The sequence below is a fragment of the Enhydra lutris genome, unplaced genomic scaffold (genome assembly GCF_002288905.1).
Source record: "Enhydra lutris kenyoni isolate GAN:26980312 unplaced genomic scaffold, ASM228890v2 scaffoldscaffold22, whole genome shotgun sequence".
Lineage (NCBI taxonomy): Eukaryota > Metazoa > Chordata > Mammalia > Carnivora > Mustelidae > Enhydra > Enhydra lutris.
In genome coordinates, this window is record NW_019154106.1 from 8,540,062 (window position 1) to 8,593,992 (window position 53,931).

The following is a 53,931-nucleotide window of genomic DNA, read 5'->3' on the forward strand; positions in this document are numbered from 1 at the left end:
ATTGCTTAATATATTTCAATGCTTGGAAGCATATATATTTGTGATAACTATATCTTCTTGATGTATTGATCTCTTTGATATCATATAATAACCTTTCTTTGGTCTTCTTTTACCCTTTTTGGCTTGAAGTCTATCTTGTCTGATGTAAGCGAGGCTACGCCTGCCTTTTTGTTTCCACTTGCTCGGAATATATTCTTCCACGCTTTCACTGACTTGCAGGCAGTATATATTCAGGTAATTTTTAAGTCCATTCAGCCACTCTGTGCCTTTTGATTTGTGAGTTCAAGCCATTTCATCTAGGGTAATTATCAATATGTAAGAATTTACTACTGCCATTCCATCTTTTGTTTTCTGGTAACTTTGTTTCTCCCATGTTTCTCTTTCTTGTTTTTTGTCTACTTATTAAATTGGTGGTTTTCCATGGTGATTTGCTCTGTCTCCCCCTTTATTATGTTTTGTGTCTCTGCTCTAGATTTTTGCCTGGTGGTTAAAATGAGGTCTACAGGAAACATCTCATGAAATAATCCTTTTTCTGCTGATAGCAATTTATCTTCATTCACTTATCAAGTATCCTTCCTTTTACCCTTCCTCCTTTATATCTTTGATGTCATGATCTTTTTTTTTTTTTTTTGAGAAGGGGAGGGGAAGAGGGAGAGAATCTTAAGCAGGCTTAAGATTCTTAAGATCTTGGGGCGCCTGGGTGGCTCAGTGGGTTGGGCCGCTGCCTTCGGCTCAGGTCATGATCTTGGGGTCCTGGGATCGAGCCCCGCATCGGGCTCTCTGCTCAGCGGGGAGCCTGCTTCCTCCTCTCTCTCTGCCTGCCTCTCTGCCTGCTTGTGATCTCTCTCTGTCAAATAAATAAATAAAATCTTAAAAAAAAAAAAAAAGATTCTTAAGATCTTAAGTAGGTTCCATGTCCATCATCATCCAATCTGACGCTGGGTTCCATCTCATGACCCAAAGATCACCACTCAAGCTGAAACCAAGAGTCTGACACTTAACCGACTGAGCCACCCAGGCACCCCTCATTTCCTCTTTGTATCCAAGGTTCCCAGCATACTGCTTGATAACTATTATATGCCAAATAAATGATTGCTGGATTAATTAAAGATTTTTAGAGTTCTATATAATGACACCATCCAGTGTTTTAAGCAGTTCTATAGTAAGTGTTATTTTATAATCCTGCCATCAATTAACAAATTTCTATTTACAAATCTTTGGTCTTTTGGAAAATAAAAGTTGTTTTTTTAAATTTAATTATATTTTTTCAGTGTTCCAAGATTCCCTGTTTATGCACCACACCCAGTGCTTCATGCAGTACGTGTCCTCCTTAATACCCACCACCAGGCTCATCCATCCCCCCACTCCCCTCCCCTCCAAAACCCTCAGTTTGTTTCTCAGAGTCCACAGTCTCTCATGGTTCATCAGTGTTTTATTTTTGCTTGAATGTCTTTAAATTCCAGTGGTTTTGTACAGGTTTGCATTATTATGAGACCTTTTTCTTTTTTTTTTAAATTATGTTCAGTTAGCCACTGTATAGCACATTATCAGTTTTTGATGTAGTGTTCAATGATTCATTAGTTGCAAGACTTTTTTCTTTGAAAATTATATGCTTTGGGGTTTTTTAAAAAGATTTTATTTATTTATTTGACAGAGAGACAGAGAGAGATCACAAGTAAGCAGAGAGGCAGGCAGAGAAAGAGAGGGAAGCAGGCTCCCCGCTGAGCAGAGAGTCCAATGTGGGGCTCTATCCCAGGACCCTGAGATCATGATCTGAGCTGAAGGTAGAGGCTTAACCCACTGAGCCACCCAGGCACCCCTGCTTTTGCTTTTTGACTATTTAATCTTGAATTATGTACTTTTTCATGAATATTTATTAGATATACATATTAATATAGAGCCATTTTGAAAATTTTTAATTTGTCTTTTGCAATTTTTTAGTGGGGGGAGCAGAAGGAGAGGGAGAATCTTAAGCAGCCTCCACACCTAGCTCGGAGCCTGACCCAGGGCTGAATCTCACCACCTTGAGATCATGACCTGAGCTGAAATAAAAAGTCGGACACTTAAGTGACTGAGCCACACAGGCGCCCCTGAAATTTATTTTTGATGATTCCTTATAATATTTTTAAATGGTACATTATCCTTTTTAAACTTAGAATACAGAGACTTATAAAAAAAATAAAAATCTCATAAAGGTACACCACTAGAGCTTTTATAATTTTTATGAGTATTATTCTAGATTTCTCTTTTATCTCTAGGGCTGGACCAACAGAGGTTTTAAACGAGTATTTAGGCATTTAGATTTCTGGCATTTGCTTTACTATACAGAACACTTTTGTAACCCCAAGATTTTGTAGCCAGGTTTTGTATTGAATAACATGGTTTAATTGTTCTATATATCTTTTTAATCACATGGAGTATTTTTTTGGTTTGGGGAATGAAGTTTAAAAATTAGGCATTTATTTATTTATTTAATTTTTTAAAAAAGATTTTATTTATATATTTGACAGAGAGAGACACAGCGAGAGAGGGAACACCAGCAGAGGGAGAGGGAGAGGGAGAGGGAGAAGCAGGTTCCTCGCTGAGCAAGGAGCACGATGCAGGGCTCGATCCCAGGACCCTGGGATTAAGACGTGAGCCGAAGGCAGACACTTAACTGAGCCACCCAGGCGCCCCAGGCATTTATTTATAAAATCATATAATGGTAATTATTATGTAATTACTTATTTCTATCAGTGATTCATGATACCCTTAATCATCATAAATCATTGATAATGATTGGTTGATAATGATAATGATCAATGAATCATTGATAATGAAATCATTGATAATGATCAAACTTCAAGTGTCAAATATGCTACCATATCATTCTGGACTTCTTTGGATTTGTAAAGGCATCTGCTATTGTGTTTTTGACCTACTGCGTCTCATTCCAGCATATGTTGCCCCCAAAACCTACCTCATCCTCCCTCCATGAGCCTCATTTTTCTGAATCATTTTGCCTATTATTAATTTGTACATACATATGGAACTCTTTTTGGAGTTGTCCCCAAAGATGGAGTTTTCCATTGTAATTACTCCAGCAATTACTCTACCAATTAACTGGGGCAAAATCAAAGTTTTTAAATTCTATTCTACCTTTCTGTCCAGAAAGATGCTAGACATCTATAATTTTGCACATATTTTACTATGATTCCTTTAAAAATATTATGACTTTGTATGTATAGAATTGTCAAATCACTATGTGGTGCACCTGAAACTAATAGAACATTGTATATCTATGAGACTTCAAGAATAAAAAAACTTTTTCAAGTATTAGGGCTTTCCTCAAACTTCTCATTATGATTAACTGTAGCTATTGTGTAGTTACTTAGTCCTGCAATTATAAAAGGGATCCATGTTTCCTTTATAGATTTTTGTTTTGTTTATTTTACAGATCTTTCCAGTATCTGGGGATGATCCTGACTTTCCTTCCTCTGTCTTGCTCCTTGATTAGCAGTTCGTTACTGGAACTCCTTAAAACTGTGTCACTTTCATGAAGGTATCTTCCTTCTTTGTTTTTCTTAGGCCTTCTCTCCTGGTAAAAATACAATGAAACCAACAAAGAAGCACAAAAATGAGAAGACATCAAGTCAACATATAGGTCCTGCATTCTTAAAGCAAACTGATTCTTGACCCATCAATTTTGATTAAAACCAGGACCCCCGCCCGAAGGATCTGAGTAAATTCTGGGAAGGCAGCTTCCATAGTTTCAACTCCCACCCTCACCTTTGGAGGCCAAGGGATCTGGAGGCCAAAGGGATTTAGAAGTGGTAAAGGCAATATACAAAAGTTTAAAAATCCTTTCCGATTCTTTTTTTTTTTAAGATTTGATTTATTTATTTGACAGACAGAGATCACAAGCAGGCAGAGAGGCAGGCAGATAGAGAGGAGGAAGCAGGCTCCCTGCTAAGCAGAGAGCCCGATGTGGGGCACGATCCCAGGACCCTGGGACCATGACCTGAGCTGAAGACAGAGGCTTTAATCCACTGAACCACCCAGGCACCCCTTTTCTGATTCTTGATCATTTAAAAATTTTTAAAAATTTTTAAACTTTTAAAAATTTTTAAAAATTTAAAAATTTAAAAAATTCTTCAAAATTTAAAAAATTTAAAAATTTTAAAAAATTTAAAAATTCAATTAAAATGCCTATATTTTATTTATTTTATTTTATTTTTGAGTAGGCACCATGCCCAGCATGGAGCCCATTTAAGCCCATGGGCTAAACTCATGACCCTGAGATCAAGACCTGACCTGAGATTGAAAGTCAGATACGTAACTAACTAAGCCACTCAGGCACCCCTTTCTTCCTTCTTTCCTTCCTTCCTTCCTTCCTTCCTTCTTTCCTTCCTTCCTTCCTTCCGTCCTTCCTTCCTTCCTTCCTTCCTTTTTGAGTAGGCCCCATGACCAAAAAAATGCCTATATTTTAAATTGGGTATTCTTCAGTATCCCAAAAGGATAAGGACCCAAAAAGAAATATATATCACGTGTGCTATATCTCCAAATATGTTTTTGAGAGCATCTGAAATTTTGTTTGTACATGTATCTTAGTCATCATTTGTGAAGTTACTATGATCCATAAAGCAAGAAAATTCATGGTCTTACCATTTTTAAAAACTCAAAAATTAAGATGCCCATAAGAAAATTTCAAAGTTAGACATTATCATGTATATGAAAGAACAAAGAAAACAAAGTCCAACGCTAACAATTTTTTTCACTCTGTTTTCCATTTAACCTTACAGGTGAAAGACTTTGGTTGAACTTCGTAACAACTGTTAAAGTAAAAATGTGAAGTAAAAGGGAAGCCCTCCATCTGAAAGAAGACTGAACAATTATGCCTTCAACCTTTAAAGGGTTGAAACCTGCCCAGAAATCTGCCATGGTATATGAGATTTCCCTCTGATTAATTAAGCTTGTTATTTGTTTGAATGCACCAGCATTCAAGATAATAAAATTTCTTGTTCTTTTAAAGTAAAACCAACCAACCAACCAACCAACCTATATTTACTCCTCCTTTCCCACTTTTCTCAACAGTTGCATTCCCAGCAGAAACCAGCAGCTGGTCTGGATCTCACAGGTAGCCCAACGAGACTCTTCCCCTGAGGTACATGGTCATCTGTTGGGGGGGGCTCCTGTCATCTCCCTGATACCATTCAGATTCTTCAGTGACCAGGGCAGTCCTCAGACGCTCCAGGGAACTCACTGCACTCCCCCAGCTGGGGGCTTCTGGGGTCTGAAGGATGAGATCCTGGTGTCTGGATTTGTGTGTCTATGAAATACCTTCAGGGTGTGTTTGTCACCCTAAGGCACCTAATTTTGGCCGCTGGGCAGAGCCAGTCTGTGTGACCTGGGGAGCCACGGGGTATCTGAAGTCAGTGTGAAGAGGCACGGAGCTGTAGCTAAACCAAAGGCACTGACCACATGACATATGTCTAGGTCTAAATCTTTCCCTGGGAGGGGCAGCTGGCTGGCTCAGTCACTGGGCAGGTGACTTGGTCTTGGAGTCATGAGTTCAAGCCCCATATTGGGCATTTAGCTCACTAAAAAAAAAAAAAGAAAATTCGTAGGGGTGCTTGGGTAGCTCAGATGGTTGGGTGTCTGCCTTCAGCTCAGGTCATGATCTTGGAGTCTTGGGATCAAGCCCTACGGCTCCCAGCTGGGCAGGGAGTCTGCTTCTCCTTCTCCCTCTGCCTCTCCCACTGCTTGTGCTCTCTCTCTCTCTTAAATGAATAAATCAAAAAATTTTTTAAAATTCATAAATCTTTCCCAGGGGACAGTGATCCTGAATGGTGTCTTGCCTTCCTTGTCACAGACCTAGAGCACACAGTTCCCCTAAGTGGCAGCCAGGGGGTCTACTCACTCCTTTTCCACATCCTGGATGAAGTCAGGCAGAGGCCGATTCCTGGTTTCAGGAAGGAGGAGAACAGCAAGACCAGAGAGGATGGGGAAGACTCCATACATGATCCAGGGCAGGTGGGGAGAATACACAGTTAGGATCATCAAGAGGGGAGCCAGGGCTGCTCCAAAGTTAGCAGCAATTCCCAGGATTCCTGTCGCTGTTGCCCTTGGAGTGTAAACAATACAAACACAGGTATAAATCCATGCAGGTAATTTGTGATTTATTATTTTGTTTCAATTATGGGAGATATCACAATAGTGTTTAGATACATGAAGGTTGACGATATACTCTTACATTTCAAATATGCTGTCTTGTTTGCTAGCAATTTTTTTCAACTGCACAAGTGCATTAGCACATACTTTCATCATTTAAAAAATACTCTTCTCCATACCATCTACCACTGAGTGGTTCTGTAGATTATGTGAGATGGTATGTTAAAAAAAAACACAGTGCCTTGCCAAAGTCAAATTTTAATAAATTTTAGTTTAAATTTAGTTTAAATTTTGGTTGTAATTTTTGTTACTATTAATACTATTATGGGCGTTTGGGTAGTTCAGTCGTTAAGTGTCTGCCTTGAGCTCAGGTCATGATCCCAGGGTCCTGGAATCGAATTCTGCATCAGGCTCCCAGCTCAGCAGGAAACCTGCTTCTCTCTCTCCCTCTCCCCCTGCTTGTATTTCCTCTCTCTCTCTCTCTCTCTTTCTCTCTGTCAAATAAATACATAAATAAATAAAATCTTTTTTAAAAAGCTATTATAATTGATGCTTCTGGTAACTCACCAGTGTTCTTTCCACTATAAATGTTAATTAGCTGGGGAAGATCTGTTTTGACCCTGCTAGAGCTTCCACGAGCTTTGTACCTGATTATGGTAGGGATTAGTTCATTTCCATGGGCAGAAGAACTCATGAGAGCTGCAGAAGAAACTCCTACTCCCAAAGTTGACAAAGTAACACGCAGAGTCTGCATTTCTGGAGAGGAAGACCAGTGAGACTCAGGAAATCAGAGCTAAAGGAATCACCATCCACCAAATAACAAATGAAAAAGACAATTGGACATGTTTGCATGTGTTAAGTACATTGTAGAAAAAGTGCATGGAGGCAGAGAACGTGGAGTGACTAGTAGCTGAGAAATGTGACTTATCTGTATGTTACAACTTAAACAGAGAATAAAAAACCCGAGTCATTTTATTATCTCTCCCTTACACATCAGAGATTTGCCAAAGACGGAGAGGGGAGCGTGAGTTCGCTTTCATTTATTCTGTCCAGTGTCTCCTCTGCCTTTCATGTATAAAGTGGGACTCCATATGAACAATTACGGAGGAATGTAAAACTCATCGATGTCCTTGAGGAGTTTAAAACCTGGGTGCACACATGATATTAACGTGGGGCTAGTACTGAAGCAGAGAGTAATAAGACCTTTGTCTCATGTTCTGGATAAGCTGGAGACTAGCTTGATCTAGAGCAATATTTGAAGATTTAAGAATAAAGATCTGTGTTAGGGGAACGATTGTTGGACTTTGGAAACCTCTGAAAGGAAATCTCAGAGTCCGTTTTCTACTCAATAATTAAAAAAAAATCTCATGAGAGTGTTACAACATTGGAGTACACTTGTGGTAAAGCAGCAAACATGCATCAGTACACACATCCAAGATGAGGGCAGAGCTACCAATCTGGGATCCTGTAACATACACAGCTATGCTGGGAGTTAGGCAAAGCACGGGACCACCACGGTTCCCCTATTCATGACATAAGATCATTTAATTTAGTAAAATAGATTCTAAGAGAGGCTTTAACTGCTTCACTCCTTGTTCCTATTGCCTGCTTCTCTGCTTGAAGACAAGATACTTTTATTTTCTTGAAATCAAAAAGCCTTCCCTAAACCGTGATTGCAGTGATGGTGACCTAATACAAGACACACAAGTGAATATAGGTAGACATTAGGGAGCAAATTGTCACTGAAGCTATAGTAATAAGAAAATAACCAGACAGCAGAAATGAGGGTATTGTGTTTTCATATGAGATAAAATTAATATATATTGGACACGATACTGTCATTGACAATTACAAGTGTGATTGGTCAAAGCCAAAAGGGCAAGTGATTAATCGGTCTCCTAGAGAAACTTTAAGGAAGACACAGCACCAGATACTTCTCAAATGTGATAAGGATAGCCATACGTCTGCACCAGCTCTTACTGAGCTATGACTCTTTCCCAGCTGCTTAATGGTAGAATCTGTCCTAAATCCTCAGATCAGTTTTGGGGAATCATTAGAACCATATTCTCCCTTTCCTTGTGTGAGTCTAGTCCCTAAGTCCCCGAGATATTTTTCTTCAACCTGTGCTCTTTTCTCACCTTCAGGCAGAAACGTGGTGGTCAGAATGAAGATTCCAAGTAAGGACCCGAAAATCATCTGGCTTACTCGACGGCCCATATGATTCAGTGCCAAAAGGGCAACGTAATTGGCAGGGAGGTTGACCATGCCAAAGAGAACCTGGAACAGGAAAACATTGTTCCCAATGTGCTGGAGGTGGAGAATCAGGCCATAAAAGGGCATGTAGGTTGCAAATCTGCAGGGAACAAAAGAAGAAAGATAGATGTCATTATGTTTAGACCCTAGGTTCTACAAACCACAATCATAAATATCATCAGACAGGCAGCCAGTGGTTGGTGTTCAAGCACAAAGGTACAGTCTGTTTTGTAGAATATTCTACTTGGTGATGATTTAAAAACTGTCACAAAATATTGCATAAATTGGAGGTCATAATGGTTACTTTTTGGTAACCATTGGTGGGTGAGGGTATTCTTAAGAATATACAATGAGGGAAGCCCCTGGGTAGCTCAGTCAGTTAAGCATCTGCCTTTGGCTCAGGTCATGATCTTGTAGTCCTGCTCAGCAGGGAGTCTGCTTCTCCTTCTACCCCTCACCCTGTTTGTATTCTCTCTCTCTCTCTCTCTCAAATAAATAAATAAATAAAATCTTTTTTTTTTTTAAAAGAAAGAATACTGGGGCGCCTGGGTGGCTCAGTGGGTTAAAGCCTCTGCCTTCGGCTCAGGTCATGATCCCAAAGTTCTGGGATCAAGCTCCACATAGGGCTCTCTGCTCAGTGGGAAGCCTGCTTCCTCCTCTCTCTCTCTGCCTGCCTCTCTGCCTACTTGTGATCTCTGTCTGTCAAATAAATAAATAAAATCTTAAAAAAAAAAAGAAAGAATAATGAGGCCCTCAAGGGTTTTAGAGTTTTTTTCTATATCCTAATTTGAGTGATGGTTGCACATTTACATATGCAAATATCCATCAAGCTATATATATTGGTGCACTTAAGAATTTTTTTTTAAGTTTATTTAACTGATCTCTACACCCAGTGTGGGGCTCAAACTCACAACCCTGAAATCAAGAGTCACATGCTCTTCTGACTGAGCCAGCCAGGCATCCCAACTCTTTGTGATTTTATCTCCGTTGACATGGAAACTAATAAGTGAAGAAACTTAAAGCTAAAATCTCTACTGTGATTGAAGTTCACAGCTTTCATTTCCACTGGTAAGTTGACCTAATAACAAAACTCATTGCACAATTAGTTCTGGGTCAGTCTTTCTGTAACTAAAAAACACAATTATCTTTGGCTTCCTCATGTTTTATCTCCAAATCTGTCCCTACAGCCTGTTGTATCCTTTGATAGGAATAGATTCATGTCTCCACTATTTTGATATTCTTCATGCACAATGTGAAACCTACCTCACGAAGGACAATAAACAGATCCTTTTGCGCAGGATGGGCGTGCGGAACAAGTCAGGCACGGAAGGTTTTTCCTGTGCTATCTCCAGCTCCTCCTGCATGCTGGATCTCAAAACCTTCAACAACAACCGCCACAAGAAACTGTTCAGTTGTCACACAATGTGAGCATTAGGAGGCCCCCTACAGAGGATAAGCTAGATCACTTGCTGTTATATTTAGGAGGAAATCAAGACCTCAAAAAGACACTGACATGTGAAAGGTGAATTAGGGAGTTAAATGAGCCTCGGGAAAATAAAGGACTTTTTAAACACAAGATCTGAGTGGGCTGTCAGGCATCAGAAAGGGTGTGTATGTTAGATATTCAGATCAGGAAGGGAATCAAATGTGAGTTACTTGGATTAAGGTCCAAAGCTCCATTTATGCTAGATGGGCGTGAAAGACCTGGACGTTAAGCTTGGTTCTCAGCCAGCCATCCTTTGCAAAGATGCTTTGCATCCTGTTTACCTCAGGAAAAATGACATTTCCTGAGAGCCTTTATTTTGGTTCTTCATTCAGTATCTTTGAGGGAATTCCTGGCATATTGTGCTTCCATGAAGGTGATGCCTAGAATTAAATCTGAGAATGAAACCAGGGTGGCATCTTGATGTAGAATAACTCATACCCAAGTTGGTTATAATCTGGAGTTGCTTAATGGCCCTGCAGTATGCTAGGTGTATACCTTGCAGAAGGTTATTAAGTATTTCTAAACCCCAATCTCTCTGTCATGAAGAAGAAGGAGGAGGAGGAGGAGGAGGAGGAGGAGAGGAGGGAGAAGGAGGGGAGGAGAGGAGGAGGAGGAGATGGAGGGGGAGAAGAAACAAGTAGAGAAAAATAATAGCACCTTTTCATGAAGACTTTCTAGCCATACATTAGGTTATAAATATGTAGATGAAATTATATCCAGCAAACCTCAAATAGTTACTTACTAATTATTCCAATAATATTGACTTAATTCTCATCCTGCCTTTACAAGTGAAACAATACCGAAGTCCATTGGAAAAATTCCATGAGGAAGGGAATTTAGAGAAATGTAAGGTCATCTAAGTGAGGACCTACCAGATTAAGAATGTCTTTTTCAATTGCAGAGCTAGTTCAAGCAGCAAAATCCTGGCCTTATGCTTTTGGAAGAGAAGAGTCAAGATAGCATCTCCTTCCTGCAACTAACACCAGAAACTCATGAACACAGGTCATTGTCATAGGCAGTATTCTAAGGATGGGCTCCAAGCATACCTTAAACTTGGGCCAGATGAGGGCTGCCATGCCTGTGAGACTGACCTCAAATCATATCCAGTATCAGAGTAAACGTCTGGGAGATGCTGATGGGTTATTTCACACTGGCAATTCACTTTTGGTGAGCAGAGATGTGAGTTGTATTTCTGGAAGAATTTAGGGAGGTGATGTCATGTCATTTATGGGAAGTCAAGGAGCTCCTCGTACCTGGTAAAATTCTTAATTAAGAAAGGAGGCCTATATTCAAATGGGAGCCTGCTGGATCTTCGTTTTTTTTTAAATGCATCTTTTCTTTTTCTCTGATTGTCCTTTGCTAGTTAAAAAAAAAAAAAGACAAAACTATTTGTGCCCATCATAACACCATGTTGGGGTGAAAAGCATGAAACTTCCCATTGTTGTCCTGGAATTAGCAGGTACAAATACACAAAAGCCCTTCGTTAAATTTTTAGATAGTTTGTAAAACAATCACCGTGATGCTGGTGGCTTTTATTGACAATGGTGGTAGTATTCATACTACAGAAATTGATAATCACCACAAATTTGAGATCTATGGCTTTTTTCCACCCTCCTATAATGTTAGGTGTTAAACATTTACTAGCACACCACTGGCTCGGCCCCTCTGCCGCCATTTGGACTGCTCTCAATTGGAAATTTAGTCATATCCCTGGTTGATTTAAACCTGGCTAGTTCTACCTCAACCTGTAAGGCCCATTTCAAACGTAACTACATTCAAGTAGTTTTCAGCTCCTGCACATCTGCAATCCAGGCTATGTCCTTCTCTCGCTATTCACATTCCACCCTTGCTTTACTTCAAAGAGGCTTTATCAAGCCCACAACCTGGCCCACCTGTTCATGAAGCTGGCAGTGGATCCACCTGCAGACCCTGGCAAAAGGTCCACACATCCATGGGCCCAAGGAGCAGACCCACTGATAAACCCTGCTAACTGGCTTACCCAGAATCTCCAGCCATGGTGACTGGTGAAGGGCTTTTCCTGCTAAGCAGACTGTAAAGACTGGAAGATGCTACTGCTTCTTCAAATGCACAAATACCCTGGGATGATGGGTATTAAGGAGGCCACATGTTGTGAGGAGCATGGGTGTTACATGCAACTGATGAATCATTGAACACTACATCAAAAAATAATGAAAATTTTCAATTTTCCAAACCCCAATGAGATATCAACTCACACCTGTCAGAATGACTAAAATTAATAAAACAAGAACCAGGTGTTGGCAAGGATGTGAAGAAAGGGGAATTCTCTTACATTGTTAGTGGGAATGCAAACTATTGCAGCCACTCTGGAGAATAGTATGGTGGTTCCTCAAAAAGCTAAGAATAGAATTACCCTATGATCCAGCAATTGCACTACTAGGTATTTACCCAAAGGGTAAAAAAATACACATTCAAAAGAGTACATGCCCCCTGATGTTTATAGCAGCATTATCAACAATAGCCGAACTAGGGAAAGAGCCCAAATGCTCATCAACTGATGAATGGATAAGGAAGATGTGGTATATATGTATGTATGTGTGTGTGTATATATATATGTAGAAATACTACTTGGCCATCAACAGAATGAATTCTTGCCATTTGCAATGATATGGATGGAGTTAAAGTGTACTATGCTAAGGAAAATAAGTCAATCAGAGAAAGACAAATGCTATATTATTTCACTCTTTTGTGGAATTTAAGAAACAAAATGGATGAACATTTGAGAGGAGGAAAGGAGAGAGAGAGGGAAAAAATCATGAGACTCTTAACTATAGAGAACAGGGTTGATGGAGGGAGGTGGTTGGGAGATGGGAGGGATGGGTAATGGGTATTAAGGAAGACATGTGTTATTATGAGCACTGGGTATTATATATAAATGATGAGCCAATGAACTCTTCTCCTGAAACCAATATTGAAACTGTATGTCAACTAACTAGAATTTTTTTTTAAATGTAGCCCAGAAATAAAAGCCTGACACCAGATGGCTTCATGGTGAATCCTACCAAACATGTAAGTTATGAACACTGATCCTCCTCAATCTTTTCCAAAAAATAGAGGAAACACTAACAGATTTGTTTTATGAGTGTAGTATGACTCTGAAACCAAAGTCAGACAAAGACACCATAAGGAAAGAAAACTACAGGGCAATATCCCCAATGAACAAAAGTGAAAAAATCATCAGCAATGTATTAGCAAACCAACTTCAACAGCACACACACGCTGCACACATGACTCAGTGGGATTTATTCCTGGGATGCAAGGATAATTCAACATATGCAAATTTTAAAAAATGTGATACACCACATTAACAGAATGAAGGTTAGAAAACATTGAAGGTTAGAAAACATATGATCATCCCAATAGATGTAAAAAAAATCTGACACAATTCAACCCACATCCATGATTTTTTTTTAATTTTTTTTAAAGATTTTATTTATTTATTTGACAGAGAGATCACAAGTAGGCAGAGAAGCAGACAGGGAGAGAGAGTAGGAAGCAGGCCCCTCACTAAGCAGAGAGCCCGATGCGGGGCTCGATCCCAGGACTCTGGGATTGTGACCTGAGCCGAAGGCAGAGGCTTTAACCCACTGAGCCACCCAGGTGCCCCCACATCTATGATTTTAAAAACTTTCAAGAAATAAGGAACTTACCTTAAAGGTCATATATGAAAAGCTCACAGCTAACATTATACTCAATGGTGGAAAACTGAGAGCTTTTCCTCTAAGATCTGGAACCAGACAAGAATGACACTTTAATTCAACATAGGATTGGGAAGTCCTAGCCAGAGCAATTAGATAAGAAAAAGAAACAGAAGGCATTCAAATCAGAAAGGAAGAAAAAAGATTATCTCTGTTGGCAGATGACATGATTTTTTATGCAGAAAACCCTAAAGACACCTCCAAATTTTGTTAGAAACAATACATGAATTCAGTTTCAGGACACAAGAGCAAAATACAAAAATCAGTTGCATTTCTATACACCAGCAACAGACTATCTGAAAATGAAATTAAGAAAACAATCCTGTTCAGGGCACCTGGATGGTTCAGTCAACTGAACCTGATCAGATCAACTCCTGATCTCAGCTTAAGTTTTGATCTCAGGATCGTGAGTTCAGGCCCTACACTGGGCTCCACCCTGGGTGTGGTATTTTTTAAAAATCCTGTTTACAATAAATTCAGAAGTAATAGAGTCTTTAGAAATAAACTTAACCAGGGATGAAAAACTTGTATATTAAAAATTATAAACACTGAAGAAACAAATTAAAGCAGACAAATAAAAAATGGAAAGATATCTCATATTCATGGATTGAAAGAATTAATACTGTTAAAATACCCATAGTACCCAAAGTGATCTATAGATTTAATAAAATCCCTATCAAAATCCAAATGGCATTCTTTACAGAAATAGAGAAAACAATCCTGAATTGATGGAAAGGATTTCAAATAGGCGGGATTCAGGAATCTCCAAAGTGCTAGGAGCAGGAAGTCCAGGAAGAAGAGTCTTGTAGTAGGTATGTCCAGGTCTGGGTACTTGCCTCTTGGATCAATCAATTTTAACCAACTTTTACCTCTGTCCATCAACTCATTCTTAGAGCATCTATTGGCCTTGTGCTTAAGATATGTTTGCAAAAAAAAAAAAAAAAAGAAAGAAAAGAAAAGAAAAAGAAAAAGAAAAGAAAAGAAAAGCTTGTCCCATGCCTAGGAAAAGACAGGGCACCAGACTGAGGGTTCCACCAGACTGTTTTATCCAAAGGTAAAGAGGTGATTCCCTAAAAGAAAACTAGGTTGCAATTAGGAAGTACAAATAGTTAATTGACAGCTCAAAATCAACAATGGCTGCTAGAAGTTGTCAGCACCAAACCACAAAAGGCTTAGTGGGTCATATGTAGGGACATTGACTTTTATCCTAAATTCAAGAGAGAATCTATAGATGTTGTTAGGCAGGAGAAGGTGGTTTAGAGGATCAGGCTTATGTTTCTAAAGTATCCTCTGGCTGTTTTCCCTTTTTTTTCCCCCTAAAAATTTAATTTATTTGAGAGAGAGCATGCACAAGTTGGGGAGGGGCAGAGGGAGAGAATCTCCAGCAGACTCCCCACTGAGCACAGAGCCTGATGGGGATTGAGTAGGACTCGATCTCAGGACCTTGAGATCATGACCTAAGCCAAAACCAAGAGTTGAATGCTTAACGGAATGAGCCATTCAGGTGCCCCACTCTAGCCACTTTCTGAGCAAAGGATGAGAACGGAGCAACAGTGGAGGTGGGAGAGAAACTAGGCCAGAGGGAAGAAAGATGCAGACTATAGAGGTAGCAGTGGAGTTGAAAAATGGCTGGATGGATTCAAAATACATGTGGAGAATATATATATATATAATCTTTTTGTCTATGCGTTAGTGTTATTCTTTTTTTTAAGATTTTATTTATTTATTTGACAGAGAGATCACAAGTAGGCAGAAAGGCAGGCAGAGAGAGGGGGGAAGCAGGCTCCCTGCTGAGCAGAGAGCCCGATGTGGGGCTCAATCCCAGGACCCTAAGATCATGACCTGAGCCGAAGGCAGAGGCTTAACCCACTGAGCCACCCAGGCGCCCCTAGTGTTATTCTTTATACAGTCTTAATGTTTTTTAAATTTTGATTTCTGTTTTCCTCACAAGTGATTCACATATGTGAATGTTGTAAAATGCATCAAATCCTTTAGAATGAACTATCAAATAATTTTTTAAAAGAACAAAAAAAAAAAAAAAAGAAAGAACCAATCCTGAGTAGTCCAGGATGGCAACATAGGAAGACCCCGAACTCACCTCCCTCATAGAACACACCGATCTATATCTCTTTATAGAGCAATTAATCCTGGAGAAGTTCTGAGGGATGACTGAACAGCTTCTGCACAAGAAAAGATAGACCACACAGAGAATGGCAAGAGAAATGGAGACATGATAACAAAGGGAGTTCCCATCTCAGACACTGCAAACTGCAGTGGGACTATGAGCAGACTTGTCTGCCCTGGGGCACAGAAAAAAAAAGCCAGTGTAAAAGAGCATATGAAATATAAAAGGTTAAGCCTTACAACTCTGCCAAATGGCAGGGGAGCTGCTGGAACTCTTTCCAGGTCAGAGGAGTTGGCAAGCACCAGGGTTTACATTTCCTTACAACCTTGATAGTGCAGATGGGAGCAGGGTCCAGGCAGCTTCACCAGTCTACTGTCTCAGTAAGCCCTGGACCCCTAGCCCACACCAGCCTGTTATCCCACCAAGGTGGCCCAGTGTGGTGCACACCAAGACACCTCTGTCCAACACTCATTATTGCTCCAGCTGTCTCATCTATATGACACAGGTGCAAAGCACTTTGAACCCTCCAGGCCAGCACCACTCTGTTTCCAGATGACTTACCAGGGAATCCCCAGTGTAGAGCACCCCAGGACCTCCCACTCTAAACCCACCTTTGTCCCAAATGATTTTCCAAGGCATCTCCTGAGTGAACTGCCCTGGACCACCTCTTATCTGGACTGAACCCACCTCAGCTCCCACCGGCCTGCCACAGTGTCCCCTGCAGAGTGTCCTGGGACTCCCTAGCCTGCACGCACTTCAGCTTCAGAGCTCACACAGAGAACCAAAGTTCTCTCTGTGCAGAGAGACCAGAGAATACCCCAGCTTGTCACTGCTTAAGATTCAGCTATCCTGCTAGGTGTCTTCTGCATGGAGAGTCCCAGGAACCCCAGGCTTGCATTCACTTCAGCTCAGCTGTCCTTACAGGGAGCCCTCTGCATGGAGAGCCCTGGGACACCCTGGCCCATTCCCACTTTAGCACCAGGCAACCCACCAGGGACAACCCACAGAGTGCCCTAGGGTCCCTAGCCCACACCAGCCACAGCTCTAGCCATCCAGCACAAGTCACCAGGCACAGAGAGTCTACACAGGCAATAACCATACACAGGATGATTCCTTCATGTTTAGGAGAAGTAGGTGTTCCACCTTATTCATAAAAACAAACACAAAAATCCAAGCAAAATGAGGAGACAGAGGAACATGCTCCAAATGAAAAAATAAGACAAAACCTTGGAAGAGGAACTAAATGAAATGGAGATAACCAATCTACCTGATAAGTTCAAAGTAGTGGTCATAAAGATGCTCATCAGATGGAGAGAAGTGTGGATGAATTCAGTGAGAACTTTGACAAAGAAAAAATATATATATATTATATAAAAAGAACTAATCAGAGCTAAAGAGTATAAGAACTGAAATGAAAAAGACACTAGAGGGAATGAACAGTAGATTAGAGGATGCAGGAGAACATGTCAGTGATCTGGAAGACAGGATAATGGAAAACACACTGAAAGCAACAATAAAAAAGAATTTTTTAAAAATGACGATAGGTTATAGGATCTCTTGAATGACACCAAGTGAACAAACATTCACATTATAGGGGCCCCAGAAGAAGAAAAGAGAGGAAGGGGCAAAAAAACTTATTTGAAGAAATAATTGCTGAGAAACTCCCTAACCTGGAAAAGAAACACATATCCAAGTTAAGGAAGCCAGAGAGCCCCAATTAAGACAAACCCAAGGAGTTCCACACAATGACACAATAATTAAAATGCCAGAGATTAAAGATAAAGGAAGAATTTTTAAAGTAGCAAGAGAGAAGCTACTAGTTACATACCAGGGGAAACCCCTTAAAACTATCAGCTGATTTTTCAGTAGAAACTTTGCAGGCCAGAGGGGAGTGACATGATAGAGTCAAAGTGTTGAAAAGAAAAAAAAACAAAAAACCCTACAACCAAGAATACTCTACCCAGCAAGATTAGCATTCAGAAGGGAAGGAGAGATAAGGAGTTTCCCGGACAAACAAGTTTTACAAGTTCATCAGCACCAGGGCACCTAGTTTAAGTATCTGACTCTTGGTTTCAGCTTAGATCGTGATCTCAGGGTCACGAGATTGAGCCCTGTGTGAGGCTCTGTGCTTAGCACAGAGTCTGCTTAAGATTTCTCTCCCTCGGGGCGCCTGGGTGGTTCAGTGGTTGAGGCCTCTGCCTTCGGCTCGGGTTGTGGTCCCAGGGTCCTGGGATCGAGCCTCACGTCGGGCTCTCTGCTTGGCAGGGAGCCTGCCTCCTCCTCCTCTCTCTTTCTGCCTGCCTCTCCGCCTGCTTGTGATCTGTCTGTCAAATAAATTAAAAAAAAAATCTTTAAAAAAAAAAAAAAGATTTCTCTCCCTCTCCTTCTGCATCAGCCACCACATGTGTATGCGCTCTCTCTATAAAATAAATAAATAAATAAATAATCAATCTTTTTTAAAAAGTTCATCACCAATAAACTGGCCTTGTGAGGAGTGTTAAAGGGACTTCTTTACATGGAAAAGAAAAGACCATAATTAGAGGTGAGAAGATTCTGGAAGGAAAAAATTTCATAAGTAAAAGCAAACATACAGTAAAGGTAGAGGGCAATTACTTACAAAGCTAGTATGAAGGTTAAAAGATAAAAGTAGTAAAATCAATTACATGTAAAGAATTGGCACTGGGGGGACGCCTGGGTGGCTCAGTTGGTTAAGCGGCTGCCTTCGGCTCAGGTCATGATCCCAGTGTCCTGGGATCGAGTCCCACATCAGGCTCCTTGCTTGGCGGGGAGCCTGCTTCTCCCTCTGCCTCTGCCTGCCATTCTGTCTGCCTATGCTTGCTCTCTCTCCCTCTCTCTCTGACAAATTAAAAAAAAAAAAAGAATTGGCACTGGGTGTCAGTGCCAAGTGTCATATGCAACAACGAATCATGGAACACTACATCAAAAACTAATGACATACTGTATGGTTACTAACATAACATAATTTTAAAAAGAATTAGTTATGGGGGCTCACACAATAATTAGATGTAAAACATGGTGATATATACATAAAATGTGGAGAAGGAAATAAAAAGGAAGTTCTTTTAGAATGTGTCCAAACTTAAGTGGTCATCAACTTAATATAGACTACTATATATTTAGGATGCTATATATGAACCTCATGAAAACCATAAACCAAAAACCTGTAATAGATACACAAAAAATAAAGAGAAAGAAAGCCAAGCACAACATTAAAGAAAGTCATCTATTACAGGAAAAGAGAACAAAAGAAGAAAGGAACAGAGAAAGACAATAAAACAACCAGAAAACAATAAACAAAATGGCAATAAGTACATCTAGATCAACAATTACTTTAAGTGTAAATCATCTAAATGCTCCAATCAAAAGACATATGGTAGAAGAATGGATTAAAAAAGACAAGATCAAAAATAAATAAATAAATAAATAAATAAATAAAAGACAAGACCCACCCCCCCATATGCTGTTTCCAAGAGACTTACCTCAGACCTAAAGAAACATACAGATTGAAAGTGAAAGAATGGAAAAAGATATTCCATGCAAATGGAAGCAAAAAGAAAAAAAGGGGGGCCAGGTAGCAATACTTATGTCAGACAAAATAGACTTTAAAAAAAGATTGTAACAAGAGACAGAGAGGGCATTACCTAATGATAAAGGGAGCAGTTCAATAAGAGGATATAACACTGTTGATGGGAATGTAAATTGGTGCAGAAACAGCATGGACGGTTCCTCACAAATTAAAAATAGAGGGGCACCATGGGGGCTCAGTCAGTTGAGCATCTGACTCTTGATTTCAGTTCAGGTCATGATCTCAGGGTCCCTGGATTAAGCCCCACATTTGGCTCCATGTTCAGCAGGAAGTCTGCTTGAGGATTTCCCTCCCTCTTCCTCTGCCCCCACCTCTCCCTGGCTCACACACATGTTCACGCTTTCTCTAAAATAAATAAATAAATCTTTAAAAATTTTAAAAATAGAAATATCATGTGATCCAGTAATTCCACTACTAAACATTTACCCAAAGAAAACCCCTGTGTTTATTGCAGAATTATTGCAATAGCCATGATATGGAAGCAATGTAATGTCCACTGATCGATGAATGGATAAAGAAGGTGTGGTATGTGCATAATTCATATGTATGTATATGACATATATATTAATGGAATATTACTCAGCCATAAAAATAGAATGAGATTTTGCCATGTGTGGCAATCTGGATGGACCTAGAGGATATTATGGTAAGTGAAATAAGTCAGACAAGGACAAATACCATGCATTTTCACTTATGTTTGGAATCTAAAAAACAAAACAAAAAGGAGAAACAGATCAATAAATATAGAAAACAAACCAGTGGTTGTCAGAGGGGTGGGAGGTGAAGAGACGGGCAAAATTGATGAAGTGGAGTGGGAGGTATAGGCTTCCAGTTATGGGATGAATAAGTCATGAAGTAGAGAAGTACAGCATGGAGATTATAGCCAATGGTGGGGTGCTAGCACTGTATGGGGACAACAGCTACACTTGTGGGCATAGTATAATGTAGAGTTGTTGACTCACTATGCCATATACCTGAAACCAATGCAATGTTGTCTGTCAGCTATTCCTCACTAGAAAAAAGAAAACGCAAGCACTGATAAATTATTGACTACTACATCTGAAACTAACGATGTACTGTATGTGAGCTAATTAATTTTAAAAAAGAAAAAAAAGCAATCCTAAAATTCATATGGAAACACAGAAGACCCTTAACAACCAAAGAACTTATGAACAGAAACAAAACCAGAAGTATCACATGTTTTGATGTCAAAATATATTACAAAGCTACACTATGGTACTAGTATAAAAACAAACATATAGCCCCATGGAACAGAATAGCATTAGACTAAGCAAACACGGTCACTTGATCTCGGACAATGGTGCCAGGAATTCACACTGGGGACAGAATAGTGTTTTCCATGAATGGTGTTGTGGAAAACAGATACTGACATGCAAAAGATTGAAACCGGAAACATCTTACATTGTACACAAAAATCAACTCACAAAGGGTTAAAGACTAAGATGTAAGATCTGAAACAAAGAAGCAGAGAACAGAATAGTATTTGCCAGATGCTGGGGGTGTGGAAAACTGGGAAATACTTGTCAAAGAGTACAAAGTTTCACTTATGTGAGATCAGTTCTAAGGATCCACTGTATAGCATAGTGTCTCTAGTTACAGTGCTATACTATATATTGAGAATTTGCTATTAGTAGGTCTTGTATTGAGTGTTATCACAAAAATAATGAATAAAAAGGGCAGGAGAAAGTTTCAGGTGATGATGGATATGTTTATTGCATGGGTTGTGGTGCCGACGTTTGGATGTGTACTTATCAGATTCATCAACTTGTATATATTAAATACGTACAGCTCTTTGTATGGTAGTCATACCTCCATAAAGTTGGGGTTTTTTTAAAAGATTTTATTTAAATTCAAGTTAGTTAACATATCATATTATTAGTTTCAGGGGTAGAATCTCGCTATTCATCACTCACATAAAGTGGTTTTAAGAAATATCCTTCAGATGTGCCATTGAACATGTCTTCAAACATGTTTTATTGCTCCTCTTTGACTGTCAAGACCCTAATCCTCTCCTTTTTCAATTAAACAGGGGAAGATGATGGTTCCTTGTCTCTATGAGAATCCTTTCCATCCCCCTACCATTGCAAACAGAAAGGTTAAAGTTAAGCCCCAAAGAATTATAAACAGGATCTTGAGATATTTGCACACATATGTTCACTGCAGCACTATTCACAATAGCCAAACCAAGGAAACTAACTGAATGTCCACCAGTGGATAAATGGGTAAAGAAAATGTGATGCATACATAAAAACAGAATTTGATTCATTCATAAACAGAGGAAGTCCTGCTAGATGCTACAACAGGTGAATCTCAAGGAAGTTTTGTTAAATGAAATAAGGCAGTCCCAGAAGGAAAAATACTGCACAATTCCACATATATGAAGTATATAAAATATTAAAATAAATAAAACAATAAATAGAATGGTGGTTACCAGGGACCAGGGAGAAGGAACATGGGAGATTGCTATTCAATGGGTATAGAGTTTTAGTCATGTAAGACTAAAAAGTTTGAGAGATCATTGTATTTACAATTAACAACACTGTTATCATACAGTTAAAAGTTTAAGAAGCCAGATCTCATAATATGTGTTAATTTTAAGATGTCCTGATTTTTCTCTTATTAATACTAAACTAATAAATACTAATACTAATAAAAATGGAATTCCGTCCCATACTGCAATTTAGGATCAAGCACATGACTAGCACATTATAATTTTTTGATAAATAATGTACATGTTCATGATATGATGAATGGTTTACTTAATGATCCACAACAATAACTGTCATCCAGGCCCAGGGTTGGCGGGGGAGACTTCTCTGGAACTTGTCATGCTCTTGGAACTTGTAATAAATAGAATGTAAACTCCACAAAGCAGAGGTGTGGACTATTGTGACCAATGCTGTGTTTCCTGGAGAGAACAGAGGGGCCCAGGGAGGCACAGGGTAACTACCATGAGTGAGAGTGTATGACCAAGTTGCCATGCTCTATTTTGCATGGTCACTAAGCCTCCCTTCTACTGGTCTTACTATCCTCAAAAAAGGCCATCAGAATATGAATGGAAAGAAATAGTTTCATTTGTGTTACTTTCTTTAACAAATACACAATCTTTATGATCATAAACACTAAGAGCTATCTGCTCTTGTTGAGTAAAAATATCTGTGTTCAGTTCCCAGCAACAGGATATTCTCTTTATATCAACTCAGACAACGTGGTTGGCCACTGAGAACCAGGACAATGAGGTAAGAGGACCTGAAGCCAGAACTGTGTCCCCACCTTTTATTCACCTTATAGACACCAAGGTCACAGGTTTCCTATACCCCATAACCCACTCCTCTTCCTATTCACCTCCACGGTGAGGGCTTCTCCAGCATTCTTCCTTCCGTTCCTGTGTGCAGCTTTTCTCAGTGCCTTTAAGCCCTCCTCGAATTTGTTGGTGATAACCAGCCACCGAGCAGACTCTACAAGCCACCTGATCAAAGACGACAGAGGTGCAGCCAAGTCTCTCATGTGTCCATATGCTTTGTCCTGAAATGCCTCTCCCTTCCCATCTAATATCTACCTCTTGTTTTGTTAAACCAGGAAACACAAACTTATGTTCTCCTTTACCATAACTAGAAAACTGGGAGGATGACCTCTCCATGCAGTACTTTTTCACTACTGGCAATATAAAGCAGGAGTCATATTGCCCCCTCACTCTTATTCTGGGGAATATTTCCAGGTTTGGCAAATAAAAATAGGGTGTCTAGTTAAATCTGAATTTAGATAAACAGTGACTATGAGTAATTCTTGAGTATAACCATCTCCCATGCGATATTTTGGACCTACTCATCCTGCAAAGTATTTGTTGTTTATTTGAAATTTTACTTGAATAAGACACCCTATATTCTATCAGGCTGAGAAATAAAAATACAGAACTCTCAGATAAAGAGAAATTTCACGGGGTACCTGGGTGGCTCAGTGGGTTAAAGCCTCTACCTTCGGCTCAGGTCATGATCCCAGGGTTCTGGGATCAAACCCCATATCGGGCTCTCTGCTCAGCAGGGAGCCTGCTTCCTTCCTCTCTCTCTCTGCCTGCCTCTCTGCCTATTTGTGACCTCTCTCTGTCAAATAAATAAATAAAATCTTTAAAAAAAGAGAGAGAGGGAGAAATTTCACATAAACTGTGAATAATTTTAATGTAGCTATGCTCCATGCAATATTTGGAATATTATACAAAAAGATTTTGTTGTTTACCTGAAATTCAAACTTAACTGAGTGTCCTTGAAATTATCTGGCAACTCTACCCATTCAGTTTCTTGAAGTATGCATAGGAACCTTACTAAGAGAGCATGTGCTCGAGTTCTTAACTAAGAACCAAACAGAATTCTTAGGACCTGATTCCATGTATCTTGCATCCCAGGATCCTCTAAGACAAAGGGAAAAATAAAGTCTTTACCTTGAGAAAAGAAAAGAGACAAATAACGGTACAGAGACCACCAGCTGAAGGGTGTACCAGTCTCGAATGGCAAAAGCCAGTCCTCCTAGGATCATCTGTCCTACGCAAGGCGTGCAGACTGCCACAGTTATTCCCAAGGCTTGGAATCGGGGCACTGTCCATTCTACAACTGACAGAAAACACAAACAGGATTTTGATTCCAAGATGGAATCTCAAAGTCAAAGTCCAGGCTTGGAAAATGTCAAAGACGCCACGTGTTTACTTACGCAGCATAATATTATTTGTCATGATGCTCATGGTAGAGCAGCCAGCCAGGAAGCGTAGCACACAGTAAATGACAAAGGTGGGCGCAAAGGCTGCGCAGGTGTCAGCAATGGCCAGCTGGAGGAAACACCACTTGAGAATTAACTTCCTCCCAAACCTGAGGAATGGGAACAGGTTAGATGGGGGAATAAGAGCAACCTGTGGGGAAAATTAACAAAAAGAAGGCACACTTTGAAATTTAGTGCATGTTTTGATAAATGAAACTTTGCCCTTGGAACTTGAACAAATCAAGAGCTAGTCATCAGGAGATCATCCCAGAAGTAACCCTCCTGTTTGTAAATAGATACTGAGTGTAACAAAGCTTCTTCCCCAGTCTGTTACCAGAACTTTGAGACACACTGAAGCCATATGAGACCGATTGCAATCCTGGAAATTTTAACACATCACAAAGGTCCCTTGTACTAACCGAGACAGATGACACACTAGACTCTGTGCAGTGTCTAGAACATAAGGGAGCTGCCATGGACTGAGTTGCATCCCCTGCCTCCACCCCAGTTCATATATTGAAGACCTAATACCCAGTGAAAAGGTATTTGGGGATGTGCTTTGTGGTAGCTAATTAGGTTTCTATGAGGTCATGAGAGGGGGATTCTTATGATGGAGTTAGTGCCCTTATAAGAAGAGAGATTGCTGTCCTCTTTCTGCCATGTGAGGCTATAGCAAGAAGGCAGCTGTCGTGAAGTCAGGAAGACAGCTCTCACCAGGAACCAAATCTCTCTGCACCTAGATCTTGGACTTCACAGCTTCTGGAATTTGAGAAAATAAATTTATGTTGTCTAAGCCCCCTGGTCTCTGGTGTTTTATTGTGGTAGCTTGAGCTCACTAAGACAAGATCTAAATCTATACTTGGGACTCTGGGATCATGCAGGTCTTGAACACACTATATGAAAGGAACATCCAGGGAACAATACAGTAAACTTGCTGATGGGTTGCGTTAGAGCCCGTCTCTGCTTAGTCTGGCTTTATAGGCCTAGAACATGTTTCTCTAAAGTAAGAAGGGAGCCACAACTCAGAGAACTTAGTTCAGAGTGAATTGTCAGAGGAAAAGATTAGGTAAGATGAGGGTAAAGAAACAAAGAAGAAGAAAGTATTTTTATTTTATTTATTTTTTAAAAGATTTTATTTATTTATTTGAGAGAGAGAGAGAGAGAGCACAAGCAGGGGGAGTGGCAGGCAGAGAGAGAGGGAGAAGCAGACTCCCCGCTGAGCAGGGAGCCCGATGTGGGGCTCGATCCCAAGACTCCGGGATCATGACCTGCGCCAAAGGCAGACATTTAACCAACTGAGCCACCCCAAGAAGGTATTTTTAAAAAGGAAGGAGAATTCAGTGTTTCAGTTTTCTGGGAGAGAGGACCTTTCTCTGGACAATGTGGACGAGACACCTGTGCTGGTTCTGTATGACCAAGAATGGACAACCAGTGGGATTGCACAAAAACCCTGAAATCCTTGCTATGCTTGCAGAATATTTCCATTATAACATAGTGTTAAATCTTTTATATTCTGAGTATTTATATTACATACACTTGCATTTCCATTTGAAATGGAATAAAATCTAGGTAAAGAAATGTTATGGTTAATGAAACGATGTAATGACAACTATTGGAAAGTCTGGTCAGTCAAAATGAAAAGCAGCTGTATTAAAGATATATCATGTAGTGATATCTAGGGGCGCCTGGGTGGCTCAGTTGGTTAAGTGTCTGCTTTCTGCTCAGGTCACGATCCCAGGATCCTGGAATCAAGCCCCATGTCCAGCTCCTTGCTCAGGAGGGAGTCTGCTTCTCCCTCTTCCCCTGCTCGTGCGCACTCTCTCTCTCAAATAAATAAACAAAATAAAAAATCTTTAAAATACAGTGATATTTAGAGCAGCAGGCATTTGGTAACAGTCTGGTTGTCCATCACCAAAAAATGCATGAGGAACGTCATCATAGATCTTCACTGTAGAGCACTATGCACCAATTAGAAGAATGAACTAGAAGTATACATAGGAATGTGCATGTACCTCAAAAAACATAGCAATGGGTACAAAAGAGAAAGTATAAGATAATAACACATTTACAGGGGTGCCTGGGTGGCTCAGTGGGTTAAGCCTCTGCCTCCAGCTCAGGTCATGATCTCAGGGTCCTGGGATTGAGTCCAGCATCAGGCTCTCTGCTCAACAGGGCCCACCCCTCTGCCTCTCTGCCTACTTGTGATCTCTCTCTCTGTCAAATAAATACATAAAATCTTTTAAAAAACACATTTACATACCTCTGTGAATTAAAATATATGTAAACCAATGTCATTTATTTTGAAAAAAGCACATATGAATTTAAAGAATTACAGTTAATGCATTATAATGACCCCTGTTGGGAAGAAGGAAATGGGATTGGGACATAAGGAAAAAAATGAAACACATATATACAAACATGAAAGGAATTCATGGCCAAACTAATGAGGACACTGTCTCATGAAATGAGTATAATTCAACCGTCTGTGGTTGATAGTCAAAGGAAGAACAATTTGTGCATTGCAAAATAGAAAGATGATTGTTTCATTAATTATTGATTGTGCAATTTGGTTGTATGTTCACCATTTTTTTTCCCAGATGCTGAAGAAGATGACTCTTCCTGGCTTTCTATTTAAGTTAGAGTCACAGGTCTGCATTCTTTTTTTTTTTTTTTTTTAAAGATTTTATTTATTTATTTGACAGAGAGAGATCACAAGTAGACAGAGAGGCAGGCAGAGAGAGGGAGGGAAGCAGGCTCCCTGCCAAGCAGAGAGCCCGATGCGGGACTCGATCCCAGGACCCTGAGATCATGACCTGAGCCGAAGGCAGCGGCTTAACCCACTGAGCCACCCAGGCGCCCCCACAGGTCTGCATTCTGACCATGGATTGTGGAGAGAAGTGACCAAGGCCACTTCCAGGCCTGTTCATACAAGGTCCACTTGGGTCCTGCTCATTCTCTTTCACAGCATGGCTGGAAACAAAAAAGGTGCAGATGAAAAAGTCACACAATGGAAGACGCTGGTTCCCTGAGCCACTGCTCAGAGGATGGGGGCCACATGACCCATACCACACTGTGAGGACAGTGAGAATCATGATTTTATTAAAATCCCAATTTTGATTCTAGGGTTCTTACTGTAACTAGCTACCTTGGCTAACACAGTAATGTTAGAATAATTGTGTTTGATGATGTAACTAGAGAAGTTTTGTATGTGTATATCGTTTTTGGTATAGTTTTCTCAACTTTATTTGAAAAAATATTTTATTTGAGGAATGCCAGAGTGACTCAGTCAGTTAAATGTCCCACTCTTGGTTTTGGCTCAGGTCATGATCTCAGAGTCAAGAGAATGAGCCCCAAGTCAAGCTCTACACTGGGTGTGGAGTTTGCTTAGGATTCTTTTTCTTCCTCTTCCTCTGCCCCTCCCCCCAAGACTCTGTCTAAAATTTTTTTTAATTGGAAAAGAAAACATGATGTAGAACTGTAAACATATGCATAAAAAGAGGTTACAAAATTACCTATACATTTCTACCAATTTTATTTAAAACATATATATCTGATGTATGTGGCTTCCATTTGAGTGGACTTGTTCTTAGCTCTTTATTTTGAAAATTGTCAGACATGAAAGTTTAAATGAATATTACAATGAACACTGCTGTAAATCTCAAGCAGATTCACCACTAGAGAGCATTTTGCTATATTTGCTGTATTTCTTTGCCTTTGTGAATACACACACACACACACACACACACACACACACACATTCTTTTCTGTTGAACCATCTGAATGGCAGTTACAAACCACGTGACACATCACTCCTAGTTTTTTTTAGTATGCATGTATTAAAAAACACAAGTAGTTTCTAAGGATGCCTGGCTGGCTCAATTGGTTAAGTGTCCGACTTGATTTTGGCTCAGTTCATGATCTCAGGTTCTTAAGATCAAGCCTCTTGGCGGGCTCCCTACTCAGCAGGAAGTCGGCCTGAGATTCTCTCTCTCTCTCTCCCTCTGCCCCTCCCCTGACACTTATCTCTCTCAAATAAATAAAACTTTAGAATCTCCTTGGTTGGCCATATATTCCCCTTTAATGGGACAGTCATGGGAAGATGGCAGCTTGGGTATTTATTAGATGAGTGTAATCTTGGCCAGGGGTTATATTTGGGACAGACTGTTTTCAAGCAAGTCCATACTCAGCACTGTTTTCCTCTACTTGAAATCCCCTGTTGCATGACTAATAGGCACTTCCAATTTATTACACCCCAAACAGAAGTCTTAACTTTCTACTCTTATATGATTCATTTCCTATTTTCCTTCATCTCAATAAATGATATCAGCATGTATCCATTTGCTCTGGTTGAAGATACAGATACAATCCTTGATCTTCTCTTTGCCACACCAAAGCCTCCTTAAAAACCAGAAACCATCAGGAAACTGTTGCATCTACCTACCAAGTATGTTCCAAAGAGAGCTACTTGTTACCATTTCAAGATACCTTCCTAATTGAAACTCCCGTCATCTTTCCTAAGGATTATTTTGATAGCCTCTTAAATGCTTTCCCTACCACCACTCTGGCTCTCCCACTTAATTAACAATGGAGCATCAAGAATGATATTTTAAAAATATTCTATCATAATAATTCTCTTAAAAGGCTCTGATGGGTACATTTCAGGTTACAGGAATAAGGTCTTAAACCCTACTGCTTGTCTTTCCCTCCTTCAGAAAAGACACATGCACAGAGCACAAAAAGCAACTACCTGAGCTTAGTTAAGAGTGAATAGAAGCAGGTAGATTGTAGTGGGGAGTGTTTGCTCTCGTCAAAGAGGGCAGATAGAGACCAATACAAGGAAGATCCTATTTCCAGAGCTATTAGCCTGGAATAAGGGGCAATCCACACAGTGAGAGAAGTGAATGGCATGCATTTTGTGATCTGGGGAACCAGGTCACAGAAGGTGGGAAACTGGGAACATCAAAGGGAGTGAGGGTCCCAGCAAGGGAAAGTGGCAAAGAGAGGATCCTTCAATTGTGTCTACCACACATCCCCTAAATATCCCCTAGAGTAAGTACATGCAGAATAAGCTCAGAGCAGGTCAACTACAGACAAAGATCTGAACTGAGGTTGGAACTTCTGCATAAGAAATAGGTTTTAGTGGTGCCTGGGTGGCTCAGTTGGTTAAGCCTCTACCTTTGGCTTAGGTCATGATCTCAGCGTCCTGGGATCATGCCCCATGTTGGGATCTCTGCTCAGCAGGAGTCTGCTTCTCTCCCCCAACTCTTTTTCTCTCAAATAAATAAATAAATATTTTTTTTTAAAAAAGGATAAACCTTAAAAAAAAAAAAAAAAAAGGAGCCCCTGGGTGGCTCAGTGGGTTAAGCCTCTGCCTTCGGCTCAGGTCATGATCTTGGGGTCCTGGGATCAAGCTCCTCATCGGGCTCTCTGCTCCGCAGGGAGTCTGCTTCACCCCACCCCCTGCCGCCTGCCTCTCTGTCTACTTGTGATCTCTCTCTGTGTCAAATAAATAAAATCTTCAAAAAGAAAGGAAATAGATTTTAGTTCAGTCCGAGGCTTGAAAATTATCTGCTAAAATAAAGGAATCAGTATTACTGGTGAGTAATAATGGAAAATAGAATCTTCACAACTTAATATTTATAATATTCAAGATATAATTCATAATATCCTGCTATGTGAAGAACGAAGAAAATGGAACTCCATTCCCTAGAGAATGGAAATCTTTTGGATTTCTGCTGAAAGTAGACAAAATTTGGGACTAACCAACAAGGATTTTAAAGTGGTTGTATAACTATTCTCAAAGAGAAATAAACTATGATTTTAACCTATGAAATGCAAAGCTTAGAAAGAGACATTCTCATAGGGATGGCAATATAGGTAAGCCAAAGTTATTGAAATTCAAGAGCTGAAAAAGCAGTTTCTAATACGAAAAATTCCCTGGATGGATTTAGCAATCATGTGGACACAGGAGAGAGACTATGTGAAGATAGATCAATAGGGGTTATAGAAGGGGAAGAGCAGAGAGAAATAATGATTTGAGAGAATGAACAAAGAACCTCAGAGTGCTGTTACACCAGGAAGCAGTAAACAGTTCCTGTAAAAAGCCAGATAATTATCATTTTAGGCTTTGTGATCCACATTTTCTTATTTTTTCTTTTCTTTATTAAACTACTTTTTGTATTTCTTTTTAAAAGATAGACTAATTTTTTGGTATAAGCTGTAATTCTTTTTTATTCCATCTTATTTTATTTTTTTAGTGTTCCAAGATTCATTGTTTATGCACCAAGCCCAGTGCTCCATGCAATACATACCCTCCTTAATACCCACCACAAGGCTCACCTAACCCCCCACCTCCTCCCCTCCAAAACCCTCAGTTTGTTTCTCAGAGTCCACAGTCTTTCATGGTTCATCTCCCCCTCCGATTTCTCCCAATTAACTTTCCATTCCTTCTCCTAATGTCCTCCATGTTATTCCTTACGATAGACTATTTTTAGAGCAGTTTTAAGTTGGCTGCAACATTGAGCAGAAAGTACAGAGATTTCCCATATATCCTGTCCCATTGCACACACAGCTTCCGTACCCATCAATATCCGGCACCAAGTGAGACATTTGATATAATTGAGCCTACATGGATGCATCATTATCCCCAAAAGTCCATAGTTTACATTGGGGTACAGTCTTGGTGTTGTACATTCTATGGTTTTTGACAAATGTATACTAACAGGTACCCACCACTACAGTCTCCTGTAGAGTAGTTTCACTGCCCTAAACCTCTGTAATGTGCCTATTTATTTCTTTCTCCCCTGCCCACCACTCATCTTTTTACTGCCTCTACAGTGTTTCCTTTTCCAAAATGTCACAGAGTTGGAATCATGCAGCATGTAGCCTTTTCAGATTGGCTTTCGCTTCGTTTTATGCATCCAAGACTCCTCCATGTCTTCTCACAGCTAGAATGTTCATTAGCTTTTAAGGACAGAATAATATTGCATTGTTTGGATGTAGTATGGTTTATTTATGCATTCACCTACTGAAAGGAATGGTGGTTGCTTCCAAGGTTTGACAATTATGAAGAAAGCTAAGCTTCTGTACAGCAAAGGAAACAGTCAACAAAAGAAAGAGGAAACCTACGGAATGGGAGAAGATACTTGCAAATGACACTACAGATAAAGGGCTGATATCCAAGATCTATAAAGAACTTCTCAAACTCAACACCCAAAAAACAGATAATCAAGTCAAAAAATGGGCAGAAGGTTTGAGCAGACACTTCTCCAAAGAAGACCTACAAATGGCTAACAGACATATGAAAAAGTGTTCATATCATAAACCATCAGGGAAATTCAAACCGAAACTACATTGAGATACCACCATATACCAGTTAGAATGGCAAAAATCAACAAGGCAAGAAACAACAAAGCTCCAACAAACGTTGAAGAAGCTGTGGAGAAAGGGGAATCCATTTACACTGTTGGTGAGAGTGCAAATTGGTGGAACCATTTTGGAAAACAGTGTGAAGATTCCTTAAAAAACTAAAAATAGAGCTACCCTAGGACCCAGCAATTGCACTACTGGGTATTTACCCCAAAGATACAGATGTGAAAAGAAGGGGTGTTCATAGCAGCAATGTCCACAATAGACAAACTTTGGAGAGCTGAGATGACCTTCAACAGACAAATGGATAAAAATGTGGTATATATGAACAATAGAATATTATGCCTCCCTCAGAAAGGATGAATACCCACCATTTGCACCAACATGGATGGGACTGGAGGAGATTATGCTGAGTGAAATAATTCAAACAAGGTTAATTATCATATGGTTTCACTTACTTGTGGAACATAAGAAATAGCATGGAGGACATTAGGAGAAGGAAGAGAAAAATGAAGGGGGAGAAATTGGAGTGGGAGCTGAACCATCAGAAACTATGGACTGCAGGAAACAAACTGAGGGTTTTAGAAGGGAGGAGGTGGGGGGATAGGTGAGCCGGGTGATGGGTATTAACAGAGGCATGCATTGCATTGAGCACTGGGTGTTATACACAAACAATGAATCATGGAACACTACATCAAAAACTAATGATGTACTGTAGTGACTAACATAACACAATAAAAAAAAGATTATGTTTTGGATAAAAATCCCTTTTTCAGATAAATCTTTTGCAAGTATTCTTTTTCCTGGCCTGTGATTTGTCGTCTTATTCTCTTGATTTTGTTCCTTTTTCATTGCAATATAACATGTAAAAAAATATAATTTGCCAGTTTCACCACTTTAAAGTTATAAATTACTGGTATTAGATTCACAATGCTGTGTAACCACTATCCACTGCCAGAACTTTTCAAAATCTTCAACAGAAACTCTGTATCCATTAGGCAATAATGTTCCAGTCCTCTTTCCCCCACCCTCTGGTATCTCTAACCTACCTTTTTCTCTATGTATCTGCCTATTCTAGTTATTTCATAGAAGTGAATACAGTATCTGTCCTCTTTTGTCTGTCTTATTTTGCTTTGCATAAAGTTTTCATGGTTCATCTGTATTATAGTATGGACCAAAACTTTATTTCTTTTTATGGCTAAAAAGCATTCCATTGGATGTACACATCCCCTTTTATCCCTTCAGCCATTGATGGATACTCGGGTTGTTTCTGCTTTCTGGCTGTTGTGAATAATGCTGCATTGACATTGCTGTGTAAATATTTGTTTGAGTCGCTTTTTCAATTCTTCTGGTTTTATACCTAGCAATGGAATTGCTAGGTCATATGGTTTCTCTGCATTTAACTTTTTAAAGAATTTTAAATTCTTTTCTTCTTCAATATTTTCTTAATATTTTTATTAAATCTTAATATTTTCTTCTTCTTAAATATTTTTCACAGTGGCTGTACTATCTTACCTTCCTGTCAGCAGACTTCCAATTTCTCTACATCCTTGTGAATGCATGATATTTTCCATCTTGGTTTTGTTGTTGTTGTTGCTGTGTTGTTGTTTTAAAGATTTTATTTATTTATGACAGAGAGAGAGAGCAAGAGAGGGAACACAAGTATAGGGGAGCCAGAGAGGGAGAAGCAGGCTCCCCGCTGAGCAAGAGAGCCCAATACAGGACTCAATCCCAGGACCCAGGATCATGATCTGAGCTGAAGGTAGAGGCTTAACCGACTGAAACACTCAGGAGCACCCACCATCTTGTTTTATTATATTATAGCCATTCTAGTAGGTATGAAGTGTACTTCACTATGGCTTTGACTTACATTGTTTTCAATATCATGATGTTGAAAACTTTTTTCATGTGCTTATGCACCATTTGTACATCTTTTTTAAAGAAATGTATAATCAAGTCCTTTGTTCATTTAAAATTTGGGTTTTTTGTCTTTTTGTTTTTTAAAGTAGGAGTTCTTCATATATGCCGAATACTAAACCCATTCCATTGGTCTGTTTTCCTATTTTTATGGCTTATATATGATTTACAAAAATATTTTCTCCCATTACATAAGTTATCATTTCACTTTCTTGATAATGTGCTTTGAGGTGCAAAAGTTTTTAATTTTTGATGAAGACCAGTCTATCGATATTTTTCATCACTCATGCTTTTGGTGCCATAACAAAGAATTCATTGCCAAACCCAAAGTCATATAGATTCACCGCCCCCATTTTCTTTTAAGAGTTTTATGGTTTTAGCTCTTGTATTTAAGTCATTAACCCATTTTTTGTTAATATTTATTATGGCTTTAGGTAAGGATCTAGCTTTATTATTTTGCATGTGGATATCTAGTTGTCACGGAGCCATTTGTTGAAAGGGCTGTATTTTACCAACTGAATGATCTTGGAATTCTTTTCAAAAAATGAATTAGCCACAGAGATATGGTTTTATTTTTATTTCTGTAAGTGGGTGGTTCTGTGTTAGGGAACCATTAGAAATGGACACTCTGACTTGGAACCCTATTAAAAGCTACATTTACTGTCATACCTTCAGAGTTCACAGTTTCCAGCTGACGTAACAGATGACATCATGTTGGTAAGTGGAAAGGGGAACCTTAATTCTCCATAACCCCCAGAGGAGACATGCCTGGTGCTGGCAATTGGCTGTCTAACTCAGAAGTGGTACTGTCAGTCACAGGATTCTCCAATTTCTAACACCACAAATGGTGACGGCAGTTGTCATTAGATTAATTACATGGTTGAAAACTTACCTTTAAAATGCTGTTTTTGCAAAAACAAAAATCAAGGTCACTGGAAACATGTTTTCTGTATACCATCAAGACATATTTTTATGAACACAACAAGTTTAGTAGGAATGCCTACCCATCACACTTGGGAAACAGGGACATGGTGACCATGTTCTGAAAATCCATAAGCATTCAGCTCACAGCATCTAGGAGGCACTGAACACGCCTTCCTGGCCAAAGTCTGGGACATCGTTTTACGTATCTGTGTCTTCAAATAGCCCAAATCTTATGTCATGATACATCCTCTCTGTTCCCATAGGTAACTTTTCCCCAACCTCCTAAACCACATGCTGTGTCACCTCCTCTCTAAACCCTGTCCGAAAATGTTCCCATGTCTGACGGAGATGCTGTTTCTGTGTCCTGTATGTGGCAATCACAGCTGATAGTACCTGCTACACTGAATGTGAACCCCCATGGGTTTCTATATCCCTGGGGACCACAGAAGCCCCCATGCCAGTGTAATTGACAATAAGTGTGTCTTCATGGAAGAATGATGTGTTGGTTCAACAAAATACTCCCTTGATCCAGAGACACTCACCTGTCTGATAAATGACCAAATATGATGCTTCCCACCAGCATTCCAGCCATGAATAAGAATTTGGCCATTGATTTCAGTGACTGAGATTCACATATCAGGTCCCACTGGAAGAGAAGGAAACCGGCAAAGGAGCGCTGTATAGCACCTCATAACCCCTCAGTGGAAACCTGATTGAAGCTACTCAAATGACTTTTATGTTTCTTTATATCAGGCTGCCTTCTTCCTTTCCAGCTTCCTTTTTTTTTTTTTTTGCATTAGCTGATCTTTATCATTCAAGTGTCAGCTGAAATACAACTTCCTCTAGAAGGATTCATCTAAACTCATTGGCTACATTAATGCCTTGTTTCATTTCATATGCGGTGATTCAAACTTGGCCTCAGAATGCAATCGTTGGAGAAGCTTTAAACTTTCACCGATGGCAGAGTTTTACCGCAGATCTCGCGTGGCTGCTCCCGGGCACAGTCTTTGTGTCTGGGCACAGCCACAGGTTTTGATCAATATCCTGATGTTTCTTTTTTTTTTTTTTAAAGATTTTATTTATTTATTTGAGAGAGAGGCAGTGAGAGAGAGCATGAGCGAGGAGAAGGTCAGAGGGAGAAGCAGACTCCCCGTGGAGCTGGGAGCCCGATGTGGGACTTGATCCCAGGACTCCAGGATCATGACCTGAGCCGAAAGCAGTCGTCCAACCAACTGAGCCACCCAGGCATCCCAATATCCTGATGTTTCTAATTCACAAGCGTAACAAGTTTAACCCGTTACATAAATTCCTTGCTTAAACTTTGGTCTTCCTAAGAATAAAAGCCATATAATTGCAAGGTCACATCTACTTTTTAGTCCTGAGACTCATTAAATACGTAATTAGTGGCATTTAATAAAGAATACTTCCTGAAATAATGAAGAATGAACACCTATATGGTGATTAAAGGCTTGAAGCATGGTCATTATTTGTGCTGCCTCTAAACACCCAGACTGTGTACTCACAAAAGGTAAACGGATGTCTTACCTTAGTCACAATGGTGGAGGGGAAGGAGCTTTGGTCATACACCCAGCCGTCCACACAGGGCTCTGTGTCTGACTCACTCGTGTTGGGGAAGGTCCCGTTCAGGTGAAGGAGATGCCACTGGGGATGGATGAAGCGACGACATTTCTCTGGCCTCAGGTTTGAGTCCAGCGGGATGGAGATTCTCAGGAGGGACTCTTGGCTTAGGATCCCAGTGCCGTTAGCAGAGACAGTGTCATTGTCGATGATGTGGACCCAACAGCGGTGACCAGGGACGGCTGCCGTGAAGTTCTCCAACGAAACATGAGGGTACACTATGAGGCTAGAGAGACTAAGGAAAACCATCTGAAGGATCTGGAATCTTCCCAGGCCTCCAACTTGATCCAAGAGGTCCTGAAAGGCCATCGAGGCTGAACAAGTGATCCCCCGTGGAAGGCAAAAGGACTTTATTTAGAAAAATTCAAAGGGAGAAGGGTCTCCATTCACTATGTCACACCAAGCGTGTGTTGATCCTGACCCCACTTTTTCCTCAATGGGCCCCGCTTTACCTCCACCAGGGCCACGGAAGCTGATTTTCCAAATTGTTTGGGGATCAGGCGGGTAGCCGTTTTCTTTAAAGTCCCAGAGAAGTATTTTGCTGAGATACTTCCAACAGCTGACCATCAGCACTGTTTAAAGGTGCACCTTGTGAAAAGTCTTTTCGTCAGCAGTGCCCTGAAATGGCACTGGACTTTGATCCCCACATCTGTAAATAACACAGAATAAACCTACTACAAGGATCCCAGTTCTTTGCAGAATGTGTCCCTTGAGAGCCCCGAAAGGGAACCTTTTTTGATTTTCCTGTGAAAAGTCCTAAAGATTTAGTGTAGTACTGATTTTGATTAAAAGAGTTAATGAAAATAACCCCGAGTAAACAAAAGCACGTGAAGTATGGTGCAATCCTTCCCTGGTGGAAAGTGACCCTCTGCTTCACTTTAAATCGGACCACAAATTCACACTAAAAATAAGTTAACTCGAAAGGTGGGCAGAGTGGAGAGTGACAGAGGGCAGAAGCTAAGGCAGTGGTAAGTTCCTAAAGAGGTTGACTTCCACAGGCTTATTGATTCCTTCAGATAACTTTTGTGAGGACCTTTTCTATGCTGGGAACACAGCAGTGGATAAGACACGGTCTCTAAGGGTCTCTTCCTGTAGTCGGTGACGGAAGAACAGAAATAATGACCCTCCGATATTACAAAACATTCACGTGGCTAACACGCAATAGGCTATGGAGGAACTGAACAGAAAATATGGGAATAGTCATGCTTCTTGGTATTTACCCAAATAAAATGGAAACTTAAGTCCACTCAAAAACCCTGCACAGGGATGTGTGCAGCAGCTTTCTCCATCACTGCCAAAATCTGGCCGCAACTGTGATGTCCGTTCGGGGGGTGAAGGGGGTAAATAAACTGTGGTCTACCCAGACAAGGGATTATCACCCTAAAAAAGAAGAAAAGAAACAAAATGAGCTATCAAGTCAGGAAAAGACATGGATGAGCCACCAATGTAAATTATTAAATCAAAGAATCCAATCTGAAAAGGCTACATTCTGTTCCTCAAAGGCCATTACGCTGTCTTGGAGAATTCGCCAGTGTGTTTTCTTTCTGCTCTTTGTGGGACATAACGCTACCCTCTTGCCCCAGCCTCACGTTCGATGATTCTGTTTTGCTACCATTTTGATCAACCGTTGAGACAATTGGTGGGTTTAACACTTCAGCAACTGTACCTTCCAAGTCATGCGTTCTCTTTACTGATGTATCCCCTGAGGTCATTGTTCCCATGTCTGTCTTTCGTTCTCAAACGTATTTTGTGAACATACTTAATAGCTGCTTTGGAGTATTTTTTTCTGCTAAGTCTAAAATCTGGGAAAACTCAGAAACTATAACGATTACTTCATTTTAGAACATTTTCATCACCTCCCAAAAGAATCCGTTCTATTGACTTAACATGCAATCCTGGTTACCTGCCCCCGAACTCTGGCAACAATGATACAATTTCTACCTGGATGTGTGTGTCTCTTTTTGAAAGAAATCAATCTCCTTTGGGCCACTGATTTCGATGTGGTATTTGTCCTTAATTTGGGAAGATGCTCAGCCATGGTTACTTTCAAGTTTCCGCTGGTCCTTTCCCTCCTTCTTCTCTCCTGAGATTCCCATTACAAGATTATTACAGTTTTCTGCTATCTCACAATTACCAATTCTGTTACATTTTAAAATTCTATTTTCACTTTGCATTTAAGTTCGGAAGTTTTCCAACAACCAGCCATCAAGCTTACGGATACTTTTTTTTTTATCCAATTAATTAAACGCATTATTACTTTCGGGGATAGAGGTCAGTGACTCATCAGTTGCATATAACACCCAATGCTCATTCCATCACGTGCCCTCCTTAATGCCCATCCCCCAGTTACCCCCTCCCCCCACCTACTTCTCCTCCAGCAACCCCTAGTTTGTTTCCTGGAGTTAAGAGTCTCTTATGGTTTACCTTCCTCTCTGATTTCATCTTATTTTATTCTTCTCTTCGCCATGAGGCTGCTGTTGAGCCCATCAAAGGCATCCATCTTTTCCATTACAGAGTTTCTGATTTCCGGCATTTCCATTCCACTGCTTCTTAGAGTTTCTAGTTCTCTGCTGGTATTATCTAACTGTTCTAACATATTGCCTGCTTTTTCCATTAGAGCCCTTAGCATGTTAATCTCAGTTATTTTATTTTATTTTATTTTTTCAGTGTTCCAGAATTCATTGTTTATGCACCACACCCAGTGCTCCATGCAATACGTGCTCTCCTTAATACACACCACCAGGCTCACCCATACCCCTACCCCTCTCCCCTCCAAAACCCTCAGTTTGTTTCTCAGAGTCCACAGTCTCTCATGCTTTGTCTCAGTCATTTTAAGTTCCTGGTCTGATAATTCCAAAAATCTATGCCCTATCTGAGACCATCTGATGTTCGCTTTGTGTCTGATGCATCGGGTGGTCAGATGGAGACAAACAGGCTTTTAGTGTGAGGTTTAAAGTCAATCTGGCTAGATGACAGGCTGTATTTAATTTAATTTAATGTCTTCTGTATCTGTATATGCCAGAGGCTTCAATCTCCTCTAGCGTACTTGGTTTTATTTAGCTTTGTTCTTCTCTCTTATTGCCTTTGGTCTTCTTATATGGAATCTCCTAGAAATCCCTTATATAGAATCTGGGTTGTGTAGCTCTTTCCCTGGTAATCCACTGTTTTTTGTCCCAGAGCCCTGTTGATGTGATGGTTGAATACTGGGGAGGGAGAACATTATGTAATATGAATATATTTCTTTATTTCTTTTTCTTTGGGAGATGTGGGTAAGAGTCCCTGTGCTGTGATCTTCAGATGAGTTTCATTATTGGTTTTTTTTTTCTTTTCTCTCCTTTTATATGAGATAGAAAAGCTAGATGGGCTGCAGCCGGTTGATTGCCTTTCTCCACATAAGATAAAGTTTTGGTAACCTAGTTTCTCTTCAGGAGCCTCCTTCTTTACAGAGAGCAGAGCCAAGGGCCGTTACTCTGGCTCTGGGTATATTTCAAAATGTTTCCTTTGTTTTTTTTTTTTTTCCTCTTGGAAAAAACCCATTCTACCAATGGGGAACGAAGAACTATAGAGTGGCCATTGATTTAGAGTATGTAATATAATTTGGAAATAATTTCCAGTTTTTGCATACTATCATCTCCTAGCTGGCTTCCCAGTGCCCTTTAAATTTAACAAAGCCATCCCATCACTCTATGATCCTGGCAGCTTCCATGTGGTAGAGTGTGAATTTCAACCAGGGGATCAGGGATGTGGTGGTCATGAACCCATTGCCAGGCCTTTTATTCACACCCCATGTCTTCTTCAGCTCGATGAAGTGTAATGAATACGTTTATGTTGGTGAATCAGTGCTCCTCTGTGCCTTTGAACAGTTACTCTAGCTGAGTCATAAAGGCAAGAAAGAGAAATACTGGTCTGGGTTGATTCCAGTTAAGACGAATCACTCCCCTTTGGTCTTGAGAGAGATCTAATATGACCAATTCGGTGTCCATGTTCTAGTTGGTCTCCTGGAGAAATGACATGGTGTTGTTGATCCAACATTGACATATTAATCAACCCAACATTTTGACACTCAGCAGTGGCAGTAGCTAATTCAGACATGTGAGTGGGAGCCTGTCTTGTTGGCTTAATGTGTAGCTTCTATCCCTACTGTTCCTTGTCCTGGGTATTGGTACAGATTTTGGTACTGTCATATGGAGTTCTACCTCTTGGTAACAAATACCTAAAAACATAGAAGTAAGTGGCCTTAAAATTTGGTAATGCGTAGAAGCTAGAAGTGTTTTAAAGTACATGCTCTCCTCTAGGATTCTGATGGATTCTTGTCTCGCGTTGAGGTCTTTTATCCATTTTGAGTTTGTTTTTGTGTACGGTGTAAGAGAATGGTCGAGTTTCATTCTTCTACATATAGCTGTCCAGTTTTCCCAGAACCATTTATTGAAGAGACTGTCTTTTTTCCACTGTATATTTTTTCCTGTTTTGTCGAAGATTATTTGACCATAGAGTTGAGGGTCCATATCTGGGCTCTCTACTCTGTTCCACTGGTCTATGTGTCTGTTTTTATGCCAGTACCATGCTGTCTTGGTCATCACAGCTTTGTAGTAAAGCTTGAAATCAGGTAACGTGATGCCCCCAGTTTTATTTTTCTTTTTCAACATTTCCTTAGCGATTCGGGGTCTCTTCTGATTCCATACAAATTTTAGGATTATTTGCTCCAGCTCTTTGAAGAATACCGGTGGAATTTTGATTGGAATGGCATTAAAAGTATAGATTGCTCTAGGCAGTATAGACATTTTAACAATGTTTATTCTTCCGATCCAAGAGCATGGAATGGTCTTCCATCTTTTTGTGTCTTCTTCAATTTCTTTCATGAGTGTTCTGTAGTTCCTCGAATACAGATCCTTTGCCTCTTTGGTTAGGTTTATTCCCAGGTTTCTTATGGTTCTTGGTGCTATAGTAAATGGAATCGATTCTCTAATTTCCCTTTCTGTATTTTCATTGTTAGTGTATAAGAAAGCCACTGATTTCTGTACATTGACTTTGTATCCTGCCACGTTACTGAATTGCTGTATGAGTTCTAGTAGTTTGGGGGTGGAGTCTTTTGGGTTTTCCATATAAAGAATCATGTCATCTACGAAGAGAGAGAGTTTGACTTCTTCATTGCCAATTTGGATACCTTTTATTTCTTTGTTGTCTGATTGCTGTTGCTAGGACTTCTAATACTATGTTGAACAAGAGTGGTGAGAGTGGGCAAAAAAAAAAATAATAATAATAATAAAGTACATGCTAGAAAATGCCTAGATTGCCCTGAAGAAACTGTTGGTAGAAATATGCATGTTAAAGGTAATTCTTTTGAGAGATCAGGAAGAAAAAAAGAGAGAGCTTTAGAGAAAGTTTTTTTTTTTTTTTATCTTAGAGAAGGTGTACACCATCTTGAATAGAATATCTGTAGACACATGACTATTAAAGATGGCTCTAGTGAGGTTTCAGATGGACAGAACATGTTACTGGAAATTGGAGGAGGGAAAAAAAACCCTTGTTTTTTCTTTTTTATTTATTTATTTATTTTTAATTTTATTTTTTAAACCCTTGTTTTTTCAAATGAATTTGGTTGCATTGTGTTCTAGTGTCTTGTGAAAAGTAGAATTAGTAAGTGATGAACTTGAATATTTCACTGAAGAGGTTTCTTTTTTTTAAGATTTTATTTATTTATTTGACACAGAGAGATCACAAGTAGGCAGAGAGGCAGGCAGAGAGAGAGGGGGAAGCAGGCTCCCCTCTGAGCAGAGAACCCGATGCAGGGCTTGATCCCAGGGCCCTGGAATCATGACCCAAGCTGAAGGGAGAGGCCCAACCCACTGAGCCACCCAGGGGCCCCAAACTGAGGAGGTTTCTAAGCAAAGTGTTGAAGGTAATACCTGGCTTCTCCTTGCTTCTCATAGTAAGATGGAAGAGGAGAGAGATACATAGAAGAAGTAGTAAGCAAACAGTAACCAGAACTTGAATATTTGAAAATTCTTAGCGTAAACATATTGCAAAAAATAAGAAAGAATGTTCTGGAGAAAACATCTGAAATGTGCCTGGGCCATCACTTGCTAAAGTGATTTCAGGTGTGACCTGGAAAATCAATCACCGTCACTCCAGAAGTCAGTGGGGAGATGTGGTTAACAAGGAAAGATCTGGGTGGGACAGGTGGTCTCATGACTCAGACTCCTGTGGATTTCATGGGAGGCCCACATTTCTAGAGAGTTTTATGCCAGCAGAAACACTGCCAGCTTGGACTGAAGACAAGAGAAAGAGGGAGAGAAAAAAAGGAAAGTGGTTACACTTTTGGGATTCTACAGGATAGGTCAATGAAACTACCTGGTTGTGAACATGCGTTATCCTTAAAGGAAAGGGAAGAATGCCCTGAACTCAGTTCAGACCTCAGTGGTGGGTGTGTCTTCTGCTTGCTAATGCCCACAGAGGGTGAATTACCCCTGCAGGGAATAGACTTTAAGTGTATTTCACAACTCTAAGTAGAGCCAACTGTTGGGTAAATTAGCTATGATTTTTCTCAAGACCCTGTTGCATTAGTTCATGGCTGGGACATGGGAGTAGCGACTGGCATCCAAGTGTGGGCCTGCTGTATAAAGGTACCAGGCAGGGCCCTTAGCGTTGGGGAAGGCATGGCTCCTCGCAAAGGCAAGTGAAGACTGGGTCTGCAGTCCCTCTATTGCTGTATACCTGGCTGCCATCACACCTCACTCCCCACCCCAGCCTTATGGGGTATCATGGGTCCCAATTCTGGCGCATGGTGGCACAAGATCTAATGTCCTGAGCTCTGCATGGCTTGAACACTTGGTGCTGGTATCTAAAACACCTAAGGAAGTTATCATGCTCCCCACTAAATGTAAACCTCACACCCCTTTGTCATGGTTGTCACTGCAAAGGCTCCACATCAACAGAAGACACTAGATGAGGCCCAACTCCTTCTCCCTAAGATTGGTATGGTCCAATGGGTTTCTCATTTTTTTGAACATAGCAACCCAGATGATCTGGATTATATATCTAATTCTAAAGAGGCCCCAAATTGACCCCAAATTCAGAGAATTCTTCTTATAGGGACCCCTGTAAGCCCCTTCTTACAGGGACTCCCCCCAATTACAAGTCTGGACTTCTTTACTTCATGAGGCCTCCTATGCTATTCAGGAGTCCTGGAGGGAACATAGATGGTGGTCTGCCAGGAAGGAGACACACAGACTCCCAGAGTTTACAGGGCACACACAGACAGCCCACAACACCAATGCTAGCCCTTGGGTTCCAGGCCTTGCAACGCTCCTTGCAGAATACCCTTCCCACTTCCTGGTCCCAGAGCCCCATGCTAACCCTACTGGGAAGCAACATTTAAGATGAGTCTAAACACGAGAGTGCCTTATATGAGCAGCTCTGCCAGTTAGGGTTTCTAATGACCTTATATCTGGATGGCCCTGGTGCAAACTCCTCTCCCTAAAACAAGCAGTTACCTCACTACAGAGCCCAGATTTGGTGGCCCAAGGTCTCAAGGTCCCCTCTATCCCCCAAAACTTTCCTTCCCCAACTGCAGCTTAGCAGTGTCCCCTAGAGCATTACCCTGAGGAACTCAGTGGCTCCCTGGAGCTTGTCCCACCTTCTAGGGACAAACATCCATTTATAACCCTCGTGGTCCTATTAGACATAGAATCTCAAGTCATGATAATTCCAAATAACCCTTCTCAATTCCCCAAGGAAACTTCCCACAGTCTACAAGGTGTGGCAGGTAAAACTGTAAAGGGAGTGAATATTAATCTTGCCGTGTCTACTGGCACCGTATTTCTAGAACAGTTGCCGGTGGTGGTGGCCACCTAGTTCTCTTTATTCCTATGAGAGGTATGAAGACCCTCACTCAGTGACATGTCTGGGAATAAATCCAAATTCCTGGTCTTTCTCTTGGAAGCTGCCCATGAGAACCCATCCAGTTGCCTCCTCTAGTGAAAATGTGAAACACACCAAAATGTTGGCCAAAACAAAGTACAGAAGGCCTTTGGCCCTTCATTAGAGACCTGGGATCATCAGGCCTACCATCTCACCCTTTAAGAGTTCTGGACACTGTTAAAACCGACCACCAATGAATGGAGACTAACAATCGACTATCCGAACTTAAATGCACAGGCTCCTGCCCTTGAGGCCCCATTCCCACTATTGTAGAGATAACAGATGGTGTGCAAAGGCTCAGGGCCTCTCTCTGCTTCTTAGCTGAAGCCAAAGTGTCTTATTGGGTTCCACTGACCAAAGACTCTTGGTCTCAATTTGCATTCACTTTTGAGGCTGCCCAGTATACCTTTCCTCGGCTGCCCACGGGGATCTGAGTAGCCCCCCATTGCACATAGCTTCTGCAGACAACATCCAAATCCACTCAAACTAACCCGCTGCCCCCTTCACCATCATATGGATGACATTCCATTATGGAGGGCTCTGAGGATGCCACACAGGGAGACTTACTTCTGGTGACACAACATTTATAGCAGAGAGGACGCATCATTGCCCAGTGTAAGAGCCAAGGCCTGGCCACTCCTGTCGGGTTTCTGGGCAGAGGGTGGCCAGCTGAGAGCCACAGAGTCCCTCTTTCTGGAACACACCGACCCTGAACCATCGAGCCTCCTGCTTCAGCAGGCACAATACGTGTGAGGTCTCCTCACCCTTGGGGGCAACACATCTCATGCATATCCATTCTACTGAGGCCCACTGATGCTGTTGCAAACAAATCAGCCTCTTTCCATCAGGAAGAACCTTCCTCAGGTGACTTACAGCAGGCCCTGCCTTTAGTCCGTCTGAGCTCAGACTTTTGGTTTGAATTACTGTCAATACCTGATTATGCCCGGTGGCATTCCTGGTCTAAACATGGCTCTATCTGGTTGCCCATGGGTTCCGGACCAACCGTCTGCCCTAGACAGCAGCCTGGTACACACAATGTGAGCACCAAATCTTGGCAGACTACGGGGCCCTTTTAAAAAGGCAATAATGAGCTCACAGTGTCTACTGCTTCCCACAAAAGTGCTATCCTGCTTTGGGTCAGAGATTCAACCCAGCAGAGGCTTGGCACCTCCCCGGAGGCCCCTCTGGGCCCTTCAGGAAGGGCTAAACCTCATGTTAAGGGCCTTTCCAAATTACAAGAGGATGTGGCTTCCCCCATGCTGAGCCCCTTGCCCACTGGTACTGAGGTGCAGCTAGCAGCACCCCCAATGCTAGCCTCTCTGGTGGTCCAGGGAGCCCACTGGAGCCAACTTTCTAAAATGGAAAGGGAAGGGTGCCTGGGTGGCTCAGTCGGTTAAGCATCTGCCTTCCACTCAGGTCATGACCTCAGGGTCTTGGGATCGAGCCCCAGGTCGGGCTCTCTATTCATCGGGGAGTCTGCTTCTGCCTGTCACTCTCCCTCAGTGCTTTCCCTCTATCTCTCAAGTAAATAAATGAAATCTTAAAAAAAAAAAGTGGAAAGGGAATTGTATTTCTCACTGATAACAACAGCATCCTTGTAGCAAGGCAGCCCGCTGGGACTCTGCAGCTTATCATCCTGCTACTGGCCTATCCCTGGCCAGGAGGGCTCTCCTGGCTCCGTCCCACAAGCAGAATCGGTAACGATGTGCCTGGCCACACAAATGAGACTTCCAAGGACGCTCATTTTTACTGACTTCTGGGAGGTAGCTGAAGGGCTCATCGTCTGGCCTAGACAATGGCAAAAGGGTACTTTCATGATTCAGAGAAAGCCGACCTGGGGTGCCTCCACTTGGAGAGAAATAGCTAACTTACACATGCTGGTTATGGTCATTTGTGTCTGCACACACATGCACACACATTGGCAGACACCAGAAACATTATAACTACACTGCAGATCCTTATCCAAAAGACATGTATGGCTCAAGACCCCACACGAATGACTTCCCAGAGTACCAGACGTTGCCCCAGACACGACTATTCCTTCCAAGATGCCATACCCACTAGTGCTGAGTGGGCCCATATACATCAGGCCACCGGGGAGTGACAGCCCTCACTGACTGGGTGTGCAGACACGGCCGTAGGGAGCCCTCACCCAGGCTCTAGCCAAATTGGTGGTAACTACCTCCTTTGTTCCCAAACAAAACCCTGAAAGTCTCCCAGGGGGAGACTTGGGCCCCAGGGTAACAGACCCCTCTAGGGCTGGCAAATGTTTCATAGGGCCCCTGCTGCCCCCTGCTGGAGCTATTAGGTATGCACCCACCATCTCGGATAGCTTACCTGGACTCAGGCCGGTAGCTCTCTCCACCGGGCTGCCTCCCATCACAGGATCTCCCTCTTAACCAGATGTGTGTTCATCCCCTTCGACCCACCAGACATTATGGATTCAGAGTGAGGTACCCATTTCACCTCCCAAGTGTTCAATCATGAGCTGCAGAACATGGGATCTCATGGAATTTCTACCTAGTTTATGGGCCCCCCATGGCCAGACATAATGGCCTACTCAGAGACATGCTCCTCAAGCTTTTATTGTATTTTACTTTTTAAAAGATTTTGTTTATTTATTTGAGATAGAGAGAGAGAGAGAGCATGAGCAGCGGGAGGGCAGAGGGAGAGGGAGAAGCAGACTCCCCACTGATCGGGGAGCCTGATGCAGGACTCAATCCCAGGACCCTGAGATCAGGACCTGAGCCAGTCAGACACTTAACTGACTCAAGCATCGGTTAAGTCAGACACTTAACCTCAAGCTTTTAAACAATAAGTGGTTTCTCCAAATGGGCAGAACTTTTACCCCACTCTCTAATGCTAATTCCTGGTCCTAGAGTCTCCAAACACCCACCCCACAGTAACTACCAAGTCTCCTCGAAATTAGACCCCCCCATGGGCCTTATTACCAAAACCCTACTGTTTTGGTCTGCATTGACCAATGTAGCCCTAGCTCGGGGAACCTCAAAGCATGCCACCCACACCCCCTAATAAAGACATGGGCCCCAAGTCTTGTTGCTCTTTCTGTCTGCACCTGCCTTGTTCTCCCCATGTTGCCCTTCAAGGTATGACCTCGAGTCGTAAACTTCTCTATGTCAGTTTCTCCTGTGGTCTTTTACTGAACCACAGGGTACCACCCGGTGTCCTGTGCTCCACTTACCAAATGCTAATTTAACAAAATCGTAAGAGGGCTACAGGAAAATGCAGAGCATGTTAATGGGAATTGGGTGAAGAGGAGCCTTGTTACGTAGCATTAGACAAGACTTACAGAACTACAGAGGTGTAGTTAAGGAGCTACGCCCGATGGCCCCATCTGTGTCTGCGCCTCATGTACATGATAAGATTGACTTCTCTGAACGGTTGCTACCATAAAAATGAGGACTTTGGGAATCCTGAAAGGAATAAGAATGTGGCTCAGAAAGAGAGGGCTGACAGAACCTTCTTTAAGGGGCTGTCTATGGCCGTAACCAGGAAGAAGCTCTAAAACTACAATTAAGACAGAGATTTTACCATAATTTCTAGCATCTCTTCATTGTTTTCTAATGTCACCATCCATTCCCCAACTTGTTTTTCTTTTTATAAAAATCCTTTCAAGAATTATGACAAGGGGCGCCTGGGTGTCTCAGTTGGTGAAGCGTCTGCTTTCGACTAAGGTCATGATCATAGAGTCCTGGATTGAGTCCCGAGTCGGGCTCCTTACTCAGTGGGGAGTCTGCATCTCCCTCTGCCTCTGCTGCTCCCTCTGCTTATGCGCTGTCTGTCTCAAATAAATAAATAAAATCTTTAAAAAAAAAAAAAGAATGACTACAAAACACAAAGTAAATGAAATGTGTTCACTGGTAACCCTATTGCAAAAGGAGCATTGTGGGAAAACATGATGGGGAGTCTTCAGGATAATTCTACTGCTCCCCATCAAACTGGAAGGAAACTGACCCAACTCTCTCTCCACAGCATTACTTTGTGTTATTTCAATCCTTGACGGTGTCTAAGGGCTTCTTTAATGGGCCAATCTGTCATCCATTCTGGAGAATGCTTTGTGTGAGAAGCATTTTGACGAGAAGAAAACTGTGATGTGTCGTCGGAGAAAGTGTTCTGTATTTGATAGGTCTGGTGGGTTTATGGTATTAAGTCTTCTATGTCCCTGCTGATAGTCAGCCTTAGTGTTCTCTCTGTTTCATAAAGTGGGTTATGGAAAGTTCCAATTATTATTGTTGCATTTTCCACATCTGCCTTCAATTCTGTCGATTTTTGCTTCATGTGTTTTAGGGTTCATGCTGATTAATATTCATGCTTATTATATCTTCCTAATGAATTGACCTGTTTATCATCCTGAAATGTCCCTCTTTTTCCTTTGTTGTTATCTTTTTCTTTTTTTAAGATTTTATTTATTTGACAGGGAGAGACACAGCGAGAGAGGGAACACAAGAGGAAGAGCAGGAGAGGGAGGAGTAGACTCCCCGCTGAGCAAGGAGCCTGATGCAGGGCTCAATCCTAGAACCCTAGGATCGTGACCTGAGCCAAAGGCAGACACTTAACGACTGAGCCACAGAGGCGTCCTGCCTTAGTTGTTATCTTAAAGTCTATTTTTTAAGTCTATTTTTTGATATTTGTACAACCACACTAGCTGTCTTGTGGCTGCTGTTTGAATGGTATGTCTTTTTTATATCCTGTTACTTCCCATTAATCCGTATCATTGAATCAAAAGTATATTTTCTGAAGACAGCATGCAGCTGGGTATTGCTTTTATACACTTTGATTGGATTGTAAATGCTATTGATATGGTTGGCATCACATCGATTATTTTGCCTTTTTTTTTTTTCTTATGCCTCCTAACTCTTTTGTTCCTCTGGTCCTCTTTCAAAATCACCTTTTGTTTCAAGTGACTATTTCTAGGGTATCATTAAGTTCATTTAAGGATTTTTAACTGTTTTTTTTTTTTTCCCTCAGCGGTCGCTCTAGAGCTGAGAGCGCATGTCATAACCTATCAGAAACAATTTTATGTTTCTACTCACTGGATTCCAATATGACATAGAAACTTCACTCTGTTGTAGCTCTATTTCTTCCCTTAACCATTTTTGTGCTATTATTATTAGGCACACTAATGTGGTTTTTTTTAAAGATTTTATTTATTTATTTGACAGAGAGAGGGATCACAAGTAGCAGAGAGGCAGGCAGAGAGAGGGGGAAGCAGGCTCCCTGCTGAGCAGAGATCCTGATGTGGGGCTCGATCCCAGGACCCTGAGATCACGACCTGAGCCGAAGGCAGAGGCTTAACCCACTGAGCGACCCAGGCGCCCCACACTAATGTGTTTTTGTAAGATTTTATTTATATATTTATGGGGGGAGGGGCAGTGGAGGGAGAGAGAGAATCTCAAGGAGGTTCCACGCCCAGCACAGAGCCCAGAGCAGGGCTCGATCTCACAACCATGAGATTACGACCTGCACCAAAGTCAAGAGTTGGACACCTAACTGAGTGAGCCACCCATACTAATATGTTAATAGAATATACTTTTCACAGTCTAAAATAGTCACCCCTTGCCCTCTTTCTTATTTTTAAGATGCATTCAGTTAAAGAGACCAGATGCAGTCCATCTTCCCCAGGATCAGAACCCTCCTCCTTTCTTAAGGAAAGCTAGGTACCAACACCGCCCAGCAAACAGGCAATATCTGTTTCATTTTGGTGGTGTACATATGAATGCCTCTTTAAAACTATCTTCTGTCCATAAATAAGTTCCATAGTTAAGGATTTTTAAATACAAAGAATGGGACAAGAGGGAGAACAGGAAGCAGAGTGACTCATGAGAGTTTTGTAACAAAAGAAAGTTGATGGGAGTCAAGTCGTTGAGTAGATATGAGGAAGCAAGACCCCTTGTGAAAATGAAGGGGTTGGCTTTGGGCAGGAGAAGGTCATGCTGAGCAACAGGAGAAAGTCAGGGTTTCGGGGTAAAGATCAGAGTAAGAAGTGAGGTTCTCCTCTGCCACTTTCCCTTCATTGACATAAGTAGCTGGGTTCTCAGCAGCGAGTACACACAATGAGAGGCAGTGTTCTAAGTTGGAGGAGAGAGGACTGGATATGGAACCTGGGCATCCTCTAAAGCCAGACTGTACACTTACCTGGAAAGATAGCAAGATGGCCAGTGAGTCACAAGGGTTCACTTGGCATTTCCACTTTCACATTTCCTGAGAAAGTGACCGACCACATTCATTGACTTGAGTCCCAAGCGCAACATGGAGACAAGTTACTTCACACAACATGGCCAAGTCCACAGGGTTATACTAGGGGTCACGTGGCAGTTTCAAAAGGCACAAATGGAATGGGGTCGGCATCCTGCTCAGTATCCTACCCTTCCTGCCCCTGACTCTGTGGAGTTTCCAGTCTCACAGAGCAGAGCCTCGTGTGGGTGAGGCCAGTCTAGTCAGAATTTTTTTCACAGTGGGGGGTGAAATTCGGGGAGCCTTTGGGTGATCCCTGTCCTTAGCTCTGATGTCCCCAAAAGGATACCTCAGCAGGCATGACAGCTTGCTTGAAGGAAGGGTCTAAGGAGAGGAGGGTCAGAGGCACAAGGGGTCAGGGTTAGGGATGCTGTTGGGCTTCCACAAGTTGAAGTGAGGAGACCTTGAGGAGTGCAGTGAACAGTGACTGCAAAGAAAGAAGAAACTAGGATCTGGGGTGCCTGGGCAGCTCAGGCAATAAGCGTCTGCCTTAGGCTCAGGTCATGATCCCAGGGTCCTGGGATCAAGCCCCGCATCGGGCTCTCTGCTCAGTGGGAAGCCTGCTTCTCCCTCTTCCACTCCCCCTGCTTGTGTTCCTGCTCTTGCTGTCTCTCTCTCTCTCTCTTTGTCAAATAAATAAATAAATAAAATATTAAAAAAAAAAAAACACCATGAATGAACAAATGAAAGAAAGAAAAGAAAATAGGATCCATGGTAAAGAAAACATCACTCAAGAAGTAGATAAATTGAATAGTCCTGTATATATAGTACATAAAATAAGTTTACAGTTTAACATCTTCCTACAAAGAAAACTACAGATATCTTCACTGAAAACTTTTAGCAAATATTTAAAGAAGACATAATTCCACTTGTACACAAACTCCTTTGGGGGTAGGAAAGGAGAGAATGTTCCCCAACATTCTGTGTAGCCAGCACTACTCTGATACCCAAAGTAGGTGAAGATACAAGAGTAAGGTACAGACCAATAATTCCCATTAACTTAAATGCAAAACTTCTCACTAACATCTTAGCAAATCAAATAAAATAGTATTTTTTTCAAGTTTCCTACATCTTCACCAAGTAGGTTTATTTCAGTGGTTAGCTTAGCATTTAAAAATGTATCCGTGTAATTCACCACTTCATGAGACTAAGCAAGAAAAACCCTATGTTCATCTCAATATCTCAAAATCTACTGGGAAAGGTGAAGATTTATAGAAGTGCAAAGTGAAGCTGGACAAAGGGTGCTTTTCTGGAGACCCAGGAATCTTTCTGAACAAGAAAATGGAAATTACTGGCACCCCCCTCTTTGTCCTCCAGCCTATAATTTTGGAGTTCTACAGAGCTGCTAGAATCTTGATAACTCAGATGGAGAGGTTGTGAAGAATATGTCCCCCAAATAATCCTGGAATCCTGCCAACTTCGAGAGAAAGAGCCTCCACGTTAAAATCACACACACTTGTATTTTTTTTTGTTAAGTTCAATTAGCCAACATACAGTACATTATTAGTTTTTGATGTATGTGTCTCGTTTTAGTGCCAATACCGTACTGTTTTAATTACTATCACTTTGTAATATAACTTGATGTCTGGAATTATGATGCCTCCAGTTTTGTTTTTCTTTTTCAAGAATATTTTGGCTAGTCAGGGCCTTTTGTGGTGCCATACAAATTTTATGATTGTCCTAATTTGGCGAGGAATACTATTGGTATTTTGCTAGGGATTGCAGTGTGTCTGTAGAGTGCTTTGAGTCATATGGACTTTTTTTTTTTTAAGGTTTTATTTATTTATTTGACAGACAGAGATCACAAATAGGCAGAGAGGCAGGCAGAGAGAGAGGAGGAAGCAGGCTCCCTGCTGAGCAGAGAGCGCAATGGGGCACTCGATCCCAGAACCCTGGGATCATGACCTGAGCCGAAGGCGGAGGCTTTAACCCACTTAGCCACCCAGGCACCCCTGAATAGTATGGACATTTTAATATCTATTTTTCCAATCCATGAACATGAGATGTCTTTCCATTTCTTTGTGTCATCTTGAATTTCTTTCATCAGTGTTTTATAGTTTTCAGAGTACAGATCTGACACCTCTTTAGTTAAGTTTATTCCTCAATATTTTACTGTATTTGGTGCATTTGTAAATGTGATGGCTTTCTTAATTTTACTCTCTGTTTCATTATTAGTGTATAGAAATTGAACAGATTTCTGTACATCGATTTCATATCCTGTGACTTTATTGAATTCATTTATCAGTTCTAGTAGTTTTTTTGGCAGTCTTTGGGGTTTTCTATATATTGTATCATACCATCCACAAATAGTGACATTTTGACTTCTTCCTGGCCAATTCAAATGCCTTTTATTTCTTTTTGTTGTCTAATTGATGTGGCTAGAACTTCTAGGACGATGTTGAATAAAAGTTGTGAGAGTGGACATCCTTGTCTTGTTCCTGACCTTAGGAGAAAAGCTCTCACTTTTTACCATTGAGTGTGATGTTGGCTGTATGTTTCTCGTATAAGGATTTTATTAGGTTGAGGTATGTTCTCTCTAGACCTGCTTTGCAGAGGGTTTTTATATGAATGGATGTTGTACTTTGTCACTTTTTCTGCATCTATTGAAATGTTCATATGGTTTTTATTCTTTCTCTTATTGATTTGCAAATATTGAGCCACCCTTGAATCCTGGGAATAAACCCCACTTGATTGTGATGTATGATTTTTTTTAATGTATTATTGAATTTGATTTGCTAATATTTTATCTATATTCATCAGATTAAATCCCTGGCAGTCATTTCTTCCACTTCTTTCTTTTGGGGGTGAATTCCTCCATCTTGTCATTCTGTCTGGGTCACTGTGTGTGTTAGGAAAGCCTATTATATTCCCGCTCCTGAGAGTGATGGTTGCATTAAGAAGAGGTCCGATACTATCTTGGGCCTCATGTTTCAGGAAGTGTTTCAGAGTATGCAATCTGCTCTTGCGTTTTGCCTGCTTCTTCCTTTGAGTCAGTCCCCTGCAGAGTTTCTCTTTGCCTGTGGTAGGGAGTGTTTAAAACTTGTCCTCTGCATGACAAATTCTAACTAGGTGTGTTTTGGTCTGCTTGTTAAAGGAAGCTAGATCCTATCTCCCCCAAAGCTGAAGCTTGGCAGCAGCACTCTATGATTAGTAGACTTGGTGTGTGCATATGCTGGTCTTCTAGGGGAGGGGGCTCCTGCGATGGTTCTCAGCCTGACTTGCCCTAGTAAAGATGGACCTGCGGGGCTCAGGGCTTGGTGTAAGAAGCTACGGTCTCCACTAGGGGCGCTGTGCTGCTCACTGAAGTCTGTCAGTGTTGCTGGTGGGGTGCGGGGAGATTGGCCTCACCCTACTCTCTCATCCCAAGAGCAGGGAATTCCCATTTGCTGCTGTTCAGGAAGTCCTCACAGAAGAACCAACAGTCTCCCCTCTTGTGTCCCCAGCTTCCATCAGATCCCTGCCTCCATCGCGTCTGTGTCTGGGTTGTTGGCCCACCAGGTGGCACAGTTCTCCTGTGTTTTATATCAGGTGTCACGCTGGGCCCCGGTGTGGTGCAGACTGGCACTGATCCTCTGGGAGAGGGTCTCCCCACACTGTGGCCGGTGCCAGCTTGTCCCAGAAAAGTGGTCGCACAACAATGTGGGGCTAGGGGTTTATGGTAAAGGGCAGCCAAAAGCTGGTTTCTAGGTTAGCTGCCTTCAGCAGGTGCCTCTGCTGCTATTCTAATTACGGGGCCCCTCCAGGGCTCCTGTCTTTTTTTTTTTTTTTTCTCCTCCCTCTGAGA

The 53,931-nt window shown here is 41.2% G+C and overlaps 1 protein-coding gene across 1 annotated transcript; it reads right to left on the minus strand.

Moving 5' to 3' along the window:
* Window positions 1-3,406: 3,406 nt before the first annotated feature.
* On the minus strand, window positions 3,407-36,514 carry LOC111149963 (solute carrier family 22 member 9-like). Its single transcript, XM_022507234.1, has 10 exons — window positions 35,880-36,514; window positions 34,877-34,980; window positions 24,081-24,235; window positions 23,815-23,983; window positions 22,725-22,848; window positions 9,667-9,782; window positions 8,289-8,503; window positions 6,798-6,906; window positions 5,900-6,103; window positions 3,407-3,577 (listed from the first exon to the last, which is right to left on the minus strand). The coding sequence occupies exons 1-10, from the start codon at window positions 36,279-36,281 to the stop codon at window positions 3,517-3,519; spliced, it is 1,659 nt and encodes a 552-aa protein (XP_022362942.1). The 5' UTR covers window positions 36,282-36,514; the 3' UTR covers window positions 3,407-3,516.
* Window positions 36,515-53,931: the final 17,417 nt, after the last annotated feature.

Coding starts and splice junctions, on each gene's coding strand:
- LOC111149963 (XM_022507234.1), bottom strand. CDS start 36,281: ATGGCCTTTCAGGACCTCTTGGATCAAGTTGGAGGCCTGGGAAGATTC. Junction 9,783..22,724: donor GAGAAGCCCTCACCGTGGAG/GTGAATAGGAAG, acceptor TTGTTGTTGAAG/GTTTTGAGATCCAGCATGCA. Junction 6,104..6,797: donor CTAATCCCTACCATAATCAG/GTACAAAGCTCG, acceptor TTACACTCCAAG/GGCAACAGCGACAGGAATCC.